Source organism: Heloderma suspectum, chromosome 1, assembly GCF_057233095.1.
Source record: "Heloderma suspectum isolate Gila_16-S chromosome 1, 16-S_ref, whole genome shotgun sequence".
Lineage (NCBI taxonomy): Eukaryota > Metazoa > Chordata > Lepidosauria > Squamata > Helodermatidae > Heloderma > Heloderma suspectum.
In genome coordinates this window covers 432,170,109-432,242,197 of record NC_139458.1, presented here as the reverse complement: position 1 = coordinate 432,242,197, position 72,089 = coordinate 432,170,109, and the positions used below count along the sequence as shown (strand labels likewise).

General features: G+C 46.6%; 1 long non-coding RNA gene across 1 annotated transcript; it reads left to right on the top strand.

Moving 5' to 3' along the window:
* The first annotated feature begins 26,923 nt into the window (after positions 1–26,923).
* Positions 26,924–61,555, top strand: LOC146360314 (uncharacterized). Its single transcript, XR_014786998.1, has 5 exons — positions 26,924–27,068; positions 45,321–45,400; positions 53,084–53,143; positions 55,866–55,998; positions 61,401–61,555. It is a non-coding gene; the product is annotated as an uncharacterized LOC146360314 (long non-coding RNA).
* The last annotated feature ends 10,534 nt before the right edge of the window (positions 61,556–72,089 follow it).

Below are 72,089 nucleotides of genomic sequence, written 5' to 3'. Positions count from 1 at the left end.
TGATCCAGAGAGATTTTTGTTTGTTTGTTTGTATGTCATAATGAGACAGTTCTCCTGGCACTGGCCAACTTTGCCCATGCAGCCCAAAATTATAGAGTAAAACTTTTGGCCTGAAAGAATGTTTAAAAATGTGTAACATACGTTTTATCTGATTTTTATCTATCTATGTTTGTGTATGCTTGTTGTAACTGTTGGTTGAAACAATAAAAGCTTTTTGTTGTTTATTTGCTCAGTCGCTTCTGCCTCTTCGTAACTTCATGGACCAGCCCACGCCAGAGCTTCCTGTCGGCCGTCGCCATCCCCAGCTCCCCCAAGCTTGAGTCCGTCACCTCCAGAATATCCTCCATCCATCGTGCCCTTGGTTGGCCCCTCTTCTTTTGCCTTCCACTCTCCCTAGCATCAGCATCTTCTCCAGGGTATCCTGTTTTTTCATGATGTGACCAAAGTACTTCAGTTTTGCCTTTAATATCATTCCCTCCATTTAATATCATTCCCTCCAGTCCCAGAGTCCATGGCGGAATGGAGCAATCCCCCCCGCCACACCGTGAAACTTCCCCAGGATGGATCTTACCTTGTGTCGGTCATCCAGTCCATCCACTGCCCTGGTCTGCGGCTGCGGATGGCTGCCTCGGTCTGTGGCCACCATTTCCCTCCTTACTTTAGCTGTGATTAGGGATGTACGAAAGGGACTTACCTGGTCCCGCAGCTTGCTTCACGGTGGGGGGGAGGTGCTTCACTTCTCCCCCCGAAATTCAGGCTGGGGGGGGAGGCGCCCCGCCTCGCCTGGCCGAAATTCAGGCCGGGGGGGAGGCGCCCTGCCTCGCCCGGCCGAAATTCAGGCCGGGGAAAAGCGCCCCGTCTCCCTGGCCGTGAAAAAAAGTGAAAAAAAAACCCCAAACCCCCGTGATAGGCTACATAACGATTTACGCAGCCTATCACGGCTAGATTTCCAAAGTCAGCCGTGATAGGCTACATAAATAGTTACGTAGCCTATCACGGGTGACTTTGAAAAAAAAAAAGTGCGTACGCAAATGGCGGCACCCCATGGGCGCCGCCATTTGCGTTCCTTATTTGGTCCCTGTAGTCTACCTAAAGATTTACATAGACTACGGTGAAAATAAGGGCAACGCAAATAGCAAAAGATTTACATAGGCTAAAATGGCAAATCAAAAAGGGACACAAATAGCACCCACTACGCTATTTGCGTTCCCCTTTATTTTCGCTGTCATAGTCTTAAGTAAATATTTACATAGATTTAGACGGCGAAAAATAAGGAACGCAAATGGCAGCAGCTGTAGCCACCGCCATTTGCGTACGCGTTTTTTTTTTACCCAGAGCTCTCCGCAGCCAGAAATCCAGCTGCGGACGGCTCTGGCCTGTCCAGCACCGGCCTGGACTGGCCTGTCCAGCTGCAGACAGCTCTGGTCTGTCCGGCACAGCTGGCCGTCGAGGATTCCTGGGGGGAGGAATGGATCGCCTCACCCCCGTCGAGGATTCCGGGAGGAGGGACGGAATGCCTCCCCCCCCACCATGAACATAATCTGCTGAAAGGTAAGTGACTTTCGTACATCCCTAGAGAGGTCTCAAAGGGAAAGATAGGCCTCAGACATCTTAAAGTAGTGCTTTATTTTGTGAAAATTGCCCCATTCACCCCTTTGTGAAATAAATTATGATGTAGTCATTTGGATCAGGCAGGCTGTGCAGAAAAGGTGGTGTCTAACACTTTGTTCCCCTAGCCAAATGCTATTAACTGCTGAAAAGGAAAATGGAAACCTGTTTTGTAAAAGTAAAAGATGTTGAGTTTCCAAAGATGTTGGTCTTTGTTCCAAAGATGTTGGTCTGGATTTCCATGGAAATCCAGACCATGGATAGCTTGTTGCTTAAATAATGCCTACACTGCATTTCTTTCTCTGTGCAATGCAAGTAATATTATGGTCTGAGTACATGTGCATGGATGGGGAGATAACATAGAGCACAGGTTTTCCCTGGCCTCGGTCACTAGACACCCAAGTCCATTCTCCCTTTTCAAGGGCCTGAAAATACTGCTTCCCTCACTTCAGAGTTGGCCTGGGGGTGGGGGGAAGCATACCTATGTTTTATTATTGCAGAGTATTCTGACACTTTGCCCTGTCTGACGAAATCCCAGTCTTCCTAGCCCCAGGCAAAAGAACTTCCTTGTTCTCCTGGCCTTCCCTTGCAGGCAAGCAAGCTGGTGGAGGAAACCAGTTCTTTTCTGTTCAAAGATATGTCATAAGGGTGACAAAGGAGGAGGTCTTTGCTCCACTAACATCACCTACCACAACTTCTTCCCTCCACCTCCCACCCCCTTTGAACTCTGAATTTCCCCAATGTCACCCTCTCACCAACCCATTTCCTTTCTGGTCCAGGTTGTCGCATACCCTAAATTTCAAATATTGGAAATTTGCATGAAGGGAGAGATTTGAATCTGGACACAGACAGATGGAGGAGAGTTCTGTTTCCTTGTAGCCATCAGCAGAGGACTTTGGGGGAGATTTCCAAAGCTCCAGTAGAATGAACCCATGTAGCAGAGCTGGTTTACTACATTTTTAAGTAATGGAAGTAGTGCACATTAACACCTCAAAGGGCAAGGAGCTTTGTAAGACCATTAACTCCAGGGTCTAAAATTTCCTTACTGCTTGCAGCTGTGCTGATTAAGGATGTATGAACAATATGTTTCAGTTCATTTTTCACCACAACTGACCCAGTAGGCAACTCCTAGAACCAGACGGAGACCCGGAGTCTGTCCATCTCCAAGCTTGCAGTGCAATTTGTGGAAGAAAAACAATTGGATCTGGAAAAATGCATGCATTTGAAAAATTCACATGAAAGATGCCCACTGTTGAAGACACACTTTGAAAATGCACACAAACATGATATGATCTTTGGGGAAAACATGCATAGATTTAAAAATATGTGCAATTGATGCATAGATTTGGATAGGGATGTTGGAGAAATCTGCCACAGACTCAAGTGAGGCTGGATTCTTTGGAATCCACCCCCCCCCAGAGTCCATGGCGGAATGGTCTCCCCCCCACCCCCTGAAATCCCCCCCCAGGATGGACCTACCTGGCGGTGGATGCAGCGGTGGCGGCGGATGCGGTGGCAGTGGCGGATGTGGCCGCTTGTCTTCCAGCTGCTCTGGGCTGCTGTGGCTTCAAATGGCGGCCCTCATAGCGGCTGCCATTTGTGTCACTGCCTTTTGCCGTGATAGGCTACGTAAGTACTTATGTAGCCTATCACGGCTTGGCAGGGATGCAAATGGCGGCCCGTGTAACAGCCGCTATCTGCGGCCGCAGCAGCCCAGCAGCATCCGGAAGTCCTGCGGAGTCGCCACAGAGTGGAGCCAGCTGAGGAGGATTCCAGGGGGAGGGACGGAGTGCCTCCCCCCCACCGCAGAAGCCCCACAATGGAACAAGGTAAGGGATTCGTACATCCCTAGATTTGGAAAATGTCCCAGAAATATATGCACATACGTTCATATGTACATAGATACTCTCACACAGCATTTTTAGGTTCCCATAATTTTACAGAATTGATTTTTAAAACAGAAAAAAAGAAATAAATGAACTAAAAAAACCACAGATGTGTTCTAGAAACACTGACCACATGATTTTAAGTATCACATATATAACTGTAGAACAGTGATGTCAGACAAACCTAAGATAGAGGAAGCACATCAGTAGGGCAGAGTCTAGGAGGAGGATGGGAGAGGTCAAGAGCAGAAGAGTAGAAATGATAGAAGCACAATATATAAATAATGAAGATGAAGAACTTTTTCTAGATGATGCTGTTTAACCCACTGTTCCTACTTCTAGTTATGTTGCAGAATTAACATCAGAGCTCCACATGAAGTTATTTTCCTTTCTTCCCTTTCCATTCCTTCTGCTACATAGCCTCTAGGTGGCACTGTGATGTAGCAGAATAATGTAACTACACTGGTGGGGACTTGCCCTTTGTTTCATGATGCCAAAAAGTACTGCTTCTTCCCCCACCCCAGATTCCTTTTAAAAACTGAAGCGAAACTGAACAGTGGCAATGTCATCTAAAGCACCTGTAAAAAGACATGAATGAGGAATGGTGAGCACATCATACAATTCTTGTCTAGAAAAGCTCACACTGTGTTCTTGCTGTTGTTATTTTAATTTCTTTTGAATGCCTTGCAAAATTCTGGAAAGATACATCTACAAGGACTATGGATGCTGATATTTTGACTTCTGCTTTAGTAAATATATTTATACCAGGTGTCTCCTCTGCTCTCTGGGATAGATGAACCATATTAATTCATACAATTGTTACAGAAGACTAATCCAGACTGTAATTTTAAAACACACACAACAACAACAACAACAACAACAACAACAACAACAACATTAAACAGGTGTTCAAACTGTGGATGAACCATTTAGATAACAAGAAAATGGATTTTGTTTAGGATGTATTTGTCAATTTTGGATTCTCTCCATTTCTCATTTTTTTGCATCTTAAATTCAGTTCATCTCAAAGTTTGAGAACTTTTTCAAGGATAAATTCACTTCATTACAAATTTAGAGAACCTTTTTAATACGGTCACGTGAAATTTCATACGCAATGTCAAAAGCCATTTTCCTAATATAATGCATTTTTGAACCTTATTTTCATGAATATACAATTTTTTGTGTGTGTGCACATTTCCCCAATGTATTTTGGGGGGGGCATGTTTTGTACACATTTTGACTGGAGAACTCCACTGCAAAATTTGAAGAAGGGTGAAGGATATCTGAGTTTTGATTGGTGCATTGTTTTGAAAGTACAAAATTAATAAGTTCACATTAAAATGCAAACTGGACAAATTTCTCTCCATCTCTGATTTTGACTAAACATCAGGATGAACCTCCTGACAGTACAAACTGTTCGACAGTGAAAGAGACTTCTGTTGAAGGGATGGACGTTTCCTTTGTTAGAAGTTCTTAAACAGAGACTGGATGGGCATTTATTGGGCATGCTGCAATAGAAGATTTCTTGCATCAGCTTCCATCTCTTTGATTTTCTGAGAGGATGGCTCTTATTTGCCTCTTAAGGCTCTTTCCTCTCCTGCCTCGTTTGCCTATCCCCCTATAGCATAACGAAGACATGAGACTACAGTCTGAGTAAGGGCGCAATCCTAAGTAGATAGGCGGCCACCTCCGAACTCAGAGGCGACCGCCTATCCAAAGGAAGTCAAGAGAGGCATGGGGGGATCATTCCCTCCACGCCTCTCCTGCCTTGTTTCTTTTTGCTAGACAGCCATTTTCGGCTGTCTAGCAGATGTGTGAGGCCTTGGCAAGGCACTTTGTCGATAAAATTGGTCGGATTAGGAGTGTTACTCCATGTGCTGTGGATACAGTTAGTGAGCAAGAGGCAGTTTGTGCCAAACCGGTTTTGTGGGATCAGTTCCAGCTTCTTCCTTCTGATGACGTGGACAAGGTGCTTTCATCTGTAAGGCCAACCACCTGCTTACTTGATCCTTGCTGATCTTGGCTCATTATGGGCTGCAGAGAGAGATTGGGTGAGAGGATCAGGGTGGTGGTCAACGCCTCCCTTGAGGAGGGAGTGATGCCATTAGCCCTCAGAGAGGCAGTGATCAGACCACTCTTAAAGAAGCCCTCCTTGGATCCCCAAGTTCTGAACAACTTTTACCCAGTTTCGAATCTGTCATTTTGGGGCAAAGTCATTGAGCGGGTGGTGGCGATGCAGTTGAGGGCACACTTGGAAGAAGACGATTATCTAGATCCATTTCAGTCGGGCTTCAGGCCTGGGCATGGGGCAGAAACGGCCTTGGTGGATAATATGAGGAGGGCTCTGGATAGGGGCGAATGCTCCTTCCTTGTTCTCCTCACCCTCTCAGCAGCTTTTGATACCATTGACCACGGTATCCTCCTGGACCGTCTGGAGGGGTTGGGCATTGGAGACACCGTATTGCGGTGGTTCCGGTCCTTCCTCTCCAGCAGGTACCAGAGGGTAGGGATGTACAAAAGTGACTTGCCTTTCCACAGATTATGTTGATGGTGGGGGGGAGGCGTTCCGTCCCTCCCCCTGGAATCCTGGCCGGGGTGGGAGGCGCTCCATTCCTCCCCCCCAGAATCCTGGCCAGCCGGCTGTGCTCTGCAGTGATTCTGCGGAGCCGCCGGCTGGCTCCACCAGCAGCTGGACATCCGGCCGCTGGCTAGCAGGGACGCAAATGGCGGCAGCCATAGCCGCTGCCATTTGCATCCCTGCAGTCAGCCGTGATAGGCTACATAAATGTTTACGTAGCCTATCACGGCTGATTTAAAAAACAAAAACAAAAATGCACGTATGCAAATGGCGGCGGCCATGGCCGCCACCATTTGCGTTCTTTATTTTGGCACGTCATAGTCTACGTAAACATTTACGTAGACTAAGACGGCGAAAATAAGGGGAACGCAAATAGCGTAGCATCTACTAGCATAGACTAATAGCGTAGCAATTTGCGTTGCCCTTATTTTCTCCATAGTCTACGTAAACCTTTACGTAGACTACAGGGACCAAATAAGGAACGCAAGTGGCGGTGCCCTATGGGGGCCGCCATTTGCGTACATGCTTTTTTTTTTTCAAAGTCACCCGTGATAGGCTACGTGACGATTTACATAGCCTATCATGGCTGACTTTGGAAATCTAGCCGTGATAGGCTACGTTAATCATTATGTAGCCTATCACGGGGGTGGTTTTTTTTTTTTACTTTTTTTTTCGCGGCCGGGTAGACAGGGCGCTTCTCCCCGGCCTGAATTTCAGCTGGGCGAGGTGGGGCGCCTCCCCCCCCTCGCATGAACTTCGGGGGGAGAACCGAAGCGTCTCCCCCCACCACGAAGCAAGCTTCAAGGACAGGTAAGGGACTTTTGTCCATCCCTAGTTACCAGTTGTTTTCCAGGCCAAATTCAAGGTGTTGGTTTTGAACTTTAAAACCCTATATGGTTCTGGCCCAGCCTATCTTAAGAAGTGCCTCCAGAAACACCAGACAGGCAACTTAACAAGATCACCCTCGGATGGCCTTCTCTCTGTCCCGTCAGCCAGGACAGCTAGGCTGGTGAGGACGAGGGAGAGGGCCTTCTCTGTGGTCGCCCCCACTCTGTGGAACTCTCTCCCTAGGGAACTCCGCCATGCCCCCTCTTTAATGAGCTTCCGCCGCGCATTAAAAACATGGTTGTTCAGGCAGGCATTCGGGGTGGGTTAGGGTATTTTATATGATGTTTTTAATGTAGAATTCTATTGTTTTAACTGTTTTGTTGTTGTACATCGCCCAGAGTGGCTGGGTGACCAGCCAGATGGATGATTAATAAATAAATAAATAAATTAATTAATTAAATAAATAAATAAATAAATAAATAAAATAAAGTGTCGTATATGCAGCTCCACTCTCCCAGGCCTGGAACGATCCCAGCCCCACCCCTTTTCAGTTGCTCCACACTCGTCTTCTGAGCACAGAGGACGGGGCTTCTCTGCAGTGCCTTGGAGGCAACGTGGATGAGGGAGGCGATCAGTTCTTGGGGAACTGACCTCGAAGCATGGGCTCCGAGGTTGGTGCCAAGATAGACCATATCTTATGGCCCACTAGACAGTGTCTAGCAGCCATAGGATTGCTCTTTTAGAGTTACAGTTTTATTAAGTATAGCAAGTTGGATCTGCCACAAGAACAAATATGGGCACACCAAAGCGCAATAGACACTCAAAGAGACTCCACAATTTCCTGTTGGGCAGTAATGCCCACCTTGAAGTTCTGCATCCACTAAGCTCTTGAACTTGATCCATGCCTTCCATCACCCACTCACCATAAAGGCAAGCTGAGGGCTGCCTGTCTGCTTCACAGAAACCCAAGTAGTGTTTGATAGGCCGAAGCCACCAAGGGCCGTTCTCCTCCCCTTGAGTCAGCCAGCTGGCCAGGGAAATGGAACTGAATTGCAGGTGGGTTGGCTGATGATAAGATCCATGTCCTGTGCAGCCGCCAAGCTGAGTCAAGCGGATGTCAATAACGTTGTGGCCAATTCATTATCCCAGGTAAGTCTGTGATTCTCATTTGACAGACTGGAGTGCTGGGTAGAAAACAGCAGAATGTCATTTAATAGGGATAAATGCCAAGTTCTGCACCTAGGAAAAAGAAACCAAATGCACAGTTAGAAGATGGGGGATACTTGGCTCAACAACACTACAAGCGAGAAGGATCTTGGAATGGTTGTAGATCGCAAGCTGAATATGAGCCAACAATGTGATGTGGCTGCAAAAAAGGCAAACACTATTTGGGGTTGGATTAATAGAAGCATAGCTTCCAAATCCCAGGAAGTACTAGTTCCCCTCTACTCAGCACTGGTTAGGCCTCATCTGGAGTACTGTGTCCAGATCTGGGCAACACACTTTAAGAAGGATGCAGACAAGCTGGAGAGGGTTTAGAGGAGAGCAACGAAGATGATCAGGGGACTGGAAACAAAGCCTTATGAGGACAGGCTGAAAAAGCTTGGCATGTTTAGCCTTGAGAAGAGATGACTGAGGGGAGATAGGATAGCACTCTTCAAGTACTTGAAAGAAAGTCTGTCACAGAGAGGAAGGCCAGCATCTCTTCTCGGTCATCCCAGAGTGCAGGACACAGAATAAGGGGCTCAAGTTAAAGGAAGCCAGATTCTGGCAGAACATCAGGAAAAGCTTCCTGACTGTTAGAGCAATACAACAATGGAACCAATGACCTAGGGAGGTGGTGGGCTCTCCCACACTGGAGATAATCGAGATGAGGCTGGACAGCCATCTGTCAGGGATGCTCTGCCTTGGATTCATGCATTGAGCAGGGGGTTGGACTCGATGGTCTTGTAGGCCCCTTCCAACCCTACTATTGTATGATTCTATGATTTGTTCCCTTCCCTTCACCACCACGACCCAACTAAGTGCTCCCCATCTAAAGGCAAGGCAAGTGCTTCTGTCTAGTTCACACCACCAGGAGCAAAGTTTTACCCTGCTTCCCTTGAGTCACCTGGCAATGAGCGGTAGGCTGGACAACCATCCCTTCACCATCCAAGTGCCTCAGGGTGCCCACCAGGGTATCCTTATTCCTATCTCAATTCCTGTGTGATCTCCAAGTAGGGACCACTGTAAAAGCAAAGCCCAGTAAGCCAAAGAAGCTCACAGACCACACTGGCAAAGAGTCAGCAGCCAGTCAGGGATGCCTAAAAATTGCATACTCAGACCCTAAATGGGCAACAGGGATGTGGGTGGGATGCCAGACAGGTCTGGAAGTGGGCTTCCATCCCTCCAGCATTGCCATACTGCCACCACTTCCATGAGTCTCCGTCCCAGCGATGGGGCAGGGCGGGGGAAAAGGAAGGAGCAGAGCTGCCTCCAGCCGAAGCCGGTTGAGTGAGATATTTTACCGTTTCCAGTCAATCGGTCCAATGGTGGTCAGTATGCCCAGGGCTATGATAAAATTGTACTTAATAATATTTCCTGGGAGCATATTTTGCAATGCATCACATAGTTTGGAAGGCTTCAACTGCTCAGCATGACCTGCCAGTTGTGACCAATGTAAAAGCAAAATCCAATAAGCCACATAAGGGCAAAGACCACACTCTAAGAGATGGACAGTAAGGAGTAGGCCTCCCAGCAGCCATAACTAAAAAAAATGGGATATCTAAAAATGCCTACTCAATGGGCAGCTTGCCCAGCCCTTACTGTGCCACACCAGTCTGGAAAAGACCAAACTGCGGGCAGGGCCAATGTACAGAATCGGGATTCTGTCGCTCCAGCATGGTCATGCTGCCACATTCCAGTTCCATGTGTCTCCATCCCAGAGATGGGAAGGCAGGAGCAAAACTGTTTCAAGCCAAGCTGGTTGAGCAAGGTATTGTAACAGTTCCAGTCATTCAGTCAGTCAGTCAATCAATCAATCAATCAATCAAATTGTGGAAAGTATGCTCAGGGCTATGTTGAAATATTGCTGAAAGTTTCCAGGAGCATATTTTGCAAAGCATCACATGTTTTGCAAAGCTTCATCTGCTCAGCTTGTCACCCCCACAACCTAAGTTCATATAAAAGCACAGATGCACCAACTTTTGCCACCCTTGGTATCTTTTGTTGTAAGGATCTGGAGACTGTAGGCAAACATCTGTCTTGCTTTCTCACCAATATGAAGTCTTGCTCTCTTCTCTTTCTTGTCCTGGCCTTGGTGCTGCTTCCTGATCCAGGTAAGAAGTTAGTTCAGTTCTACTGGGCTCCCTTTCCTCATCTCTCTTCTTCCCACAACCTCCTTCCCCCCCCCTTTCCTTAATTACTAAAATAATAATAAAAGAAACAGATAGCACACAATGAAAAAAGTAACTACATAAAAAGTCTTAGAATCATGGAGTTGGAAGGAGCCATTGAGGCCATGACATCCAACCCCTTGCTCAGTGCAGGAATGACTTGGATGAGGAGGTGCAGGGAATAAGTATCAAATGTGTAGATGACACAAAACTGGGTGGGATAGCCAATACCCTGGAAGACAGAAACAGAATTCAAAGTGATCTTGATAGCCTGGAGCTCTGGGCAGAAAACAACAGAATGAGATTTAATAGGGATAAATGCCAAGTTCTGCAACTAGGGGAAAAAAACCAAACGCACAGTTACAAGATGGGCAATACTTGGCTCAACAATACTACAAGTGAGAAGGATCTTGGAATTGTTGCAGATCACAAGCTGAATATGAGCCAACAACGTGATGTGGCTGCAAAACAGGCAAATGCTATTTGGGGCTGCATTAATCAAAGTATAGCTTCCAAATCACATGAAGTGCTAGTTCCCCTCTACTCAGCAGTGGTTAGGCCTCATCTAGAGTACTGTGTCCAGTTCTGGGCACCACACCTTAAGAAGGATGCAGACAAACTGGAGAAGGTTCCGAGAAGGGCAACAAAGATGATCAGGGGACTGGAAACAAAGCCCTATGAGGAGAGACTGAAAGAACTGGGCATGTTTAGCCTTGAGAAGTGAAGACTGAGGGGAGATAGGATAGTGCTCTTCAAGTACTTGAAAGGTTGTTGCAGAGAGGTAGGCCAGCATCTCTTCTCCATCATCCCAGAATGCAGGACACGGAATAATGGGCTTAAGTTGCAGAAAGCCAGATTCCAGCTGAACATCAGGCAAAACTTCCTGACTGTTAGAGCAATATGACAATGGAACCAGTTACCTAGTGGGTTCTCCCACACTGGAGGCATTCAAGATGAAGCTAGACAGCCACTTGTCAGGGATGATTTGACTTGGATTTTTGCATTGAGCAGGGGGTTGGACTTGATGGTCTTATGGGCCCCTTCCAACCCTACTCTTCTATGATTCTATGAATCCAGTTTAAAGCATCCTTGAGAGATGACCATCCAAGTCTTTGCTTGAACACCTCCAGCGACAGAGAGCCCACCATCTTCCTAGGTAGCTGGTTCCATTGTCTGACTGTTCTGATCATTAAGAAGTTTTTCCTGATGTTCAATTGAAATATGCCTTCTTGTAATTTAAGCTGATTATTTTGTGTCCCACTGTCTTAGCTGACAGAGAACAGGTTGTGGCCCTCTTCTCTGTGTTAACCCTTTAGGTACTTGAGAAGTGCTATCATATCCCCACTCAGTCTTCTCTTCTCAAAGACAAACATACCCATTTCCTTCAATCTTTCCTCATAGGATAGGGATTAGTTTTTAGTCCCCTGATCATCTTTGTTGCCCTTCTCTGAACTCCTTTCAATTCATCTGAATCCTTCATAAAGTGTGGTGTCTAGAACATGACACAATATTTGAGGTGAGACCTGGCCAGCACAGAGTAGAGTCTAACTATTACTTCATGTGATTTTGAAACTATGCTTCTATTGATGCAGCCCAAAAAATTGCATTTGCATTTTTTGCAGCCATATCACACTGCTGACTCATATTCAGCTTGTGATTGACTACAACTCGAAGATCCTTTCCACACATACGATTTCCAAGCCGGGTATCCCCCATCTTATACCTGTGCTTTTGATTGCTTTTTCCTAAAGGAAGAACTGTGCACTTCTGTCTATTAACTTCCATTCTGTTATTTTCGGCCCAGTCTTCTAACGTATCAAGATCATTGGAATGCTGATTCTGCCTTCTAAGATATTAGCTATTCCACACAATTTTGTGTCCTCTGTAAATTTGATGAGCATTCCCCCAACCTCTTCCTGAAAGACATTAATAAAAATGTTGAAGAGTATAGGGCCCGGGACCAAGTTCTGCAGCACCCCACTTGATACCCCTGTCCAGTTCGATGAAGAACCATTGGCAAGCACTCTTCAAGTACGCTTCTCCAGACAGCTGTGCATCCACCTCATAGTAATGCCATCTAACCTGCACTTAACTAGCTTGCTCATCAGGATTTCCTGGGGTACTTTGCCAAATGCCTTGCTGAAGTCAAGTATATTATGTCTAAAGCATTTTGACGATCTACTAAGGAACTTACCTGACGGAAAAATGTAATGACATGAATCTGGCAGGTTTTGTTCTTGCCAAATCCATGCTGGTCTCTAGTGAACACTGCATTAGTGTGAAGGTGCCTACACATCAAGCCCTTTCTAATCTGCTCTAGAATATTCCCAGGTATTTGAGGGTGTATAGAAATGTGCACACTCATGTATATATCTAGTACAAAATACATTAGTGATTGAGGTAAGGATGCTTTTTTGCTTTCTTATTATATAACATTATAAAATCTATTAGTGATTTATTATTATTATTTATCATTTTTAATCTCCTTCCCTTTTTATTGCTATTATTATAATTATTATGAGACTGGTTAGTAAGATTTTTCGCTGGTTAAATTGTTAAGCTTTACTATTATAAGTTGTTGTTGTTTATTCATTCAGTTGCTTCCGACGTGTCGTTGCTTCATAGACCAGCGCATGCCAGAGCTTCCTGTTGGCTGTCGCCATCCTCAGCTCCCCCAAGGTCAAGTCCGTCACCTCCAGAATATCATCCATCCATTCTTGCCCTTGGTCGGCCCCTCTTCCTTTGGCCTTCCACTTTCCCTAGCATCAGCATCTTCTCCAGGGTATCTTGTTTTCTCTTTATGTGGCCAAAGTACTTCATATCATTCCCTCAAGTGAGCAGTCTGGCTTGATTTCCTGGAGTATGGACTGGTTTGATCTTCTTGCAGTCCAAGGCACTCTCAGAATTTTCCTCCAGCACCACAGTTCAAAAGCATCTATCTTCCTTCGCTCAGCCTTCCTTATGGTCCAGCTCTTGCAGCCATAGGTTACTACGGGGAATACCATTGCTTGAACTATGCGGACCTTTGTTGTCAGTGTGATGTCTCTGCTCTTAACTATTTTGTCAAGATTTGTCATTGCTCTCCTTCCAAGAAGTAAACATTTTCTGATTTCCTGGCTGCAGTCAGCGTCTGCAGTAATCTTTGCGCGTAGAAAGACAAAGTCTGTCACTGCCTCCACGTTTTTTACCTCTATTTGCCAGTTATCAATCAAGCTGGTTGCTATAATCTTGGTTTTTTTGATGTTTAACTGCAACCCAGCTTTTGCACTTTCTTCTTTCATCTTTGTCATAAGGTTCCTCAGCTCCTCCTCGCTTTCAGCCATCAAAGTGGTATCATCTGCGTATCTGAGACTGTTAATGTTTCTTCCAGTGATTTTAACTCCAGCCTTGGCTTCATCAAGCCCAACACGTCTCATGATGTGTTCTGCGTACAGGTTGAATAGGTAGGGTGAGAGTATACAACCCTGCCATACTCCTTTCCCAATCTTAAACCAGTCTGTTGTTCCATGGTCTTTTCTCACCGTTGCTACTTGGTCATTATACAGATTCCCAGGAGGAAGACAAGATGACTTTGTTATCCTCATACCATCAAGAACTTGCCATAATTTGTTATGATCCACACAGTCAAAGGCTTTAGAATAGTCAATAAAACAGAAATAGATGTTTTTCTGAAACTCCCTGGCTTTCTCCATTAAACAGTGGATATTGGCAATTTGGTCTCTAGTTCCTCTGCCTTTTCTAAACCCAGCTTGTACATCTGGCAATTCTCGTTGCATGAATTGCTGGAGTCTACCTTGCAAGATCTTGAGCATTACCTTACTGGCAGATGAAATAAGTGCCACTTTCGATAGTTTGAACATTCTTTACTGTTTTCCTTTTTTGGTATGGGGATATAAGTTGATTTTTTCCAATCTGTTGGCCATTCTTGTGTTTTCCAAATTTGCTGGCATATGGCATACATCACCTTGACAGCATCATCTTGCAAGATTTTAAACAGCTCAGCTGGGATACTGTCATCTCCTGCTGCCTTGTTATTAGCAATGCTTCTTAAGGCCCATTCAACCTCACTCTTCAGGATGTCTGGGTCTAACTAGGGATGGACGAAAGTCCCTTACCTGTTCTTGAAGCGTGCTTCATGGTGGGGGGGAGGCGCTTCGGTTCTCCCCCCAAGTTCAGGCGAAGGGGGGGAGGCACCCCGCCTCACCAGGCCGAAATTCAGGCCGGCGGGGAGGTGCCCCATCCCTCGTCGGTGAAATTCCAGCCGGGTAGAAGTGCCCCATCTACCCGGCCGTGAAAAAAAAAGTAAAAAAACACACACACCCCGTGATAGGCTACGTAACGATTAACGTAGCCTATCATGGCTAGATTTACAAAGTAATCCGTAAATAGCGTTCCCTTATTTTCGCCGTAGTCTACGTAAATCTTTACATAGACTAGATGTGCCAAAATAAGGAATGCAAATGGCGGCACCCATGGGCCGCTGCCATTTGCGTATGCACTTTTTTTTTTTTTCAAAGTCACCCGTGATAGGCTACGTGACGATTTACGTAGCCTATCATGGCTGACTTTGGAAATCTAGCCGTGATAGGCTACGTTAATCGTTATCTAGCCTATCACGGGGGTGTTTTTTTTCTTTTACTTTACTTTTTTTTTTTGCAATGGCAGCAGCGGCAGCCAGTCGGGAGACCGGCCGCTGCCCCCGCCCCCCATGAACCGCTGCCAAACCGCCGCCGGGACCCACCGCCGAGAGGGACATTCGGCTACGGTAAGTCCCATCCCGGGGGGCGGGGGGCCGGCGGAGAATTTCCCCACCAATTTTGGGGGGCTGAATGCGTTGGCACTCGGCCCCCCAAAGTTTCAAGGAGAAATTCTCCCCCATCCCTAGCTCTAACTCACTGACCATACCGTCAAATCTATCCCGGATATTATTATCCTTCCTATACAGATCTTCCATATATTTTTGCCACCTTTTCTTGATCTCTTCTGCTTCTGTTAGGTAGGGGTGCACGAAAGCCACTTACCTGGTCTCGCAGCTTGCTTTGCGGTGGGGGGGAGGCGCTTTGCTGCTCCCCCCGAAGTTCAGGCTGGGGGGGGAGGCCTCGCCCGGCCGCGAAATAAAAAGTAAAAAAAAAAAAATGCCCCCGTGATAGGCTACATGACGATTAACGTAGCCTATCACGGCTAGATCTGCAAAGTCAGCCGTGATAGGCTACGTTAATCGTTTACGCAGACTACGGCGAAAATAAGGGCAACGCAAATAGCGTTGCCCTTATTTTCGCCGTAGTCTACGTAATCTTTATGTAGACTACAGAGACCAAATAAGGAATGCGAATGGCGGCTCCCTATGGGGGCCGCCATTTGCGTACACGCTTTTTTTTTTTTTTTTTTTAAGTCACCCGTGATAGGCTACGTGACAACTTACGTAGCCTATCACGGCTGACTTTGCAAATCTAGCCGTGATAGGCTACGTTAATCATCACATAGCCTATCACGGGGGCGTGTTTTTTTTTTTTTTACTTTTATTGGAATGGCGGCGGCGGCAGCCGGTCGAAAGACCGGCTGCTGCCTCTCCCCCTGTCGAAGACCTGCTGAACCGCCGCTGGGACTCGCCACCGGGAGGGACATTCGGAAAAGGTAAGTCCCATCCCGGGGGGGGGGTGCGGTGTGGGGTGTGTGTGGAGAATTTCTCCCCGAAACTACTTCGGGGGGCCGAATACGTTGGCACTCAGCCCCCCGAAGTTTCGGGGAGAAATTCTCCCCCATCCCTACTGTTAGGTCCTTGCCATCTTTGTTTTTGATCATACCTATTCTTGCCTGGAATTTACCTCTGCTGTTTCTAATTTTCTGGAAGAGGTCTCTTGTCCTTCCTATTCTATTATCTTCTTCCACTTCCATGCATTGTTTGTTTAAAAATAATTCCTTATCTCTTCTGGCTAACCTCTGGAATTTTGCATTTAATTGGGCATATCTATCCCTATCAATGTTGCCTTTTGCTTTCCTTCTTTCTTGGGCTACTTCCAGAGTCTCAGCAGACAGCCATCTTGCCTTCTTGGTTTTCTTTTTCTTTGGGACGTTTTTTGTTGCTGCCTCCTGAACAATGTTGCGAACGTCTGTCCAGAGTTCTTCCGATACCCTATCTACTAAATCTAGTCCCTTAAATCTATTCTTCACCTCCACTGCATATTCATTAGGAATATTTGTGAGCTCATATCTAACTGCTCTGTGGGTCTTCCCTATTCTCTTTAGTCTGATTCTAAATTGTGCAGTAAGAAGTTTGTGATCTGAACTACAGTCAGCTCCAGGTCTTGTTTTTACCAACTGTATAGATGTCCGCCACCTTTGGCTACACAGGATGCAGTCAATCTGATTTCGGTGTTGACCGTCTGGTGAAGTCCATGTATAAAGTTGTCTTTGAGGTTGTTGGAAGAGCGTGTTTGTTATGCACAGTGAGTTGTCTTGACAAAATTCTATCAGCCTACATCCCGCTTCATTTTGTTCTCCCAGACCATGCTTGCCTGTAATTCCAGGTGTTGTTTGACTACCCACCTTAGCATTCCAGTCTCCTGTAATGAAAAGAATATCTCTTTTTGGCATATTATCCAGTAGGTGCTGCAGATCCCCATAGAACTCATAGAATCTACTTCAGCATCTGTGGTTGGGGCGTATATTTGGATCACTGTGATGTTAAATGGCTTACCCTGAATTCGAATTGAGATCATTCTATCATTTTTTGGATTGTATACAAGCACTCCTTTAGCCACTTTATTATTAATTATGAAGGCTACTCCATTTCTTCTGCAGTCCTCCTGTCCACAGTAGTAGATCTGGTGGTCATCTGATGTGAAGTGGCCCATTCCAGTCCATTTCAGTTCACTGACACCCAAAATGTCTATATTTAATCTTGACATCTCCTCAATAACCACATCCTATTTGCCCTGGCTCAGAGATCTTACATTCCAGGTTCCTATGGTGTGTTGATCCTTAGAACATCGGATTCGTCGTTCACCACCAGGGCCATCGGCCGCTAGCTGTCCTTTCGGCTTTGAGCTAGCTGTGTCATCACATCTGGGGTTAGTTGAAGTTATCCTCTGTTCCTCCCCAGTAGCATTTTGACCATCTTCTGAGCTGGGAGTCCCATCTTCTGATGGTATACTGACATATCTCTGGTTGTACTGATCCATTTAGTTTTCACGGCAAGAATACTGGGGTGGTTTGCTGTTACCTTCCCCAGGGATCGTATTTAGTCTGACCTCTTTGCCATGACCTTCCCATCTTGGGTGTCCCTTCATGGTTTAGCTCATGGTGTCATTGAGGTGCTCAAGCTTCAGCACCATGACAAGGTAACGATCTCCTTTCCTGGAGACTATTATATGTTAGCTGAAGGGTAATATATGGTTACTGGAAATGAATTGTAGGCCTGCTTCCTTGTTATAAAACTGATGATATGATATTGAAATGTAAGGTTGATTATTGATGCTGTATTGAATTGTAATATTGCCAATGTTATAGATATAAGTTTCAAGTAGAATGAGATTTGAAGTTTCTGTGTAATGGAGTTTAAATTTAATCCTTTTAAATAACTTTTTAATTTTTTTTCATGCTTTCTTCTTCCTTCTTCTACTGTTTTTTTTTTCTCTCCCCCCCCCCCCCATTATGGCTGTGTCCTCCTAAGAATACTGTATTGTTGGGAAATTGTAGTTACTGATTAGGTTGTTGGTACTGTCTATTTTATTTATAAAGATAAAAAATAGGGGGGGAAAGCATTTAAAAAAATAGAATATTCCCAGGTATTGATGTCAGACTGATTGGTGTCGAATTCCCCAGGTCTTCCTTTTTGCTCTTTTTGAGGACAGGAACAACAGTTACCCTCTTCCAGTCCTCTGTTCTCCAGGATTTCTCAAAGATAATCGACAGAGGTTCTGAGAGCCCATCCACCAGCTTCTTCAGCAACCTAGGAGAGGGCTGGGCAAACCCCCAATGTCCAAGATCAGTAGGATTCTCTGAACATTGTCTCACCACTTGTCTCATCTGCAATTCCTGTTGCATTTGTAATCACTGCTCGCTCTGCATGAATGGGGAAATTGTGCAAATCGAGCAGAGATCAAACATGAAATTTGTGAAATTTCCTGTAATTTGAGCAAATTTCCTAATTGTCATTAGAAAAAAGATATTGTAAGTGTGATTATTGTAATATAGTCTAGATTGTTGTTGTTTTCTTCTCAGCCACCCAGAGAGTGCCTGTTGTAGGGTGGCCTACATCTAGTATGTATAAATAAATGGGGAGACAGAAGGGACATAATGCCAGTGAAGCCCATGGGTGCCGCCATTTGCGTACGCACTTTTTTTTTTTTTTCCAAAGTCACCCGTGATAGGCTACGTAACGATTTATGTAGCCTATCATGGCTGACTTTGGAAATCTAGCCATGATAGGCTACGTAAATCGTTACGTAGCCTATCACGGGTGTGTGTTGTTGTTTTTTCACTTTTGTATTTCGCGGCCGGGGAGATGGGGCGCTTCTCCCCGGCCTGAATTTTGGCCGGGTAAGGCGGGGTGCCTCCCCCCCTGGCCTGAACTTCGGGGGGAGAACCGAAGCACCTCCCCCCCACCGCGAAGCAAGCTGCGGGACCAGGTAAGTGCCTTTCGTACATCCCTAGCCCGAATCCGTCCGTAAATCTGGCAGAACCGACCCTGCCTGCACCCCTGCGCCCCGCTCACCAAGCCCCTGCTGCTGCTCGCCCCCTGCCCATGCTCGGTGAGTAGCCCATACTCACCCCAGGGGCCTCATGGAGCACTGCAGTTCCCATTTTTTGAAAAACAAAATGGCGATTGCAAAAATCATGTGCCTATTTGCATAGGCAGAAAAATGTGCATTTTTGTGAACGTGCATATTTGTGCACTCATGAAAATGTACATTCTTGCGATCGCCATTATATTCCTCAAAAAATGGTGACGGCGGAGCTCAGTGAGGCTGCCAGGGTGAGTGCAGGATGCTCGCCGAGCACAAGACAGGCTTGAGTGCTGTCTGGGGAGTGGTTAGTGTGGGTAGGGGCTGGGTAGGTGCCCAGAGAATCTGGACAGTTGTGCTTTCACACTTCCTTAAGTATTACATAGAGAGTAAAAACACAGGAGCAACGTGGTGCTTCTCTGAGATTCCCTGTGCTGGCTGACTGAATAGCATGCTGAACTGTTCTCCCCCCCCCCATTATCTTTGTTTGTACAGGATACACCCAGAGGGTAACAAATGAACATGAATGTAAACGTGAACATGGCTTCTGCATTTTTCCTATTGGGGGAGCTTGTAGTTTTCCCTTTGGCATTATTGGAAAATGCAGTACTTGGAAAGTTTGCTGTAAAAAGTGAGTAAAACATACAAAGTTATCTGTCCATCCATCCATTTATATACATACGTACATACATGATGACTGGAGCACTGGGCAGAAAACAACAGAATTCAATTTAATAGGGATAAATGCCAAGTTCTGTACTTAGGAAGAAAGAAACCAAATACACAGTTACAAGATGGGGTTTATTTGGCTCAACAATACTACAAGTGAGAAGGATCTTGGCATTGTTGTCAATCACAAGCTGAATAGGAGCCAACAACGTGATGTGGCTGCAAAAAAAAGGCAAATGCTCTTTGGGGCTGCATTAATAGAAGCATAGCTTCCAAATCCCGGGAAGTACTAGCGCCTCTCTACTCAACACTGGTTAGGCCTCATCTGGAGTACTGTGTCCAGTTCTGGGCACCACACTTGAAGAAGGATGCAGACAAGCTGGAGAGGGTTCAGAGGAGGGCAACAGAGATGATCAGGGGACTGGAAACAAAGCCCTATGAGGAGGGACTGAAAGAACTGGGCATGTTTAGCCTTGAGAAGAGAAGACTGCTCCCAAACTGGAAGTAGCTTATAGCCATCATGACTAGTAGCGAATTATAGCTTTATCCTCCATGAATGTACTGAATCTCCTTTTAGAGCCATCCAAATTGGGGGCCATCACTGCATCTTGTGGTAGAGAAATCCCTAGTTTAATTATGCACTTCCTTTTATAACTCCCACCAATCAGCTTCATAGTAGGACCGCATTGTGTTCTAGTATTATGACAGTGGGAGAAAAATGTCTCCCTTTCCACTTTGTGTACGCCATGCATAATTTGGTACACCTCTGTCAGGTCTTCCCTTTCTTCTTGCTCTGAACGACTCTGGAAGATCACATTTTCAGCAGTAAGCTTTAAGCGAGCATCCCGTTTTAATTTAGGCAAAAATGTCCCTTGGCAATGTGAAATGTGAGATATTCTTGATACAGAGAATTAATAAAGAAGCCCTTTTTTTGCCTTTGCAGAATATTTGGCTGAGGAAATGGAGTAACGGACTTGTCCCGTAAAAAGCAAGATGACGCTTGCCAGTCTGCAAACACCCAACCTTGCATTAGTACCAGCTGGGCTCTGCATTCTCTCATGCTCTCAAGAATACTTTCTTCAAAATGACATATCTTAAAATATCCTGTTCTTTCTTTCATTGTTTAATAAAATCAAAGTGCATTGAATTTGTGCTGCTGATACAGACCTGTAGATATCTGAGACCTGATCTACACATTAGATGTGGACAGTAGGCATACACCTACAAAAGTAATGTGTGAATGGGGCAAACAGATGTTTGGGCATATATGTATTACACAGGTGCAATCATCAGATGCCCATATTTGGCAGTTGTTCGTGCCAATTGTACAAAGCTTTTTTCTTCACTTGGTGGCATAGCCCACTTTCTTAGATGCATGGGACATTACGGAGATTTTCAGATTTTTATACAGTATATATGGTGGTGGTGATGGGTCTTGTAAACAGTGAGGTCAGAAGAAAATTACATGTACAAGGTATTTAATGAAGGAAGGGAAGGAAAGTATCCTTCTTTTCATTAACTACTTCACCATCTCCCCCTTACCCAGCCCCCCCCCACACACACACTGCATTTCCCTAAAAACAAGACAAAACAAAACAATGAGGTCAGAAGAAAATTACATGCACAAGGTATTTAATGAAGGGAACTTCCTGACTGTTAGAGCAATACAACAATGGAACCCATTACACAGGGAGATCGTGGGCTCTTCCACACTGGAGGCAGTCAAGACGAGGCTGGACAGCCATCTGTCAGGGATGCTTTGACCTAGATTTCTGCATTGAGCAGGGGGTTGGACTCGATGGTCTTATAGGCTCCTTCCAACCTTACTATTCTATGATTCTATGATTACCTAGAGAGGCAGTGGGCTCTCTCACACTGGAGGCATTCAAGGTGAAGCTGGACGGCCGTCTGTCAGGGATGCTTTGACTTGGATTCCTGCATTGAGCAGGGGGTTGGACTCGATGGTCTTGTAGGCCCCTTCCTTCCCTACTATTCTGTGAGTGTATGATTCTGTGAAACAACTGAACCTACTAGCAACTCCAAAGCAACATTTCAAACACAGGAACAAGTTCTAAAAGCATCCAAAACCCCACTCCTTTGTAGATCCACCACAAAACGTCCACCAAAGCAGGCCTACTCAGAAGCAGTACAGTATGAAATTCCAGATTCTGCATAAAGTTAGTCAAACACCATTCTTTTCAGGAATTATCTGTTTTGAAACAAGAACAAAATATACATATGTCCATTCCATGTAATATCTACAGCTCTATTTTGATAGAAATAGAGTTGCAATCCTACGCGATCCTATAGGAAGTTCCATTGAACTAAATGGGGCTTACCTCTGAGTGGATAGGTGTAGGATTGCACTAGAACATTTCCCCCAAGCTCAAAATCAATGTTGGATGTACTTTTGAAGATGAAAGGGATGCAGTTCACCTGGGATGTCATAGGAATACGTTTTGGGGTGGAGCTACTCAGGTTTCCCTTGGCTCGGCTTCCCGGACTTCGTTTATCTTCATGCCAACTGGCCAGACTCATTCTGTGCAGAGTCCAACCAGTTCTTGGGCTTCTAGGGGGGTTAATTGCAATTATTTGACAATTAGCATGCTACCAAGAACAACAGGTAGCTTTCTACCTAAAAAAGACTGTGTTTGTAAACATGATGATCCAGTCAAGTGGGTCATCATGTTTACAAAACAAACTACTGATTTGTCCTAATCATGGCATAACAAAAGACCATTCTTTTGGAAGCCCCAGTGGCAAGAGCAGAACATTAGGGAAAACAAAGACTAGGGAAGGGGAATAATAGTAATATGTTTTATGAAGCACTATGAGAGTTCCTGTTAGCACTGGAGAACAGCACAGATAGACCTGGATTTCTGTTTTCACCCCAGATGAGAAAGCCTATTACATTGTGATGCCAACTTCTTTGCACCACACACATTGACATCTGGTGGGAACATGGGAGAGGGCCTTCTCGGTGGCTGCCCCATGGCTCTGGAACTCCCTTCCCAAGGAGGTGAGAGTGGCACCCTCCTTGACTTGTTTTCACAGGCATGTAAGAACTTTCTTGTTCCGGCAGGCCTTTGGGGATAGCTAGTCTGGACCTGTGAGAATAGGACGGAGGGATACTATATTTCTTGTTGTCTTTTAACATTTTGATATTTTATACAATTTTAAAATTATCGATGATTTAATTATATGTTTAACTTTTGTATACTTCTATTTATAGGTTTTAATTGTATGGATTTTAATGTTGTAAAGCCACCTTGTGTCCCAGTATTGGGAAAAAGGTGGGATATAAATAAATATTATCATCATCATCATGGCGGCCTCCAAGAAGCAGCGTGTCCAATCTTGAGGAAGTTGAGGCTAAACTGTCCTGGAGGTGCAATGCCTGAACATGTACGAAGTTCAACCCAATCACCAATGTATGCAACAACACCCCCTGGCAGTAATGACAAACCTTTTGGAAAGGGCTGTTATGGATCTGAGAAGGGGAATGGCTTTGTGTACTGGTGGGCCTCTCATTTTAAAGCCCCCCCCCCGCAAAAAAGAAAAAAAATACTGATAGGCAGGCACCACGGGTTGATTCTTTCCTGAACACTCTTCCAGACTATTCTGCTGCTCAGGAAGATGCTGTGCCCTATTCCCAAGGTCTCCTCCTTTCAGCCCAGCTCTAGGAAACATACCATTTTTAAAAGGAAGGTTCTTTGGATTTTCTTGCCCAAAGCCCAGAAAACACAGACCTAGGGGTGGACGAAAGTCACTTACCTGTCCTCGAAGGACGTTTGCGGTGGGGGGGAGGTGCTTCGCTGCTCCCCCCACGAAGTTCCGGCCGGGGGGGAGGCTTCCCGCCTCGGCCTGGCCGAAATTCAGGCCGGGGAGGAGGCTTCCCGCCTCGCCCGGCTGCGAACACGAAAGTTAAAAAAAAAACAAAAAACGCCCCCTGATAGGCTACGTGACGATTCACGTAGCCTATCATGGCTAGATCTGCAAAGTCAGCCGTGATAGACTACGTCAATCATCACGTAGCCTATCACAGGTGACTTAAAAAAAAAAAAAAAGCGCGTACACTAATGGCGGCCCCCATACGGAGCCGCCATTCCCGTTCCTTATTTAGTCGCTGTAGTCTACGTAAATGTTTACGTAGACTACAGCGAAAATAAGGGCAACGCAAATAGCGTTGCCCTTATTTTCGCCGTAGTCTACGTAAACATTTACGTAGACTACAGAGACCAAATAAGGAACGGGATGGCGGCTCCCTATGGGGGCCGCCATTATCCGTACACACTTTTTTTTTTTTTTTAAGTCACCCGTGATAGGCTACGTGACGATTGACGTAGCCTATCACGGCTGACTTTGCAAATCTAGCCGTGATAGGCTACGTGAATCGTCACGTAGCCTATCAGGGGGCGTTTTTTTTTTTCCTTTTATTGGAATGGCGGCAGCGGCAGCCGGTCGAAAGACCGGCTGCCGCTCCCGCCCCGCTCGAACACCCGCCGAACCGCCGGCCGGACCCGCCGCCGGGAGGGACATTCGGCGAAGGTAAGTCCCGTCCCGGGGGGGGTGCGGGGGGTGGGGGGGGTTCAGAGGATTTCTCCCCGATACTTGTTCGGGGGGCTGAACACGTTGGCGCTAGGCCCCCCGAAGTTTCGGGGAGAAATTCTCCGCCAACCCTACACAGACCTTAACCAAAGGCCGATCTACACTTATGGTTTTTTTCACTTCCAATGAGGTTTCCCCACCCGTCTTTCACACTACGCAGTACCCGCCTCGAATTGGAACCGGAATTTCCTGCTTCCATGCTACCGCTTTCAATACCCTGATATCCTGGTATTTCCCCTTAATGTGCTCTGATTTTCTGCCTCCACTACCATATCTGGTCATAGTCCCCTCCCCTGCCTGTCCATATATGGCGGTGTTTGTATTTCCTTCCTGTCCAATCACAGCTCTCGACAGCCTCATGTCATCTTCCTGATCTAATAGCGTCCTCAGCACTCAATGTTTCCTCAGCAACAAGCAAAGGGCTGGATGTGCGCACACTTGTCTTATCTTGGAAGCTAAGCAGGGTCGGCCCTGGTCAGTAGTTGGATGGGCGACCGCCTGGGAATCAGGCTTACTGCATTGAGCAGGGAGTTGTTCTATCCCTTCAAATGAGACTTCAGTTTTACCCCCTTCTATCCCCCACTTCACCTTTAAAAAAAAAAAAAATAAGGCATTATCTTCGAAGAATCATGGCTTCTCCACATTTTTTTTTCTAATTCAGGCATGATCTTCAAAGATTTGAAAATTTGTAGATTTGAAGCTTCAAATCTTCGAATTTTCATATGTTCGAATCTTTGATTTTTCTTATCTCCGAATTTTCAAATTTTGAATTTTTGAATTTCGGTCAGACAAGTGCCTGCACATCCAGCCCTTTGCTTGTTGCTGAGGAAACACTGAGTGCTGAGGAAGGTATGCAATCAGTAGCTGGAAGACAACATGGGGCCTTCAAGAGCTGTGAGCATGGTGGGCATGGAATCAGCAGAAACAGGAAGAGTTTCTGATCCTCCAATGAGGGCCTCCATCTTTAAGAGCAGGAAAACAGCACAGCGCTCGAGTGTGAACCGAGCTCGCACATTTGATGAAGCACCGCAATGGGGAAAATGGGTGAGTGTGGATAATCACGTTTTAATGCGAGAGTGTTTAACCCGACAGGACACCGAATTAATTGTGATGGCAGGTGCAATGAAGATCGGCCCCATATCTTGTGAATATCCTAAGAACACAGGGGGTAGTGTAGCAACTGTACAACCCTGCATGAGGGGAAGGTGTGGGAGAGAATTTCCCTTTCCAAGCAATGCAGCCAAAAGTACAACTATATTAAAGATGTGATGGTGTGCAAGTATGGTCAGAGGAAGGTCCTACAGCTCTCAGTATGCCCCAGCTAGCCACGGTGGCTGGGGTACACTGGGAATTGTAGGACTCTTTTCTGGTTAGACATGCATGCAAGTGAGTCCTAAAAAGTGTTTTTGAGGAAAGGAGGGGATACAGTCCTGGCATGAGTACAGGGCTAGTGTGAAATGCATCATCAGGTCACTTAGGTTCCCACAGCTCTTTTTAAAAATAGGCTCTAGGAAAACTGATGTGCTTTAAACAATGGCTATATATGACAGGTAGAAATTTAGCAGGAGTACTTTCAACCCTGCCACTGGATGGAGGTGCCATGATTGGGGAAAGCCTAACTTACTGAGCATCATCTGCTTGTGAAGCAGCTTAAGGCAAAGGAGCCCTGCCAGGGGGAGATAACTTGGCAACTCTATTGACAGCAGAACGTAAGCTCTAAAGAGAGAGGGGGCACCTTGTGTTGGAGAATGTATGGAGCTGGGGAAGTTGGAACAACCCACCTCTACTCTTCAGATAGGTAAATGTGGGAGAATGAAGCCACTGTTACATGGTGGTATTGTAGCAGCCATATCGGGGATCAGACTAAGTAGCCTCATGCAGTCTCATGCTTCATGTTCTTGCTGAGCTCTTTCTCCCTTGAATATATTGTTGTAAGCTGACAAGACACAGGAATTCCTTATCTTGTCAAAGGTCATACAATTGTATATCTTGTTCTCTGCTGTTCTCTTCTGTTCTCTCCTTATCATGGCTACCCTATAACCCAGTTCTTGTATTATAAACAATAGTGCTAAGAGAAAAAATGTTGAGGATTGCAACCCCATGCGGGAGGGAGAGGAGGAGCCATTTCATATATGTCACAATGTCTATAAAACCAATGTGCTAATGTAAATCGGGGCTTCTGGCTCTTTGGAAACGATTCCAGCCTTAAGCCCGCGTGTTAAATAAAGAATCTCTTTTTCCTTCACTCCGTGGTCTCTCTGACTCTGGGTTCTGCAACATAAATGGTGCCGTGACTCGGATGTGGCAGGCTCTGAGCCAGACAGGTGGCAGTTGCCTGCTCTTGATCGCCGCACCAGGAGGACGAGCTCGGCGCATGCCTCCCTTTCTTGGCGCCACCGACCTTTTTGTCGAGTGAATGGGAGAAAGCCTGCACCGGGATCGCCCAAACGGTAGTGAGCAGCAAGAGAACCTTGGGAAGCGGAGGAAGGAACTTGAGCCCTGCCTGTATCGCAGCTGCAATTGAGTTGAAACCCACATTGGAAGCCTTCAGGAGAAAGGCAAGTATATGGGAAAAAGAGGGCCCCGCCTTTAGGGAGAAAGGCCACTGGGCAGAAAAAAAGAGGGCCCCGCCTTATGAAGAAGGTCAGTGTTGGTGGTATACGTATACAAAAGAACCTACTCCTTGCGGGTAGAAGGGGGGCCTGATCACCCCCCCGAGTGGGCGCCAGTACCTAGCACGCCAGTACTCAGTAGGAAGCTGAGGAAGCTGGGGAAGCCGTTTTCCGCTCTGGTAAAAAGTGGGAAAAGTGGGTGGCAGGGACATATGGATGTAGTGGAGAGATTGATGATTGTGTGAGTGGCTACTGCGGTTTCTGAAGCATACCGTTGACCGTCCGGGTGCCCAGGCCAGTAGCAAAGTGCGTGATGTGAAAAATCCTCTTGTGTCGGCCAGTGAGACCCCTTACTCACTGACCAATTCCCATTCCCTAATTGTGTCTGTCTTCAATTTAGGAGGGAGGCTATGGGTGGTGGGGGAAGCAAACCTTGCACCCCCTTGAGATGTATGTCAAACAAAGAAGGAAAAAGGTTTTTTTAAAAAGATTCAGAATAGAGAGAGAAAACAGCAAAAAGCTCAAGGTCGAGCTGAGAGGAAAAAAAAACAAGATCTGAGGCTGTTAATTAGAAAAATGTTGCAGGACAGTCTGGCTTTTAACAAAGCGTGGGAGCGTGAGAGTGTAAGGCCGAAGAAGTAGCTGTTAGCCTAGCGCGCCGAAAGAGGGGGGGCAGGAAAATTGCCCACAACGTTCTGAGTTGTGCAACATCATCACCTCGCTTAATTGAGATGAAATCCCTAAGAAATGGAAACTGAAAATGAAGACCCAGAAGATGAAGGCAAAATAGAAAATAAAGGTGAAGAATCAGCCCCCAGAGCACAGGCTAGACCCCTCTTCGAGTGAAAAGTGTGCCATAAGACTGTCCCAAAGCAGAATGAAGCGGAAAGACCATGTTGAAGATCTCTGTCAAGGTAACCGTGTTTAGCTTTGAACTGTGTTAGAATTGCATAGAGCCTGTAGCTACTGACCATCGGCTATATGATTTCTGAAGAGCGTAACCATTAAGCTTTTGCCGTGGGATTCCCTGCAATGAAGAAATCTCACTGATTTGAGTGTCCAGTGTTACACTGCCAAAGTGTGTGTGCTAAAGAGACCGAGAAACCAGAGAGCATGTTCCTGGCCAAGCCAAAATCACGCTACTGCCATGCTCCTGGAAGCTGCAATAAACTGTGTAAGCCGGGAGACCCAACCTGATTGAGAAGAAAAGAAGATATTGGAGCAACTGTCTTGAAAAACAATGAGATCTGTGTAGCTGGCTGGCTGACGCTGTCAGTGATGTTACAACTTTAAATTAAGACTGTTTTCCTGTTTGAGACCCCAGCGAAGAAAGCTAACCCGAGTTATTTGTTGCCCGTGCCAAAGCAAGAATTTGGTGGCCCTGTACCTCATCGTGTCCTGTTTTGAGCTTGGGATTTACAAATACAAACAAACTGAGAAGCTTGCCTTTGAAGTCCTGCAAATCACCCCACCGCCTCCCCGAAGATTAATGGCTGCCTGAAAAATGCAAGTATAAGGCGATGCCCATCACCCCCCAGCGTCCTGAGTTTCGGCACTCAGTGTTTCAGTGCTTTCGTGTACCAGGTTAGAAAAGAAAAAAAAAGAGTAAGTTTTTAAAATGTCTGTGAGAGAACCTGACAGAAGTAAAATAAAATTTACAAAGGAGTTGCCCAGGTTAAAGTGTCATGGCTAGAGAGCTGAGCTGTGCCGCTCTGTTTAAACAGAAGCCTTGCTAAAAAGTTAAAGGCCCTTGTCTGTCAGAAGGGGTGTAGGGCCACACTTTCCCTTTTTAAACTGATGCAAAAGTAGAGAGCCTTTGCTGGAAACATCGCATCTTCATTGCCCAGAGCCTTCTCTGTTTGCCTCCATCATCATCTGGGCTTTTTAGAGACACTCTGCACATGAACTAAAATTTTAAATTGTCACAAACTTGCCATAGACAGTGCTATGAAGCTTTTGATAAACTTGAACTCTCATCGCTGTGGACCATGTGTCTGTGTTTGTAGTCAGCTCAGTGTACAGCAGGCTAAGTTTGATCTGTGACTTTTAGATTTCCTTTTGCCAGAATTCATGCAGCATAGAGTTGCCAATGCAAAAATGGTGACCTAGAACTCTGTGTGTGTGGGTATGCCCGTCCCTTGATTTTAATGAGCCCTGAGCTTTCAGCCAGAAGAGCAGTATAATTGCTGGATCTGCTCCATCATGCCTTACCATGCAAAAAGTGTTTTCCATTCATTGTGTTAAATTGCAGAAAAAGTTTGTTGTGTATATTTTATGATTTCTTAAATATCATAAAATATATGTGATATTTGCAGATTAGTGTTAGTTGCAACTCCAAATAATACTAAGTGTGGTTCCCAATAGATGACAAGAAAAGAAAGACAAAAGCAAGTAGAAAAGAAGGAATAGAGAAAGTAGCAGACAGATAGAGAAGAGAAGAAAAAAAAAAGAAGAAAGAAAAGGCAAGAGGCAAAGAAAAAACATTTGTAAAAAAAGAAGCGTGGCCATAGTTGCCCCCATGGTAAATTAAAAGCAGCTGATTGTGCCTGGAGCTTATTACCTGGGGTAAAGTAGCCACAATAATGTAATAGTTATTTAAGATGAAAAAAATGTAACTAGAAGGAGAAGAAGAGCCTATCCCAAATGTGTGTCATTGAGACTAGTGTAAGGCAGAAAAGTTTAAGTAAGTTTAACTTAAAAAAGACAAATAAAGAGACAAGGCTGGTGCATAGAGCAGAAAGTTTTATATAAAAAGTTTGAAACATGATCTGCAATACAGGCAGATCAGCAAAGAAAAAGAAAGCAAAAGAAAGAAAAAATTTGTCTTCCCATAAAAAGGTAAAAGGTAAAGGTGTCCCCAACCAGTCGTGTCCGACTCTAGGGTGCGGTGCTCATCCCCGTTTCTAAGCCGAAGAGCCAGCGCTGTCTGAAGACGCTTCCGTGGTCATGTGGCCGGCATGACTGAACACCGAGGTGCACGGAACGCTGTTACCTTTCCCGCCGAGGCGGTACCTATTTATCTACTTGCAATTTCTTGCTTTTGAACTGCTAGGTTGGCAGAAGCTGGGACTGAAGACGGGAGCTCACTCCATCACGCAGCACTCGGGTCTCAAACTGCTGACCTGCCAACCTTCCAGTCTGCAGTTCAGCGTCTTAACCACTAAGCCACCGCAGCCCCTATGTCTTCCCATACTAATAAATAAAAAGTGTTATCAAGCACTTTGGGAAGCGAAGTTGTTTACAGGAAGCTGTGCCTGAGAACCAAACACTTCTAGCCTATGCTGAAAATGCTTGCTAGTGTTATGGGTAACATGTATAGTATAAAAACCCATTTAGTGCAATAGCTCGTGGTTCAGAGAAGCTGTCTGATCCAGCCATTAAGTACGCCTGTGTGCTGTAAGTTACCCAATAAAGTCTCCTTGTAAATAAATCTCCCCCTCGCTGGAATCCCAAAACACAAGTGCGGCTAAAGCGCCTCACCCAGTATCAAACCCTGCTGTTAGAAGCCATGAAAGCAGGTATGAAGAAGTCAGTTAATATGACCAAAGTGTCTAAAGTGCTGCAAGGTGCCACCGAGGCCCCAGAGCGTACTTGGAGCATCTTTCAAATGCCTATCGCCAGTACACCCCCCTCGACCCAGAGGCCCAAGAAGACGTAAACGAAAAAAGAAAAGAAGAAGACCCGGCAGAGGCAGAAGATTCTTAAAAAAAAGAACCAGTGTGCCCAGTGTGGACAAGATGGACATTAGTGGCATGAATGCCCAAATAAAATAAATCAAATACACAAAGAAAAAAAACAAAGGGGCCAGAATGGGCGAAGAGAGAGACAGCTTGAGAGGGGCCGTGACATTGACTGTGAGGGGCAGTGACATTGACTTCATGATTGACACTGGAGTGGCATCAAAAGCAAGCAAACGTTAGCCTTAAACAAGAAGTTCAAACACTGAGCAAAGTTCTTCAAGCCCAGCGTCGCTTTGTCTTAGAAAATAAGCCATTCCCATCACAGAAGTTCATCCTTTCCAACCAAGAGTTAAAGTATGAGTTAAAGAGGGAAAAATAACCCTTTGACTCCCAGATGAAGAGGACTGAAAACTGTCATACTTTCCACCCCCGCAGCTATGAAAGCAGCTAGAATTAAACCCTGGATACATTGGACACGAGTCAAGAGAGCGAAAGGGGGAAAGTAGACCATAAACAGAAATCCTAAAAATCCTTTAAAAATCATTCTGAAAAAGCAGTAAGAAGACTCAGGCTAGACCTTACTGTGGACACACCGGGAAACTGTCCCCCTGCGTACGGTCAGACCTGCAACTGGAGAATTGAAGAAGGGGACTAGACCCTACTGCAGCTTGCCAGGTGAATAGCTGCCCAGCGTACGGTCAGATCCCAAAGAAGATCAAACATGCGTGTTGTAGTGTTAGTAGTGTTGCATTGTGTTTCCTTAATAAGGTGCAAAAAGGGGGGTCTGCCCCTGGAAAAAGAAGTTTGTCCCAGTGATTTGCTGATAATTACTGGCTTCACCTGGCTAACATCACGAGAGTAAAACATTTTTGTTTGCCAAGAGGTATACCTGCAAACAGGCTTATTAGCTCTTGCCTAATACCTGTCTGTAGACATCCTGAGAAAATTCAAAAAGATACCATGTTAAAAGTTTATGGTGTAAGTTTAACTTATTCCCAAAATGCTAATTGGGGCGTAGTTGCAAAGATCCTACCCCCTACAGAGTTCACTCTACGCACCCCCATCATTGCTGAAACAAATGCTACGTGTGCACAAATGCTTAATTGTCAAAATTTTCCAGAAAATACAAAGCTATCCCTGGCCCCCTTCCACTGTAATAAAATTCAAAACATATCTTTTAATGATGCCCACATACTTTTGCCTCATGGATGGTTTTAGACATGTAATTCCCGCACTTGGTCATTCATTCCTGCCAACTTGTCTGATAACCACCCATGTTGCCTCAGCCGCCAATTGAACTGGTGCCAATTCTTCCCCTGTAGCCCGAGAAAATCCGTCAACGGCAGCCTCGAGCACTCCAACTAACTAAAAATTGTAATAGTCATGTGCAGTGATATTCTGACTCAGAAAAATTGGCCTTAGCAATGTCACTAGTTGGGGTTCCAGGTTTAGCCTTGGCTAATGGTCTAAAGAACAACTGGTTAGCTTGCAGCTTAGCCAAAAGCATAAATGCCACCTCACAAGCATTGTCATTGTTAAATAAAAAGCTGCGTGATCTAAGAGGTGCAGTTCTAGAAAATAGAGCTAGTATAGATTACCTCTTCCTTCTTCATCATTTAAGTTGTGAGACACACCAAAAGCTCTGTTGTTTTAACTTAACTGATAATGGCAATGCTGTAGATAAACAAATCAACAAGCTGCACAATATAGTAGCTTACAAAACAATAAGACAAAACTATTAGCTAAATTAGTTAACCCCTTGGCTTCCAGATCTTAGCTAGCTTAAAAGCATTGTTCATCCTAATTCTACCAGTATTGTTCATAAAAGTTCTGTTATGTCTCTGCGTTCCTTGTCTTATGCGCTGTTTAACCAATCTGTTTTATGTCTCAGCTAGTAAAACTGCTGCCCTCTATGCTCTAATAGCCCAACAAGAGGCTAAGTAATATGTATGTCACAAAAAGCTTTGTATAGTTATCAGAAATGCTATAATTGTAATGAAATTATGCATTTAAGGGGGGAATGTAGCAGCCATATCGGGGATCAGACTAAGTAGCCTCATGCAGTCTCATGCTTCATGTTCTTGCTGAGCTCTTTCTCCCTTGAATATATTGTTGTAAGCTGACAAGACACAGGAATTCCTTATCTTGTCAAAGGTCATACTATTGTATATCTTGTTCTCTGCTGTTCTCTTCTGTTCTCTCCTTATCATGGCTACCCTATAACCCAGTTCTTGTATTATAAACAATAGTGCTAAGAGAAAAAATGTTGAGGATTGCAACCCCATGCGGGAGGGAGAGGAGGAGCCATTTCATATATGTCACAATGTCTATAAAACCAATGTGCTAATGTAAATCGGGGCTTCTGGCTCTTTGGAAACGATTCCAGCCTTAAGCCCGCGCGTTAAATAAAGAATCTCTTTTTCCTTCACTCCGTGGTCTCTCTGACTCTGGGTTCTGCAACAGTATGAGACTAACACTCTGTGCATGCTCCAGGGAATCCTCCTCCTCTGTTTTAAAATATTAATCCTACTTTAAGGCATAGTTCTGGCATGATAAACAGGTTACAGCAGCCTCCCACAACCTGATCTCAGATCTGGACTAAGAGCCAGTGTGGAGTTGTGACTAGAGTGTTGGACTGGGACTTGCAAGGTCTGGGTTCAAGAGCCCAATCAGCTATGATGCTCACTGGGGGACTTGGGGACAGTTTCTAACTCTCAGCCTAACCTACCATGCAGGGTGGTTGTGAGGATTAGGAGAGGAGGAGAAGCATGTATGCTGCCTTGGGTTCTTTGCAAGAGGAAAAATGGTAGAATATAAATGTATTAATAATATGGTTTAAGTGACGAACTTGGTCCAGAACAAACTTGACTTAAGTGATGCTTAAAAAATGGTCTGTGTATGTGCACAGAAGCCCCTCCTCCCGATTTTATCCTCACAACAACCCTGCAACGTAGGTTAGGCTGAGAGTCAGTGACTGGCCCAAAGTCACCCAGTTAACTTCATGGCCTAGTGGGGACTAGAACCCAGATCTCCTGAATCCCAGTCCAACACTCTAATCACTACATTACATAGAATCATAGGACAGTAGGATTGGAAGGGGCCTACAAGACCATTGAGTCCAACCCCCTGCTCAAGGCAGGAATCCAAGTCAGAGCATCCCCGACAGATGGCTGTCCAGCCTTGTCTTGAAGGCCTCCAGTGTGGGAGAGCCCACAACTGCCCTCGGTAATTGGTTCTATTGTTGCATTGCTCTAACAGTCAGGTAGTTTTTCCTGATGTTCAGCCAGAATCTGGCTTCCTGTCACTTGAGCCCATTATTCCGTGTCCTGCACTCTGGGATGATCGAGAAGAGATCCTGGCGTTCCTCTCTGGGACAACCTTTGAAGGACTTGAAGAGTGCTGCCATGGCCACCATCCTCGCCACCTTCTCCACCACTGTCCTCACCACTGCCGACTTCCTGGAGGCTGCCATTTTAAAAATGGCAGCTCCGTGCAGTAAGAGTCACCGTGCACGTGCAGGCCTCAGCAGTTGGTGGCAGCGAGGATGGCAGTGGAGAAGGAGGTGGTGGTGAGGGCGGCAGCGGCACTGAGGACGATGGAGGTGGCTCAGGTGAGGAACTGGCGGTGCTGGGGGGGCTGGGCCAGGGGGGCAAAGCTTCAAAGCACACTGAGTGCTTCGGAGAGCCCCCAATCCGCTCTGGGTCACTTTGTGTCCCCCCCCCACTTTGCCTCGCAAGGAGTACAAAGTGACCTGAAGCAGCCCGCCTCGACCCGGGGTTCTGGCCTCAGGCCAAAGCAGCGCACAGCCTTACTTCCTTGTAACTTTTTTCATTTGAAGTGTGTAATGACTTGGTGGTTCACAGTTAGCTTTTCTGCATTGTGCTGCCCCCTCCCCACGACTGTTACATGACTGTAGCAGCTCAGTAACAAGCAAAAAATCCCCATCCCTGCACCTTCACATTAGGGAAATGCTGCACCTATTACATTGGTCCCTGCTGTGCAACAGCTGCAAAAGGCAAATATTAAATGGTCTGGGGTTCAAATCAAACACCACTTGAATTCTCTCCTGATTAAATCCCACTTATTCTGCCAGGGATTGGGGGGGGGATGTAAATCATCTACAATCATTCCAATGACTAAGCAACAGTTAGGGTTGTGATGACACTATAGTGGTGGGGTAATGTCACTCTGCACATGCTCAAAGACACCCCTTCCACTTTATTTCACATAATATTCCATTGTCAGAATCAGAAAATCAGGAGTTCAATCAGTGCACATGGTTCCTCAGAAGCACGACACGCTGAGCTGAAGATCGCTAGTGTGGAAAAGTCCCGTCCCAAGATAGACCGGCAGTTTTGGAGGCCCTCCTGAGCTCTCCCTATTTTTGTGTGCTTTGTTATGTTAAAAAACAACAACAACATGTACAAGCAGACATTCTTTAATGGTTTTTTAAAAAAACTTTCTGTTACGAAGGGGGTGGGGTCAGTGTGGTGAGGGAAAAGCAATGGCAAAAACAGTTTAAATGAAAACATTATTAAAAAAAAAGAAAGGAAAAGAAGACAGCCATGACTGCTATCCACAGCTAAAAATCTAAGGGTGCAAACCTATGGCTGCTAGTCAGTGGCTAGACGACCATAGGATTGTTCAGTTCCCGGAGAACTGACCTGCACCTAGGGGTGGTGGAGAAATCTGCGACGGACTCCAATGAGGCCAGATTCTTTGGAATCCGACCCCCCAGAGTCCGTGGCGGAATGGACTAACCCCCCCCAATCCCCCCCAGGACGGAACCTACCTGGCGGCAGCTGGTCCGGTTCGCTGTCTTCATCTGCTGCCGGGGTGTGGAACAAAATGGCATCCGGCGTAGCAGACACCATTTGTGTCCATGCCATTGGCCATGATTGGCTACGTAAATATTTACGTAGCCTATCACGGCCAATGGCAGGGACACAAATGGCGTCCCCTACACCGGACGCCATTTGTGTCCTACACTGGCCATCGCCGGAAGTCTGGCAGCAGCCAGAGCCGGCCAGTGGTTCCACGGACTCCCTGCAGAGCAGAGCTGGCTGGGGAGGATTCTGGGGGGAGGGATGGATCGCCTGCCCCCCAGTGGATGCCCCGGAACGGAACCAGGTAAGTGATCCACCCACCCCTACCTGCACCCCCTCCCCCACTGCCTCGTAGGCAGCACGGATCAGCCCCACTTTCTGCTCTCAGAAGAACAGGATGAAGTGGGGAAAACGGGGCGTTCCCAGGGGTGGGTGATGTGGGGGAGGTCAGAAGTGCTGGTACAACACTTCCTATGTATCATCTGGCTGACCCTTCCCATGCTCTGAGGTCCTGCAGTTAGACAGCCAAAATCGGCTGTCTAGCTGCAAAAGCAGAGCGGTGGGAGCACGGAGGAGATCTGCTCCTTACCACTCCTCCCACCCTGCACTGGATAGGCTGTTGCCCCCAGGGTCGGAGGTGACCATCGATCCCAATAGGATTGCTCCCTAAGTCTCTCACGTGTGAAAGACATCCATCAGAATTTCTCAAAACCAACTTAGAATGTAAAGAAAGACACACACACACACACACATACACACACACACTTACATCTTAGGAAGGCTTATTTTGAACATTCCCATCCTGGCATTGAGAAGGTAGCCCACAGTGGACTCTGGTTAGGGATGTACAAAAGTCACTTACCTGGTCTCGCAGCATGCTTCGCGGTGGGGGGGAGGTGCTTCACTTCTCCCCCCAAAGTTCAGGCTGGGGGGGGGAGGCTTCCCGCTTCGCCCGGCCGAAATTCAGGCCGGGGGGGAGGCTTCCCGCCTCGCCCGGCCGAAATTCAGGCCGGGGAGAAGCGCCCCGTCTCCCCGGCCGCGAACTTCAAAAGAAAAAAAAAAGCCCCGTGATAGGCTACGTAACGATTTACGTAGCCTATCACGGCTAGATCTGCAAAGTCAGCCATGATAGGCTACGTTAATCGTCACGTAGCCTATCACGGGTGACTTTAAAAAAAAAAGCGCGTACGCTAATGGCGGCCCACATAGGGAGCTGCCATTCACGTTCCTTATTTGGTCCCTGTAGTCTACATAAAGATTTACGTAGACTACGGCAAAAATAAGGGCAACACTATTTATTATTATATAGGGGGCAGGGGGGCGGGGGAGAATTTCTCCCCGAACTGTAGGAGGACCGAATGCATTGGCACTCGGCCCCCCGAAGTTTCGGGGAGAAATTCTCCCCCATCCCTAGTCCTGGCTTGCCTCTTAGAGAGTGTGTACGCAAATGGCAGCCCCCATAGGGAGCGGCCATTCGCGTTCCTTATTTGGTCCCTGTAGTCTACGTAAAGATTTACGTAGACTACGGTGAAAATAAGGGCAACGCTTAATTTAATCCCTTAAATAAGGGATTACCACCAGCTCGACCCCACCCCAGACTGGAGTCCGCAGACCACCACACTTGCCCGATTCAGGGTGCGCCAAGTTGGGAAAGTGTGGCAGGCCCTGCTGTTCTGCCTAGCTGCTTTTCTGCACAAAATAGCAGCTTAGCCTTTTCCATAAAGGGCAATTTTATGTAAATGGCAGCTGTAAAAAGGCCCATTTATGCAATATTACAGGTGAGCAGCCGGCAGGGATATGGCAAGCAGCGTGTGGTGTGGATGAGGGGAAGTTCGCCCATCCCTATACATCAGTGCCACTATATTCATCAGCATTGTTACACAGGTCCCTGGGTTCAAGTGCTGGTAAGAGAGGGCTTAGAAGGAAGCCATAGAATGGAATGGGGGTGGAACTTTGGTATACAAGCAGGCCTATCTTTCCTTGAGGTAGGGGTGGACGAAAGTCCCTTGCCTTTCGCCGAAGCTTGTTCGCGGTGGGGGGGAGGCACTTCGCTGCTCCCCCCGCGAAGTTCAGGCTGGGGGGGAGGCTTCCCGCCTCGCCCGGCCGTGAACTCGAAAGTTAAAAAAAAAAAACAACACCCCCGTGATAGGCTACGTGATGATTAACGTAGCCTATCACAGATAGATCTGCAAAGTCAGCCATGATAGGCTACGTTAATCATCACGTAGCCTATCATGGGTGACTTAAAAAAAAAAAAAAAGCGTGTACGCTAATGGCGGCCCCCATAGGGAGCCGCCATTCGCATTCCTTATTTGGTCGCTGTAGTCTACATAAATCTTTACGTAGACTATGGCGAAAAGAAGGGCAACGCTATGCGCTGTCTTAAGGTCCAGTGACATCTAAGAACATCAGAAGAGCCATGCTGGATCAGACACATGGGCCATCTAGTCTAGCATTCTGTTCACACAGTGGCCAACCAGCTGCCCATGGGAAACCCATAAGCAGGACACGAGTGCAACAGCACTTCCTCCCATGTTCCCCAGCAACTGGTGTATACAGGCATTTCTGAGAGGGAGTCTGGGATTCGCATTAACCCATGCCCACCTCACACCAGCCCTGGCCACGTCTCCCATATGCATGTTCTGAACTCCCATCCTATGAATCCTATGCAGAAAACATAATCTGACTGGCTGGTACAGCATTCAACCATAAGTTGCATGTTCTCCAATTGTTGCATCTTCTCCCAGAGTTTCAGGGTCAGGGGGATCTGTGGTTCAGATGATGCAAAGAGTTCAGCAAGACTCTGTAGTGCAACAGAGAGAGCTGGAGAGGGAAAAAAGGGGCTTAGAGTGCCCCTTTTTAAATACAATGCTCCCGGCTCTTCTTTCAGCCTTTCCACCCACCTTCATTGTGCAGAAGAGTAATCGTGACCTTCCATAGAAGGTTGTTGCAAGGGCTCCTGATATGATGCTTCAAAATGAGGTTCTGACTTTGCTCTAGTGGGTGAGAGAGTGAAACCAGAGCTGACTTAAGGGTGCAATCCAATTGGAATAGGTGGCTGCCTCAGAACTCAGAGGTGACCGCCTATCCAATGCAAGGCAGAAGAAGCATGGAGGGGATTGTTCCCTCCATGCTTCAGCCACCCTGCATTTGCAGCTAAACAGCCGATTTCGGCTGTCTAGCTGTGGGAAGGCAGAGTGGGGGAAGCAGCTGCTGGATGACACAGCATGTGTTGTACCGGCATTGACACCGCCCTGGAATGCCCCCTGGAACTCCCCGTTGCTGACGCTCCATGTTCCTCTTCTAGGGATGTAAGAAATTGGCCTTACTTGGCTCCGCTGGGTTCCGCTGCGGTGGGGAGGTGCTCCGTCCCTCTCCGCGGAATCCTGGCAGGCCGGCTGTGCTCCGTGGGGATTCCGCGGAGCCGCCAGCCGGCTCCGCAAGCTGCCGGACATTGCCGGACATCCGGCCACTGGCTAGCACAGACGCAAATGGTGGCGGCCATAGTCGCCGCCGTTTACGTCCCTGTAGTCAGCTGTGATAGGCTATGTAAATCTTTACGTAGCCTATCACGTCTGACTTAAAAAAAAAACCACGCACGTATGCAAATGGCGGCGGCTATGGCCGCTGCCATTCGCGTTCCTTATTTTGGCCCGTCTTAGTCTACGTAAATATTTACGTAGACTAAGACGGCGAAAATAAAGGGAACGCAAAGAGCATAGCAGATGCTATTTGCGTTCCCCCTTAGTTTCGCTGTCTTAGTCTACGTAAATATTTACGTAGACTAAGATGGGCCAAAATAAGGAATGCAAATGGCGGCGGCCGTAGCCGCCGCCATTTGCGTATGCGCATTTTTTTTAAAGTCAGACGTGATAGGCTACGTAAAGATTTACGTAGCCTATCACGTCGTTGTTGTGTGTTTTTTTTAACCTAGCCATGATACGCTACGTAAATCTTTACGTAGCCTATCATGTGTTTTTTTTAAAAAAAACACTGGAAATGGTGGTGGCGGCAGCCAGTCGGAAGCCCGGCCGCCCCCGTCCAGAAGATCTGTTCCAGGTAAGTCTCGTCCTGGGGGGGGATCCGTGGGGGGCGGGGGGGGCAGGCCATTCTTCCACGGAGTACGGGAGGCCGAATGCACTGGCATTCAGCCTCACCAAGATCCGTGGCGGAATTCTCTGCCATCCCTATCCTCTTCCATGCACGGAGCACAGGGCCATTCTGAGCTGCCTGCAAGGCAGCGCGGGAGGGGGGAAGGTCAGTTCTATGGGAACCAACCTCAAAGTGTGGGTTCCAAGGTCGGTTCCTGGAAACCGACATATCCTATGGCCATCTAGCTGCTGACTAGCGGCCATAGGATTGGTCCCTCCAGCTATTTAAAAGTTCAATGTGCTTTAAAATATATTTTAAAACTAGGGATGTACGAAACACTTACCTGGTTTCGTCTAGGGACATCCGTGTGGGGGGAGGCGCTCCGTCCCTCCCCCCTAAATCCTCAATGGCAGGGAGGTGATCCGTTCCTCCTCCCCGGAATCTTGCCCAGCTGGCTCCACTCCGCGGCCAGGCCGTGGAGCCGCCGGCCAGGCCAACCTGCAGCGGGGCCTCCGGCCGCTGCTGGGCTGGTGCAGACGCAAATGGCGTCCTGAATAGGGGATGCCATTTGCATCCCTATGGTAGCCTGTGATAGGCTATGTAAATATTTACGTAGCCTATCACGGCTAAAGTAGGGATGCAAATGGCGTCCCCTATGCCATTTGCGTTCCCGTTTTAGCTGTCATAGGCTACGTAAATATTTATGTAGCCTATCACGGCTTAAATGGGAATGCAAATGGCATCCCCTACGCCATTTACGTTTCTGCTTTAGCTGTCATAGGCTACGTAAATATTTACGTAGCCTATGACGGATAAAACGGGAACGCAAATGGCATAGGGGACGCCATTTGCATCCCTGCTTTAGCCGTGATAGGCTACGTAAATATTTACGTAGCCTATCACGGGCTACCATAGGGATGCAAATGCATCCGCAGCAGCCTGGCAACAGTCAGAGCCGCCGCCAGAGCCGAAGCCGCAGCCACAGCCGCAGCCAGGTAGGCTCCATTTCGTGGGGCTTTCGTGGGGTGGTGGGGCAGGTTGCTCCGTTCTGCCATGGATTTTGGGGGGCTGAATTCACTGGAATTTGCCCCCCCACTGGGATCCGTGGCACAATTCTCTAACGTTCCTGTTTAAAACTTAAGCAGGAAAACAGTGAATACCCTTTTAACTTGTTAAACAAATGAAGACATGCCACACAGGAAATCTTAAGATAGGAACGATTTATAGAGAAAAGTGCCTGCAAAAGAATGTCACATATATAAGTAAAATGTGAAACATGATTACAGAGAAAATACATCTGTGCCCATGAACCACACAGGTTATGTGATAAGACTATACTATGCAAAGTAAACTACAGTTTCACCCCTGTTAAGGCCTATTAGAAAACAATATTAGGAAAATTGCACCAGGGTATCAAATGGAATAGCAATGACATATAAAAGTAACAGTAGGCCCAGCTAGCAGCAGTTTGAATTGTTACTTAGCTCCACTTAAACTTCCACCAGCCCAGACTAGTTAAATGCGATGTTTAAAGTGTTCACCTATATAGCAGCAAAGCCTAAATGTTTAGAGATAAGAAAGAGCAGGGAAATTCAAGGAAATTTATAGCTACCTATTCCAAGCAGAGATCTGAATTATAGGGATGTATGGACTGTGTAAAATCTTCTCTGTCTGTGTTTTGTGGATTGTCAGGTGCCTTTCGTTCCATCATCCGCCCACAGACAGATGCGAATATATTTGTTTTCATCATGCAGAAAAATATGGAAATAATTACTTAAATATTTACATAGGTATTTATGTAAGTATTTACATAATTTATCCCGGTACATAACGTTTAGTGTATTGTCCCCTATTCCATTCTATGTTTCCTTAGCAGAAACTTATGTATTTTTCTACGGATTTATATGCGTACATTTCGGGACAGTAAAAAAATCATCCGAAAGTCCATGGACTCTGCAGGGCCTGAGGGGGTCGCTTCACAGTGGATTCCGCAGGTTCTTAGAAACCTGAGCTCATTTTAATCCATCTCGAATTACAGGATGGCTGAAAGATCTCTCTCAGCATCCAGGGTGTAGGACTCAGCGAAGTCCAAATAGGAAAATTAATCCAGGTAGGACATAGAGGGAATGTTTTTAAAATGGAAAAGGGTAGTGAAGTCTTCGCCTCACCAGTGAGTAAAATAAAATAGTAGAGGAAAAATGAATCATGCTGCTCAGGAGATGGGCATCTAACATAACCCCAAATAGCTTGTTCACAAATTATGGCCAGCTGCAGCCTTAAAAACTGAAGAAGAGACACAGCTGAAGTAAGAAACTCTTTCTCTCTCAAAAAGAAGGTATGCATGCAAACTATGGCCTCAAGGGCCCCCAAATTAGCAAAAAAACCTTTGCTATGTAAAACAGAAAAAACAAAACAAAACAAAACCCAACTACAAAACAACAAGAGAGCCTTGTTTAGCCTTGAGAAGAGAAGACTGAGGGGAGATGTGACAGTGCTCTTCAAGTACTTGGAAGGATGTCACAGAGTGGAAGGCCAGGATCTCTTCTTGAGCATCCCAGAGTGCAGGGCACGGAATAATGGGCTCAAATGACAGGAAGCCAGATTCCGGCTGAACATCAGGGGAAACTTCCTGACTGTCAGAGCAATACGACAATGGAACCCATTCCCTAGGGAGGCGGTGGGCTCTCCCACCCTGGAGGCATTCAAGACGAGGCTGGACAGCCATCTGTCAGGGATGCTCTGACGTGGATTCCTGCATTGAGCAGGGGGTTGGATTCAATGGCCTTGTGATTGGATGGCAGAGAATTTCTCCCCGAAACTTCGGGGGGCCGAGCGCCAACGTGTTCGGTCCCCCGAACAAGTTTCGGGGAGAAATCCTCCACCCCCCCGCCCCCCCCCCCCCGGGACGGGACTTACCTTCCCTGAATGTCCCTCCCGGCGGCGGGTCCGGCTGGCGGTTCGTCCGGTGTTTGAGCGGGGCGGGAGCGGCAGCCAGTCTTTCGACCGGCTGCCGCCCCCGCCATTGCAATCAAAGAAAAAAAAAAAACTGTCCCCTGATAGGCTACGTGACGATTCACGTAGCCTATCACGGCTAGATTTGCAAAGTCAGCCGTGATAGGCTACGTGAATCGTCACGTAGCCTATCACAGGTGACTTTAAAAAAAAAAAAAAAAAGCGCGTACGCGAATGGCGGCCCCCATAGGGAGCCGCCATTCCCATTCCTTATTTGGTCGCTGTAGTCTACGTCAATCTTTACGTAGACTACGGCGAAAATAAGGGCAACGCTATTTGCGTTGCCCTTATTTTCGCCGTAGTCTACGTAAACATTGACGTAGACTACAGCAACTAAATAAGGAACGCGAATGGCGGCTCCCTATGGGGGCCGCCATTCGCGTACGCGCTTTTTTTTTTTAAAGTCACCCGTGATAGGCTACGTGACGATTCACGTAGCCTATCACGGCTGACTTTGCAGATCTAGCCGTGATAGGCTACGTGAATCGTCACGTAGCCTATCAGGGGACGTTTTTTTTTTTTACTTTCGTGTTCGCGGCCGGGCGAGGCGGGAAGCCTCCTCCCCGGCCTGAATTTCGGCCGGGCGAGGCGGGAAGCCTCCCCCCCCGGCCTGAATTTCGGCCGGGCGAGGCGGGAAGCCTCCCCCCCTGGCCTGAACTTCGCGGGGGGAGCAGCGAAGCGCTCCCCCCACCGCAAAAAAGCTGCGAGAAAAGGTAAGTGACTTTCGTTCACCCCTACTTGTGAGCCCCTTCTAACCCTGCTATTCTATGATTCTATTATTCTAAACCAAAGTCCTTCCCCCAGTGTTCAGTCACTTTTTGATTCACTGACAACCGTAAATCTTCTGCCTTCTGATTGGCCTTTTTCTTTCTTTGCAGTTGCCAACTAGAAATTTGGTTCTGGATTGGTGAAAGAAATATTGGGTGGGCAGAAACCTGGGAAAACAGTCTTTTTTTTCATTGTTTTAGGCACCTAATGTTACCTTGGCCTTATCAAGGTATACCAGAACATTCTGGACTCATGTAGCTGCTAGCTGTGAAGAGTAACAAACATTGTAACTTCTCATACTGGGCCACTGTTTCACAACTTGACCACAGCTTTCTCAGCTTCACTGTCTGCATCTTAGACTCCAGGCAGCAAAACTTTCTGCCCTCAAGGAAAGTTAGGCCTGCTTGTGAACTTTCTGCCCTCAAGGTAGGGATGGCGGAGAATTTCTCCCCGAAACTTCGGGGGCTGAGCGCCAACATGTTCGGCCCCCCGAACAAGTTTCGGGGAGAAATCCTCCGCACACACCCCGCCCCCGCCCCCCCCGGGACGGGACTTACCTTCGCCGAATGTCCCTCCCGGCGGCGGGTCCGGCCGGCGGTTCGGCAGCTGTTCGTGCGGGGCGGGAGCGGCAGCCGGTCTTTCGACCGGCTGCCGCCGCCGCCATTCCAACAAAAGAAAAAAAAAACACCCCCGTGATAGGGTACGTGACGATTAACGTAGCCTATCATGGCTAGATTTGCAAAGTCAGCCGTGATAGGCTGCGTCAATCGTCATGTAGCCTATCACGGGTGACTTAAAAAAAAAAAAAAAAGCGCGTACGGATAATGGCGGCCCCCATAGGGAGCCGACATTCCCGTTCCTTATTTGGTCGCTGTAGTCTACGTAAAGATTTACGTAGACTACAGTGACCAAATAAGGAACGCGAATGGCGGCTCCCTATGGGGGCCGCCATTAGCGTACGTCCTTTTTTTTTTTTTGTAAGTCACCCGTGATAGGCTACGTGACGATTAACGTAGCCTATCATGGCTGACTTTGCAGATCTAGCCGTGATAGGCTACGTAAATCGTTACGTAGCCTATCACGGGGGCGTTTTTTTTTTTTTTAACTTTCGAGTTCGCGGCCGGGCGAGGCGGGAAGCCTCCCCCCCGGCCTGAATTTTGGCCGGGGCGAGGTGGGAAGCCTCCCCCCCAGCCTGAATTTTGGCCGGGGCGAGGCGGGAAGCCTCCCCCCCAGCCTGAATTTTGGCCGGGGCGAGGCGGGAAGCCTCCCCCCCGGCCTGAACTTCACGGGGCGAGCAGCGAAGCGCCTCCCCCCCACCGCGAACAAGCTTCGGCAAAAAGCAAGGGACTTTCGTCCACCCCTACCTCAAGGAAAGATAGGCCTGCTTGTATACCAAAGTTCCACCCCCATTCCATTCTATGGCTTCCTTCTAAGCCCTCTCTTACCAGCACTTGAACCCAGGGACCTGTGTAACAATGCTGATGAATATAGTGGCACTGATGTATAGGGATGGGCGAACTTCCCCTCATCCACACCACACGCTGCTTGCCATATCCCTGCCGGCTGCTCACCTGTAATATTGCATAAATGGGCCTTTTTACAGCTGCCATTTACATAAAATTGCCCTTTATGGAAAAGGCTAAGCTGCTATTTTGTGCAGAAAAGCAGCTAGGCAGAACAGCAGGGCCTGCCACACTTTCCCAACTTGGCGCACCCTGAATCGGGCAAGTGTGGTGGTCTGCGGACTCCAGTCTGGGGTGGGGTCGAGCTGGTGGTAATCCACCAAGCTGGATCCCCCAGAGGACTCCGCCACCATCCTTACTGATGTACATGAGGGTTTAAAGAGAATATGAGGACAAGTCCCTACCCCAATGGGCTGTGATTTTTTATTCCTCTGCATAGTGTTCTTATCTGATGCCATTATGTGGAGTTGTGTTCCTCTACTCTCAATTTTTAAACTGATCTCATCTTCCCAATTCTATAGTTGTGTTTGATTTGCTGCATTTTTTATAATTGTGATTATTTCAATATGTTCTCATTTTTATCTCATCAGCCGCCCAGGGGACATCTGTTGTAGAGTGACCTATGGACTGTATGGAAAAAAATATAGGAAGACACATGGGAATAATGCAGGTGAAGTTCCTTGGGAAGTACAGGTTGATTTACATTGGCAGGGTGTGTTTAAAATTTTAAAAACAGTTTTAAGAACATATATGTATGAAATAAGACCTAAACAGGAAAGAACATGAACTCCTGTCATTGCTGCTATGATGGACCGGATATGCTACATGACAGTTATACAAAAATACTGGATTTCCCAGTTGTTTGCTATGGGCAGTAATCACTATTGCACAAGCATAGCTGGGGGAAAAAAAGGTTCAAAATGAACTAGGAAGCCCCTCATCACTCTACTCTTACCTCTATGTCCAAAGGTCAATCAAAACTATGACTTCACTCATTGGCTAAACACACTGAAAGGTGGTATTACGCTAATTTACCACAAAATTACTGGACAGAATTGTGCCTGAATATTTGTATGTATTTTGGGGTGCATTTATTCACACACACACACACACACACACACACACTTTGAATGCATTTTTCCAGATGTATATATTTTTGTGTGCACTTTCACATGCACGAGCATTTTTCTCCATTGAATTTTTCATGCACATTTTAAAAAAATGTGTGCATTTTTGTTTGCTTTGTGCATGTGCATCTGTGTGTGCACATATATCTGTGAACTGCATTGCAAGCTTTGGAAATCTACAGCTTTGGGTGGGGGGGGACTGCATTCTGGTTCCTGTTTTGGTTTTATTTGGAAAGTGTGAATTTTCTGGGTTTGCACTGGAATGCAAACTGTAATATATATTTTTCTCATCTCCTCCTAGATGAACCCCCAAGGGAGTGGCTGCATGGGTATTTACTGGAGGGCATGCTCTGATCCCCCCCACCTTTCTTCTTAGGCTTTATTCCTATGCATATACCTGGTTGAAGATCAGATGCTGATGGCTGCCTCTCTCTCTATGCTTCAGCTGGGCTGTCCGCTTCACTTTTATTTTTTTATATTTTTTTCCAAGAATCTTCATACTTATACATTCAGATCTTTATACCATCACTAACAGAGCTGGCTCCAAGTCTGAGATGCCTGAGAGATCACCTTGTCCGTGTGTGGGTTGGGGGGGGGATCCTTTGTCAGTTCACCTTGATGGGCTTACCTGGAGATAGATGGCAATAGCAACATAATAGTATAAAAACACAAGAAGAGCCCTGCTGGATCTGACCAGGGGTCCATCTGGTCCAACATTCTGTTCACACAGTGGCCAATCAGTTGCCCACAGGAAACCCACAAGCAGGACATGAGTGTTACAGGACCCTCCCGCCCATGTTCCCCAGCAACTGGTGTACAGAGGTTTGCTGCCTCTGGTACTGGAGATAGCATATAGCCATCACGAATGATAGAAGCCATTGATGGTCTTTTCCTCCAGGAATTTGTCCAACCCCCTTTTAAAGCCATCCAAATTGGTGGCCATCACTACATCCTGCCGTAGTGAATTCCGTAGTTTAAGTGTGTGAAGAAGCCCTTCCTTTGATCTGTCCTGAATCTCCCACCAATCAGCTTCATGGGATGACCACAGTGCACTCTAGTATTATGCAAGAGGGGGAAAAATGTTTCCCTATCCGCTTTCTCCACATCATGCATAATTGCACCTCTTTTTTTCATGTCGGTGTCGGTTTTCTGCCTTCCTTCCACACTCTCTTTTTCTGGTTCCCACATAAATAACTGTGGTTGAACTGAGCTTGTGCCTGGTGTTAGAAGTAACACCCCTTTGAAAATGAATCCTATGATATGAATTTCAGGCAGTCTATTTCAGGATGTTAAATAAAGTTGAGTAGAATTGTTATATATTTCATATTGGACAGGCACTGATGCAACATTACCCTTGCTGAGCTTCCTTATTCTATACACATTTAGTCAGAAGTAAGTTCCACTACTTTTAGAAGAACTTCACTCCCAGGAATACGATACTGTTGGAGCTCCGCCTCTAACTTTTCCTGCTTCACTCTGTGCTGTGGACTAGCACCCCTCAGGTCATGCCCCATGTTCTTCTCCTCCTCCTCCAGGATTCTCATGGGGGGGGGCTTCAGGCTCAGCCATCTGGGTGTTAGCATCCTGAGAAGCATGCCTATCCATATCTGAACTCACTCAGGAAGATGCCTCCCCCAGTTCTGGCTGTTCCCCTTCTGAATCTGAACTGCTATCTCCATATGCTCAGGATCAATCCTGACACTTGGGATGATTTAACCCCAAACTGAGTGCTTCCCAGCTCCTGTCAGCTTTCCCACAGGCTTCAGTTTAAAAGCTGCTCTGCTGCCTTTGTTATGTATAGCGCCAGCAGTCTGGTTCCATTTTGGTTCAAGTGGAGCCCTTTCCTCTTGGCTTGTCCCAAAATGTTCCCTAGTGCCTAGCACATCTGAACCCCTCCTCTGAGCACCACAGTCTCATCCACCCACTGAGACTCCTCATCTTCAGCTCTCTAGCTGGCCCTGCACGTAGCCCAGATAATATTTCCGAGAAAGCCACCTTGGAGTTCCTGGACTTCAACCTCCTACCTAGTAAGCTAAATTTGGCTTCCAGGACCTCATGACTACATTTTCCCACATTGTTAGTACCAACATGGGCCACAGCCACTGACTCCACCCCAGCACTATCTGCTAGGCTATCTAGATGCCATGTGATATCCGCAACCTTCACACCAGGGAGGCAATTCACCATGCAGTCTACATGCCCATCACAAACCCAGCTGTCTATGGGTCTAATGATGGAATCTCCCACTAACCCAAGCCCCCATCCTCCTGGAGGCATATTCTTGGCATGAGAGGATATTTGCTCATCTTCCAAAAAAGGGGCCCTTCAAAGGGATCATTTCCCTCTTCTTCATAATGATTCCCTCCTACCCTGAAATCCACATTCTCTGTAACTGCAGAGGAGCTGTCACCCTGGGAGTGGGACATGGCTAATAGGTCCCCAAAAGTCTCATCCACCAATCTCCCAGCTTCTCTTAGCTTCCCCAGGTCAGCAACCTGTCTTCAAGGGAACAAATGTGTTCCCTGAGAGCAGGGAGCTCATTACATCAAACACACACCCATGACTTCTGTCTAGCAGGCAGATGGTTGTACATCTGGCTTTGAGTGCAATACACTGGATAGCCCCCATGCCCCTGCTTTCTTTCTAACTTCATAACTCTGTGTGTGTGTGTGGGGGTGAGTTTTACCTGGAAAACTTAGGTGTTACTAGAAGAAGGTGTGTGTGTGGGGGTTATTTAGAGTTATTTATTTACAGTTACTTAGTATGTATAGGGAGGGGGGAGTCAACTGTCCTGGTTTCCTCACCCTGTTGCTAAACTCATACAGGTGCTTAACTCACTTATTTGCTGATGCTTTGTCACTGGGGCTGCGACACTTCATCACTGGGGTTCCTTGCACTCAGAGAGTTGGCTCCCTTGCAAGCATCCCTCCTTATATAGATAGGTCCAACTGCTGCTGCAGCCAATCTGACTGGAGTGCCCCATGTGAAAAGAAGGGCAGCTGTGTGTGAAATCTTGATCAGTACTAGCTTCCAGTGGCTGAGAATGTAAGTCAACCCCCCCTTGGGGGGTGGAGATTCCTATTTAAGAAGGAGGATTCTAAGGAATAGTGAATGGGAGACCTATCTATTGGTAATCCTTCATTTAATGGGTCATTGGAGGGGAGAGCAAATATAGAGTAAGTGATCTCAGAAGGATGTTGCTTGCAGGGGCTGAGTCTTTTTCTGTGTCTTTGTGTGTGTTTAAAAAACTAAATGATAAGCTGAACTCTTAAACTTGCTTTATTTAATGAACTGCTCTTTAAGGCCTAAAACCTGAGCCTACACTGAGCCCAAACTGAAGCTAGCTTTCTGTTTATAAGTAGACTCTTCCACTAGTTCATAGAATCATAGAATATTAGGATTGGAAGGGGCCTACAAGGCCATTGGGTCCAACCCCCTGCTCGATGCAGGAATCCAAGTCAGAGCATCCCTGACAGGTGGCTGTCCAGCCTCATCTTGAATGCCTCCAGTGTGAGAGCCCACCACCTAGGGATGGCGGAGAATTTCTCCATTAATCTCTGGGAGGCCGAATGCGTTGGCACCGAAATTGGTGGTGAAATTCTCCGACACCCCCCGCCTCCCCCCCCCCCGGGATGGGACTTACCTCGTGTGAATGTCCCACTTGGTGGCGGGTCCCGGCGGTGTTTCAGCGGCGTTTTGGCTGGGGCGGGGGCGGCGGCTGGTCTTCTGATTGGCTGCCGCCGCCACCATTCCCCAGTAAAGTAAAAAAAAAAAAGTGATAGGCTACGTAATGATTTACGTAGCCTATCACGGCTAGATTTTCAAAGTCAGCCGTGATAGGCTACGTAAATCTTATGTAGCCTATCACGGCTGACTTTTGGGGGAAAAAAAGCGCGTACGCAAATGGCGGCGCCCATGGGCGCAGCCATTTGCGTTCCTTCTTTGGGCACGGGTAGTCTACGTAAAGATTTATGTAGACTACGGTGAAAATAAGGGCAACGCAAATAGCGTTGCCCTTATTTTCGCTGTAGTCTATGTAAGTCTTTACGTGGACTACCCGTGCCCAAAGAAGGAACGCAAATGGCGGTGCCCATGGGCACTGCCATTTGCGTATGCGCTTTTCCCCCCCCCAAAGTCAGCCATGATAGGCTACGTAAAGATTTACGTAGCCTATCATGGCTGACTTTGAAAATCTAGCCGTGATAGGCTACGTAAATCGTTATGTAGCCTATCACGTTTTGTTTTTTTTTTTTTTTACAATTTACTTTTTTATTTCGCGGCCAGGGAGACAGGGCGCTCCCCCCCCAGCCAGAATTTCGGTGGGGAGGGGCGGGGTGCCTCCCCCCCACCAAGAATTTTGGTGGGAGAAATGTAGCACCTCCGCCCCCCACCGAAAACAGCTCCGGGACCAGGTAAGGGACTTTCGTCCATCCTTTCCACTACTTCCCTAAGGAATTTGTTCCATTGTCATATTGCTCTAATGGTCAGGAAGTTTCTCCTGATGTTCATCTGGAATCTGACTTACTGTAACTTGAGCCTCTTATTCCATGTCCTGCACCCTGGGATGATCAAGAAGAGATCCTGTCCTTCCTCTCTGTGACAGCCTTCCAAGGACTTGAAGAGCGCTATCCTATGTCCCCTCAGTCTTCTCTTCTCAAGGCTAAACATGCCCAGTTCTTTCAGTCTCTCCTCACAGGGCTTTGTGTCCAGTCCCCTGATCATCTTCATTGCCCTCCTGTACAGTCCTGTACAGTGGCTCTTGTCAGTATAGAGCTTCAAATTGCTTTTATTTCCCTTTTCTAAGCTTGGGATTAGTTAAAATATATGTGTCTGAGGTTCTTTTAGACCACTCCATAATCTTTATTAGTGCAAAGCTGAAAGACCTGTAAGTTCTTGCTGGATTCCACCCATGATGTTTAGCTCTCTACTGTAATTTGGTAAGGGGTTACCCACTCTGGGATTTGGCTGTCTTCACAGTGCCCTTGTTTTGGCTTCAGTAGCTCTTTATGAATTATAAATGATTACCTGAGGTAATTTAATAGATAATTAAGTAATTTCACTTACCTTCCCCTCACACAGCTGCATAAATTGCTTGTTATCTGACACTTTGACACTTGGGCTGAGATGCTCCTCAGGGACAGAAAATAATTTTTGAGATCTTCCTGTACTGGTTCCTTTTCTGGGGAACATTCAGCAAATCTACCTCAACTGTAAACTGAGCTAGATTTGCTGAATCACTAAGGGAACACAACGCTCCTAAGGGAACATCAACAATAACTAAGGGAATACAACACTCCTAAGGGAACATCAACAATCACTAAGGGAACACAATGTTCTCTCTGCCCTGATCTGCTGATGCTGCGATCAATCAAAGCTTCAAGCTTCTAAGCTTTGACATTAATGAGAATTTGGGGTGCAAATGTGGATCCAGTGTTAATCTTATTGAAGGAATTTGTGCACTTAACTAGGGAAGTTGGAGAAATCTGCAATGGAACCAAATGAGTTTGGAGTTTCATGAATACAACCTGTGGATTCTGCAGTGGACTGGCTTTTCCCCTGTCTGGCAGATCCCATGGAGTTGCAGATCATTTTTCCAATTTTCCTGAATTTCTAAAAGTAAAAAGATGTGGAGTGTCCAGATCATGGAAATCCACAGCATGTATAGCTTGACCCCTTAAATACATGCCAACTCTGCATTTTCTTTCTCTCTCTCTCTCTATGTCAGGCAAATCCTCCTTCATGTGCATACAGAAAAGACAGGGCTAAGTTATGGAAGACGCATATACGAAATAGAATCCATGTTCATATTTAAAGAAAACATGCTTGACAAATACTGTGGTGAGAGTGTGTGTTGAGGGGGAGATCCTGTAGAGCACAGCACTGTCCTCACTTTGGTCACTGGGCCTAGGCACCCAAGTCCCTTATCTGTGTTCAAGGACCTTGAAACACTGCTTTCCCCACTGTGGACTTGGCCTAGACAAAAACCTGGCAACTTTAACTGTGTTTAGGATTGCAAATTATTCTGACCCTTTGCCCTCTCTGATGAAACCCCAGTCTTTATAGCCCCAGGCAAAAGGTCTTCCTTCAACTTCTGGCCCTCGCTTGCAGGTAGTAAAGCTGGTAGAAGAAACCAGTTCTTCTGCATTCAACGATATGTCATAAGGGTGACTAGGGAAGAGGGCTTTGCTCCACTACCATCCATACCCACAACTTCTTCCCTCTGTCCACCGCCACCACTCCTGGCATATGAGCCAGGGAGATGGAATTGAATAGCAGGTGGGCTGGCCACAGACAGGATCCACGTCCTATGCAGCCGCCAAGCCGAGTCAAGTGAATGCCAATAATGTTGTAGCCAATTCATTATCCCAGCTAAGTCTGTGTGTCTAATTTGTTTCCTTCACTTTGCCACCACAACAAAACTAAGTGCTGCTCATCTAAAGGCAAGCAAAGGGCTTCCTGTCTACTTCACACAAACCCAACCAGCGTTTAATCATCCAAAACCACCAGGAGCAAAGCCCTACCCTGCTTCCCTTGAGTCAACTGGCAATGAGCGGTAGGTTGGACAAGCATCCCTTCACCATCCAAGCACCTCAGGGTTCTCACCAGGTACCCTACCTCAGTTCCTACATGGCCTTCTGGTAGCGACCAATACAAAAGCAAAGTCCAATCAGCCAAATCAGCACACAGATGACACTGTAAGTGATGGGCACTGAGGAGTAGGCAAAGAGTCAGCAGCCAGTCAGGGATGCCTAAAAATTGCCTACTCAGACGCAGATTGGGCAGCTTGCGAGGCCATAAGTGTGGCACCAGGGATGTGGGGTGGGATGCCACACAGGTCTGGAAGTGTGCTTCCGTCCCTCCAGCATTGTCACACTGCCATATCTTCCATGTGTCTCCATCCCAGTGATGGGGCAGGGTGGAGGGAGAGGAAGGAGCAAAACTGCCTCCAGCCGAAGCTGGTTGAGCGAGATATTTTAACTTTTCCAATCAATCAGTCCAATGGTGGTCAGTATGCCCAGGGCTATGATGAAATTGTACTTAATATTTTCAAGGAACATATTTTGCAATGCATCACACATTTTGGAAAGCTTCGTCTGCTCAGCATGTCACCTGCCATCACTGAAGCTGGTATAAAAAGCTCAGATACACTAACTACTCTCACCCTGGGTAACTTTTCTTAAGCGCTACAGAGATCCTAGGCAAACATCTATCTTGTCTTCTCATAGGTATGAGGAATTGCTGCCTTCTCTTCCTTGTCCTTTCCTTGGTGCTGCTCCCTGACCCAGGTAAGCAGTTTGTTCAGTTCTAGAAAAGTAAACTCCCAGAAATGTCAGGATCGAGGGAAATTTCTTAGGCTGGGCTCTCCTTCTTCTCATCACTCTTCTTCCCACAGCCTCCCATTCCTTCTTTTCCTTAAATAGCAAAATGATAATAGAGGAAACAGATAGTACAGAATGAAAAACCTAACTACATAGTATGTCTTGTAACTGCATCCACATGTCATAAACACTTGCTAGGATGCCCAATTATCTTATTTAAAGAAAGTGGAAACATTAATTCAAAAATATGTACTCAGTCTTAACTTCAAAAAACCCAGTGCGAAATAGAAAATACATTTTAAAAATCATGGCAACAACAATTCCTAGTAATTAGTCAGCTTAATATATTTGTACCTCAAATTGAAAGACTGTGGAAAGTAGGGCTGTGCAGAGACCCCCCTGATCCAACTCGGAAACTGCTTTGCGGCTTCCGAAGTGGGCCCGATCTGGCTTGGGCAGATTCAGAGGGCCCCTGACCCACCTCGGCCCCGAACCTGAAGCCGGGTTCGGATGCCCCCCCAACACCCCCAACACCCCCACACAACCTCCAGCTCCTTACCTGGGCCACCTCCTCCTCTGCTGCCACGGCGGCCTTCGTCTTCTCCTTTGCCGCCACCTTCACTGTCTTTGTCTTCTTCTTCGCCGCCACCATCTCCCGAGACTGGGACACAGGACAATTCATCTTCTTCCAGGGAGTCACCATTTTTAAAATGGCAACTTCCTGGAACTTCCAAGAGGTTGCCATTTTAAAAATGTCAACTCCCTGGAAGAAGACCAGTCGCTGTGCGTCCAGGCCGCGGGAGATGGCAGTGGCAGGTGGTGGCGATGATGGTGGTGGTGCAGCAGCAGAGGCAGAGAAGGTGCAGCTACGCTGGAGCAGGTGGAAAAAGTGGCGGCGAGGAGGTGGCAGTGGCAGCGGAGAAGACAGCTCAGGTAAGGGCCTGGAGGTGCAGGGGGGCGGGCGGGCCGGGGGCCGAAGCTCCGAAGCGCACTAAGTGCTTTGGTGAGCTCCCGACCCACTCCGGGCTGCTTTGTGCCCCCTCCGCTTCACCTCAGAAAGTTCACAAAGTGGCCCGAAGCAGCCGGCTTCAACTCGGGGGTCGGGCCTCAGGTCGAAGCAGTGCACAGCCCTAGTGGAAAGTGGCTCCCTGATCCCTGGAAGTTGCCACCCCTGATTTAGGGCATTTCTACACCAGCCGAGAATCCTGCATTTAAAACGGGGCTTTCTGCTTCCATTTTAAATGCAGGATCACCACTGACTCCCTTTAAGCACAAACCCCTTCTCCCCGCATCTGAGTCTCCCATTCTGTTTCACTGATCTTGCTCCTCTTCTTGGCGCTTTTCCTCTTTTCACGGAGGAAACTGAAGCCAAACACAATAGGGTAATTTCATAGCTCATTATCTGTGATCAATTTAAAAATGGAACAGAGGGCATTTAGTGCAGGAGACGCCCTGGAGGGTCATGGCAGGGTGACGGCGTCATGCAGAGATCCCGCTAACTTCCATGAAGGAGCAATCTCAGTTGCAGGATAAAAGCTCTGTGTGAAGGAGCCCTTAGATAAACCATTGTGCCTTGGCACAATATGGGGGGGGTATCCTTTCCCTCCACATCCACAATTGGGATGGAAATCCCCCCCGCACACACACACACACACACACAGGTCTGATTTTCAGGGGAAAAAACCTTCCCATTGGAACTTTTCATCCCAATCACACCTGAGGAAGGAACTTCCCCTCTCCTGGTGTTTTTTTTTTTTTAATACTTTTTATTCTATTTTTTATCTTTATAAATAAAGATATAAACAATACCAACAATCTAATCATTATCTACAGTTTCCAACAATACAGTATTCTTGAGAGGACACAGCAATAACAAAAAAGGAAGAGCAGAAGAAGGTAAAGGAAGAAGAAAGCAAAGAAAGATAAAGAAAAAAATATTTAAAAAGTTACTTAAAACGATTAAATTTAAACTCCATTACACACAAACTTCAAATCTCATTCTGCTTTAAAAATTATACCTGTAACATTGCCACTATTACAATTCAGCACAGCATAGGTAATCAACCTTACATTTCAGTATCATATCATCGGTCTTATAGCAAGGGAGCAATCATACAATTGATTTCCAATGACCATATATTGCCCTTCAGTTAACATATAATAGTAAAGCTTAACAATTTAGCTAGCCAAAAACGTTACTAATCAAAGTCTCATAATAATGATAGTAATAATAATAATATTAATAAAAAAGCCCTCTCCTGATGTTGAGGTCCCAATAACCATGAGCTCCACCATTTGCTTGAAAGTAACTATGAAAAACAACTCAAAGACATCAGTGCGAGAGCCAGTGTGGTGTAGTGGTTACAGTGTTGGATTTAGGGGATCCACGTTCTAGTTCCCAATCAGGGATGAAGCTGACTGAGTGACTTTGGGGCACGGCACTGACTCTCAGCCTTACCTACCTCAGGGTTGTTGTGAAGATAAGATGGAGTCTAGAAGGACCATGGAAGGCATCTTGGGTTCCTTGCAGGAGGAAAAAAAGGCAGGATATAACTGTATCAAGAACGACAACCCTGCCTGCTACACATTGAGTGCCATTTTTTTCTGGCAAGGTGGGAGATAAATACATTTAAAATAAATATATACTACTGTGCTCACTAACTAGCATCTCCCGCATTCTTTTGCACAGGATTTGCCAGATGGGTCACAAATGAAGAGGAATGCAAACAGGATGGGGGGTTTTGTGTCATAGCCATTATAAGTGGCTGTCGGGGTTTGCATCACATCGGCAGCTGCAGTTTTTGGAGGTACTGCTGTAAAAGGTGAGTCAGAGGGCTGTTTCCCATGTTACACAGCAGGAACTACCTCAAGGGAAGGCTACCCTGCCATTTTTGCCCCTAGGGCCGCATCGGCTGTCAGTAGGAGCCACACAAACTCACAAGTGTGCTCTCTCTCTCTCTCTCTCTCTCTCACACACACACACACACACACACAGAAAGAGAGAGAAGGATGGGGGAGGGTTTGATCTTGCCACATCCCAGCACACCTGTAGCAAGACTGCTGGGGTGGGGGGAGGCTTTGCAGCCCGCCCCCCTCATTGCAAACCCCATCATTTCACTAATTTGATATATTTAATGTTCTTTGCACAGGTTCATAACATTGTTCATTTCATTCAGTATATGATGTGCATTGCATTCCCTCAGGTGCCCTCCATTGTTAAAATTGACGTTACGTTTACTAATGCACTTTTATATCGCTGTGCCTCCCCCAGTCAGACACCAGTTGGGCAATCTAAGGGTGCAATCCCATGGGGCTGGTTGGGCACCTCCAAAATGGGAGGCGGCCGACTATCCAATGCAAAGTGGGTGGAGCGTAGAGGGGATCCTCTCCTCTGTCCTCCAGCTGCCCTGAATTTGCAAGTAGATGGCCGATTTTGGCTGTCTAGCCAGGGTGCATCGGAATGTGGTGGAGGCTGGACTGTGCATAGGAAGCCACATAACATTGCTTCCATGGTCCCCTCCCCACCCCCAGGAATGCCCCCTTTTCAGCCGCTCCACACTGTTGTAGCATTACAACAAAATATATTGTACATAAAAAAAAATGTTGTTACACAGAGTATTGTTTAGATCTTCATAGCTTAACAGGAAATAGGATTTCTTAACATTTCATGTTCTTAGACTTTTGGGAGAGATCTCATTCTAAGTACCAAGTTCCCCATTCAATACTGAATAGACTGTTCTGCTGACAGGTGCACAGGGCTGGAGAGCTTCTAAGAAGAAACTCTGACATTGTAAAGAAGACACATATTTATAGCTTTGGTGTATACATTACTTCATACTAGCCAATATTATCTCCCTCCCATAAATTAGGGTTCACACAGTCCTAATTATCTGAATGTTATTCAGCATTCCTAAAAAAAATAGAACACACCAAAAAAATCTTACATGTATACTTTTCAGATTAGATGAGATAGATTTTGAAATATACCTTTGAGAAAATAATTCCTTACTCACATTTGCCAACTAAACCGAAGTCTATAATTTTTTTCTAGATTTTTTCTGTATATCAAGCTTTTTGATGTGTATACCTTACACAATATTCTTTGCACATTAATTGATATGTGAAAACTTTCAGTATACTTTTGACTTGGAATTATACTGTCTGTTACTCATTTGGCCCAAGTGATAGGGCTTTAACTCAGCATTTTCTCTCTCATACCATCCTGGTCAACTTGACCATTATTTTGTATGCAAGTTACCCAGAATTCATTGTGAAGATGCTTGTATCTTCTCCATTGGTACCAGTTATCCTATTATTTATTTAATTATCTGGCTTCCTAATAACCTTTTAAGCAACATGCTCAATTGCCGCTCCAAGACCTGCTTGAGGCTCCAAGACAAGACAGTTTTCGCTGGGGGGCGGGGGAATATTATAATATAATATACACCAAATACACATGCACATATAACATACACAAACAGACATGTACATATACCATAGCATACATCGAATACACGCATACACATAACATGTAACTAGAAAATACAGTCAACATACAAAAAGTACAGTCAGATAAGAACCATATGATATTAAAGAGGAATTTTATCAAAACATAAAATGGCCAGCAGCAGCACTGGATCATGCCAGAAGTTTAACATCTAGTTCTAACTCAGCATTTTCTCTCTGATACCATCCAGATCAACTTGACCATTATTTTTTTGCAAGTTACCCACAATTCATTGTGAAAATGCTTGTGTCTTCTCTATTGGCACCAGTTATATTGTTATTTATTTAATTAGCTGGCTTCCAAATTAGCTTCTATGCAACATGCTCAACTGCCTGGGGCTTACAGCTCCAAGACAACACAGCTTTTGCTCATTTTCGGGGTTGGGGGGTAGCCATTTTCTTCAGTAAGCATTTTTTAAAAATAATTTATTGAAAAGGTATATGAGTACAAATAACTATAGTATACATTGAATAGACATGTACATATAACATACATGAACACACATATACATAAAACAAAGTATATATCAAATACACATGTACATATAACACAGTATGCATCAAATGCGCACGTATGTGTAACTCGTACCTATAAAGTACAGCCAACATACAAAAAGGTCAGTCAGATAAGAACCATATATTAAAGAGGAATTTTATCGAGACATAAAATGGTCAGCAGTATCATTGGATCATGCCAGAATCATAGAGTAAAAGGATTGGAAGGGCCCTATAAGACCATCGAGTCCAACCTCCCCTTGACATTCAACATCTAGTTCAGTAATCATTTTGAACACATTGAGGACTATGCCATGAACCTTTGATGGGAGATCCATGACACTGCATCCTGGCAGCAATGGCAGAAACAGTCCGAGGTGACAGAGAGCAAAGAGCCATAGAACACTCTACGTGTGACTGCCAGGTCATCTTCTAGGAGACAACCTAGCAGTTGCTCACAGAGGACCCCGTGTTCCCTACCCTCCAGGGGTGACTCTACAGCATCTTCCCAGTGGCTTTGCAATGGAGCATCTGAACTGAATGGAGCAGCCAGATGAGCTGGGGGAGACTGGCAGATTTTCGGTGGCGGCGGCAAGGGGTCTGGGGTCAGGAGGCCTCCTGTGTTCCATGAGCCATGGCTTCTGCAGCCCAGGAGTATATTTAACCCTCAGGATGAATATACTCCAGAGGCATAGAAATACAAGTGGGGCATCACAACATTATGATTATAAACTGTCCCTAGGAAATCATCTTCCAGTTGGGTGGCATATACATGTAATACGTAACTAAATAAACAACTTGCAGTGTATAAGTGGTGCTTGAAAGAAAAGGCTGCCACTTCACATGGCATGCTCCGGTTCAGAGTTCCAGCCAAGCAGCCAAATTTTGCCCTTTTCCAGGATCCCTCCACCACCACTTTCTCCCCCACTCCTCCCAACAGCCTGTCAGCATCCCATTGCTACTGAGCATGCTTGGTCTTCACTGGCCAGTTTTTTCTCCCCCTTAGGATTTCCCCCTCCTAAAAATTTGTTGTGCTCCTACCAGCCTGGCTGTAGGGTTGGCAGAGAATTTCTCCCCGAAACTTTGGTGGGCTGAGCGCCAACGTGTTCGGGCCCCCGAAGAAGTTTCAGGGAGAAATTCTCTGCACCCCCCCCGGGACGGGACTTACCTTTCCCGAATGTCCCTCCCGGCGGCGGGTCCCGGCGGTGGTTCGTCGGGTCTTCGTCAGGGGTGGGGGCGGCAGCCGATCTTTCGACCGTCTGCCGCCGCCGCCATTCCAATAAAAGTTTTTTTTAAAAAAACACCCCCATGATAGGCTACGTGATGATTAACGTAGCCTATCACAGCTAGATTTGCAAAGTCAGCCGTGATAGGCTACGTAAATCGTCATGTAGCCTATCTAGGGTTGGCGGAGAATTTCTCCCTGAAACTTCGGGGGGCTGAGCGCCAACGTGTTCAGCCCCCCGAACAAGTTTCGGGGAGAAATTCTCTGCACCCCCCCGCCCCCCGCACCCCCCCCCGGGACAGGACTTACCTTTCCCGAATGTCCCTCCCGGCGGCGGGTCCCGGCAGCAGTTCGTCGGGTCTTCGTCAGGGGCGGGGGTGGCAGCCGATGTTTCGACCGGCTGCCGCCGCCACCATTCCAATAAAACTAAAAAAAAAAAAAAAAACCCGCCCCCGTGATAGGCTACGTGACGATTAATGTAGCCTATCATGGCTAGATTTGCAAAGTCAGCCATGATAGGCTACGTAAATCGTCACATAGCCTATCACGGGTGACTTGAAAAAAAAAAAAAGCACCTACGGATAATGGCGGCCCCCATAGGGAGCCGCCATTCCTGTTCCTTATTTGGCCGCTGTAGTCTACGTAAAGATTTACATAGACTACAGCGACCAAATAAGGAACGCAAAAGGTGGCTCGCTATGGGGGTCGCCATTTGCGTATACGCTTTTTTTTTTTAAGTCACCCATGATAGGCTACGTGACGATTTACGTAGCCTATCACGGCTGACTTTGCAGATCTAGCCGTGATAGGCTACGTTAATCGTCACATAGCCTATCACGGGGGCGTTTTTTTAAAAAACTTTTTATTTCGCGGCCTGGCGAGGCGAGGCGCCTCCTCCCTGGCCTGAATTTCGGCTGGGCGAGGCGGGAAGCCTCCCCCCCCGGCCTGAATTTCGGCCGGGCGAGGTGGGAAGCCTCCCCCCTGGCCGGAACTTCGGGGGGAGAGCAGCGAAATGCCTCCCCCCCACCGCAAAAAGCTGCGAGACCAGGTAAGTGGCTTTCGTGCACTCCTACCTGGCTGTCCAATGAAGGCTGGTGGTGGGTGGGTGGTGCCCCGTAGGCAACAGAAAGACTGGCACACTAAGAATGACTTTCCTCTTAGTATGAACGATGGGGGAATTGCATGGGGAGGGAGGGTTTTAACCTCATGCTGCACACCCCCTTGTCGCTGATACCACCAGGGCAGTATAAGCTGCTAGGGCCTTAAGCTGGCCAATCTCCATGCCTCACATTTTTTAATCCCCTCCCCAACACACACATTTACCACACACATGCTTCAGTCAACCCTCTCAAATTTCTGTGACTCAGCCACCCTCAAGATTCCCTGAAGAATGATAAAGATTTTTTACCGATGTGAGAATGAAGTGGCCCTTGTGAACTTCTCTTGAAGCAGAATTCATGTAAGGGACATCCACAGAGACCATTGGATGGGAACACTGAGTGGCGTTTCCAGCTTAGCACTGAATGATACCATGAAACATGAGTCTTTTATGGAGCATCTAGCATGTCTTCTTGAAGCTAAACTAGTCTAGTGCCAAAATCTGTCCTCCAGATTCCTGAAGGTTTTCTTCCTGCACGTTCTGTAAAAGAGGCTTCCGTTTTTCTGCCTCACATCTCTGCATTGCCCTGCAGCCTCCCCAACTGCCTGCAGTTCCTGACCTGAAACATGGGGGAGGCTGAGCAGGCTGCAGGCTGCTGGAGAGGTGGAAGACCACCTCTTAAGTTAACGAAGAATCCCCTGCACACAAATTAGAATCCTCTCTTGAAAAAAAAATGAAGAAAATTTCTTTTCTGTCACATTGAATAAGAATGGTTGAAACAATGCAAAAAAGAAATTTTCAGCAGAGTGCTTAGTGTACAGTGTGTAATCTCTCCTTCTATAATATGTCCTTGCTTTGTATGGGGCATCCATGAAGAAATCTCTCTCTTCTATATACAGGTGAACTGGTTAAGTGATGGACGTCTCTCAACACTCAAGAAAGATTAGATCCTTCTTCAGTCTCCAGTCTCTTATGCTCCAATAGTGCTTCTCCAGAAAAGGAGGACTTGGACAGATTCCATGTATTCTCTCCTCAATAAAAGCAAGTTGCATTGAATTTGTGTCACTCTAGCAGTCTGTTTATGCCTGATTATGGGATGGCCATTTCCTACCATTTGTTAGAGTGGTGTCTGAAGAACTCCCTCTTAGTTCCACACACCATGAGGGTGGGAGCGCATTCTACATTGAGATGTGGGAGGCTTGAACATGAATACAAATTTTCAGAGTTGAGGGATGCATAAAGACAGAGCAGGGAAACCGTCCTTAAATGTTTTCTTTTCTTTCTTAACAAAATATCCCTAGTCATTCCAAGCAGCTAAGAGCAGCAGCCAGCTCCCATAATGCACCAGTTGAGCAACAACACATCAAGATGTAGTCCCCACGACCTGAGTTCAATCCCAGTGGAAGCCGGGTCTCGGGTAGCCGGCTCAGGTTGACTCAGCCTTCCATCCTTCCAAGGTCGGTAAAATGAGGACCCAGCTTGCTGGGGGAAAGGTAGTCACGACTGGGGAAGGCAATGGCAAACCACCCTGCTACAGTCTGCCATGAAAACGCCAGTGCAAGCGGCGTCCCTCTAGGAGTCAGCAATGACTCGGTGCTTGCACAGGAGGAAACTTTCCTTTTTTCAGGGGGCAACATCATAGCTGCCACGGGCCAATATGAAGAAAAAGAAAAAGTTTACAGAACATGTTGCACTCCAGCTGGCTTAGGACTGCCATCCATGTCTGAAAAGTTGTATTCTTTCATCAACTGGTGAAGAATGCAGGGTTTTCTTCCAACTGACACGGCACTGCAGGTGCTCGCAGGTGGGACCGCTAAGTCCCAGCAACTTGCGCTGCTTGCCAGGCAGGGGTGGGAGCTCGCTGAGCCATGTCCGGGGCACCAAGCAGGGGGAGTCCACCCCCTACATGGACGCCCATGGCATGGCTACCCACAAAACTGTGTGTGTGTGTGTAGAAGAGGGGCATTTTTTGTTTCTCCTTCTGCAAGGGCTGGATTAAGCTGGTGGCTTACCATTTTACGGGAGGCAAATGAGTATTTCTCATTTCATGTCATTTCTTCATTGTACAACAAACTATTTGCCACTACTTCACTTCCAATTTGGATTCCAATGGTTTTATACTTATATATCATGACCGGCCCCGATTAATTTTTCTTACAAAAAAAGGAGGACCCTATTCAGTTAGAAATGAGCACCACTGAGGAGGACCCTATTCAGGAGGACCCTATTCAGTTAGAAATGAGTACCACTGAGATCCATGGAGCTTATTCCAAGGTAGCTATGTAGAGGATTGCAGTCAAGCTGTTCCTAATACATTGGATATTAGCTTTTGTACTGCTGCTCTTGGGTATGCGCGTGTGTGTGTGCGCATGTGTGTGTGTGTACATGTGCATTGGTCACTGGCTATTGGGGTGATTAGAAATGCAATAAATACATACATGCATAAAAGAATGACCTTCTACACACCAACATTTACTATTACACCACTGGAACCAACCAAGAGGTTCAAATGACAAGAAAAGGGATATTGACGATGCCTACCAAAATCCTCCTGATGGTACAAAGTGGTCAACAGCGGGACACAGTATCTTGGAAACTGTTGGACTCTCCTTTGTTTGGGAATGGTTTAGCAGAGGCTGAGGCTGTTGAGACTTTTATTAGGGATGTTGGAGCAACAGATTTCCTGCATCACCAGTGGAGAGTAGAAGCCCCTTTGAAGACCGTGATTCTATGTATACTCAGGAGCAAGCGCCTCTGTGTCCAGTGGAGCTCATCCCCTCAGACTGGGTACGGAGGATTGCAGTATAACGCACCATATTTGCAAAATCAAACATTTCATAATGTTGTAATGGGTCATATATCAAACTGAGGTTCCAACATATCAACCTGCTGCAAACCTCAACTTCCTAAAACACACTTTGCAAGCCTGACGGATTTTGCTAGCCCCAAAAGTGAGATTGCCTTTTGCCACTCTGTCTTAGGCCAAAATGTTGCTGGGAATGTAACATCACTTATTCCTTAAGGAACCTTTATGTAACATACAAAATAAAGTTATCAATCCCTTTCTTTATTCATTCTCCTGTGCTCACATGCTCTGTCTGTCTGTCTCTCTGTCTGTCTGTCTGTCTGTCTGTCTCTCTCTCTCATACACACACATTCTCTTTTCAAACTTGCAAATTATTTGCAAATTATTGCACATTTGCAAATTATTACAACAGATATAAAGCCTTCAGTTTTATTATAGCTGTTTCACTTTTAAATGAGATTAGCTCAAGCGCAGCCAATTTCTCTAGTTGAAATGGGAGACCTCAGTATTTATCCAATATTTTCAAATACCCTCTTCAAAGATTTAATTTGCCTTCCTGGACCCCTTGCAAAGTGTAACCTGACATCCACCCATATGAGCATGCAGAGTTTCTTGTAGGGCTGTGCAGGGACCCCCCGATCAGACTTGTAAGACGCTTTGTGGCTTCTGAGGCAGGCCTGATCTGGCTCGGGCAGATTCAGGGGCCCCCCAACCTGCCTTGGCCCCAAAACCGAAGCAGGTTCCCCACCTGATGCCCCCACGCAACCCCCCAGCTCCTTACCTGGGCTGCCTCCTCCTCTGCTTCTGCTGCCGCCACCATCACCTTCTCCGTTGTGCTGCCTTTGCCACCATCACCTTTGCCACCATTTTAAAAATGGTGACTCCCTGGAAGAAGAGTTGCCACACATCCAGGCCTCAGGTGGCAGAGGCAGCGCGGCTCGAGCGGGAGAACCCCCCGCTGCTGCCGCCGGCCACCCACCTGCCATGATTCAACACCTTCTTCAGAAGGATGCATGGTACATGAGGCTTGCTTTCCTGATAATTTACATTACATGCCTACAGAAAGAAGAGAGACTCAAGTTTAGAACTGGGAAAGGTGGGACAATCCCCTGGAACGTCTACGTATGCACAAATTGTTGAAATTAATGGGACCTGCTCTTATTTATTTCTGTATAGATTTATGTACTTTTTGTTTGTTTGGGGGTAATTCATTACCTTTGTTATATTCAGCTCCAAAAAAGCAGTGTATTTTGATAGCATTTGGTGTGGATGCCTTTTGATATGCCACAGAATACTCATCAACATAAGCTGAGAGGAGCTATGGAAAAATATGCCAATACTGGTTCCTCTCAGATTCTCATTTTTCCATTCTTAAGTTTGGTTCATCTTGAACTTTGAGAATTCTTCTGGTCTTCAGTTTGCTTCATTCTGAACTTCAAATATTTTGTTTTTGAATGAATTGAATTCATTCATTCATTTTTAAAACTTCACATAAAAATTTTTGTGCCCATTTCTCCATATGATGCACAATTTATGTGTCCTGTTCAGCCTTTCTTTTCTATTATTGTCTCCCCCTTATTGCTGGTGTGGCAAAATTGTAAGAACCTATGTTTATATGTGACAAAATTAACTGAACTGAACTACATGTTTGGTTGCATTTTTGCATAATATGAACATCTTTTGCAAGCAAATTTCCTAATATAACTCATTTTTATGTTATTTTTGCTAATATATGCACATCTTTTTTTGACTGGAGAACTGTATTGCAAGACTTGGAGAAGCATTTACTGCAAAGGATAATTGATTTTTGGTTTGCATAGTGCTTTGAAAGTGAGAAATGAGATGAGTTGTCATTAAAATGCTAACTGAACAAATTTCTTCCCCTGTGCCTAGCTAGAGTTATGAAGGCCCAGAAAAAGGGGGGTGGAAGGCATTTTAGGGGTAAAAAAGCCCCCATCCCTTTAGGCTGTTTTGTTTAGTTTTTCCAAAAAAAAAGAAAAACTTGAACAGCTTTGGATTATGAAAGATTTTCTTTTAGAATGATGAATAAAATATTTAAGACAAGATATTTATATATCTATTTCTATTACATACTGCTATTCAGCTTTTGCTCTGCCCGAATGATTTCTAAAAACCATGTAGTGAAACTTTTATAGAAAGACCAGAGATGTAAAATTTCTGGAAATAATGAAGCAGTGGAGGGACATGTTTTTTTTTAATTCTGTAGGTTTCCAAAAATAGTTAAATGTTCCATTCCTTATTAAAAGTATTGGTATAATGGATCTTCTATGGATAAGCATTTAGGGATGTTCCAAGTCATGCTCAGTTTCCCAACATGTCAGTTGAGTCATCACATCATAATATGAAAGAAAATGTACCTTTTTCACAGTTTGGGTTTTGTTCTATGGAGTCCTGTGTTTCTAGGCATGTTCTGCTTAGGTGATGTAACAGTCAATTAATGGAGTTCTAATATAAAACTCACATGTAAATGAAACACTGTAGGTTAACCCATCACTACCACCAGATGCAATGGAATAGCATGTGGCTTATCCTATGAATGTATAATAATAATAATAATAATAATAATAATAATAATAATAAATCAGCTTTGTGGCTTGGGTCTATGGAAGTCACTTCCACAGTTTTTAATAAACTTCCCAATCAATTAGACATCACTGCTAGGGAATTCTTTCTTAGCTAGGGATGGATGGGTGCCTCCCCCAATATGGGTTCTCCAGGCTTATGCCAAGCCCCTGCCCCCATGCCCCTGGACCTGCACTCAACCCCTCCCCCCGCCTACAGAACTGCCAGCACTCACCTGGGATCCATCCGTGAGCTCTGCAAGCGCCATTTTGTTAAAAAAGAAGAAGGGGCAATTGAGAATATACGCACATCTAGTCTTATGCAGAATGGCTTCATGAATGGCCCATACACGCAAGATTACAGGCATAACTGGGCCATTTACACTTGCAATCTCTCATATATGGGCCGTTCATGGCGCCATTTTGTCTAAGACTAGATGCGGGCATATTTGCGATCGCAATTTTCTTTCACAAAATGGTGCTCGCGGTGGGGTTCTGGGAGAGTGCAGGTGGCTTGGCAAGCTGGGGGGCGGGGGTTGAGTGGGGGCAAGGCCTTGGCAGGCGCAGCTCAGCGGTGCAAGCAGTAGGGAATCTGCTGGACTCCTGGACCCAATCGGGTGCCCATGCCATCCTTAGTCTTACTTATAGGGATGGACAAAAGTCCCTTACCTGGTCCTGAAGCTAGCTTCGAGGTGGGGGGGAGGCGCTTCGGTTCTCCCCCCAAAATTCTTGGTGGGGGGTAGGCACCCCGCCCCTCCCGGCCGAAATTCAGGCCGGGGGGGGCGCCCCATCCCTCGCTGCCAAAATTCTGGCCAGGGGGAAGCGCCCCGTCTCCCCGGCCACGAAATAAAAAAGTTATGGGGGAAAAAAAAGAAAAACATGATAGGCTACGTAATGCTTTGCGTAGCCTATCACGGCTAGACTTTCAAAGTCAGCCGTGATAGGCTATGGAAATTGTTACGCAGACTATCACTGCTGATTTCGGGGAAAAAAAAAAGCGCGTACGCAAATGGCGGCGCCCATGGGCACCGCCATTTGCATTCCTTATTTAGGCATGGGTAGTCTACGTAAATCTTTACGTAGACTACCCATGCCCAAATAAGGAACGCAAATGGCGGCGCCCATGGGCACCACCATTTGCGTGCGCGCTTCTGGTTTTTTTTCAAAGTCACCTGTGATAGGCTATGTAACGATTTACGTAGCCTATCACGGCTGACTTTGAAAATCTAGCCATGATAGGCTACGTAAATCATTATGTAGCCTATCACGTTTTTTTTTTTAATTTATTTTACTGGGAAATGGCGGTGGCAGCAGCCAGTCAGAGGACTGGCTGCCACCCCCGCTACCACTGAAATGCCACCGAAACGCCACCGGGACCCGCTGCCGAGAGGGACATTCGACAGAGGTAAGTCCCATCCCGGGGGGGGGGTGGCGGAGAATTTCCCCACCGATTTCGGGGGGACAAATGCCAACAGAGATTCGTGGAGAAATTCTCTGCCATCCCTACTTACTTAGCTTTAAAACTTCTAACTGGTGTCATTAGAATAAACCCTCTCTTTCTAAGACAAGCCCATAGTTTCCCCCCTGCACCTTGGCTTCAAAATGTCCAGAAATTTTACATCTCTGGAGATAACACATCTGTCCTAAAAATGCACTGGAGAACGGGAGGAGGGGAGAGACTGCCTTAATAAATGGTGCCCATGGGAGAGTGCATAGGATTTAAGGGTGTACGAAACTCCCTTACCTTGGGTCCACGGGGGATGGATGAAATACCTGGATGAAAATCCTTTGCACTCAATGACTGCCTGAAGTCTGGAACCCATGGACATGACCAAATGCTGAGTTTCCTCCCACAAGATGCTTTGCCAGGCCTTTACTGCAGCTGCCTTCCGCTGCTGCTTGTTTGTGGATCTTTCTGCCTTCAGTCTGGTCTTCAGCATGTGAGAAGCATGCTCTATTGGGTGGAGATCAGGTGACTGACTTGGCCATTGAAGAACATCCCACTTCTTTGCCTGGAGAAACTCTTGGGTAGCTTTTGCTGTATGTTTTGGGTCATTATCCTTCTGCAATATGAAGCGGTGTCCTATTCGTTTGGTAGCATTCGGCTAGGGTTGGCAGAGAATTTCTCCCCGAAACTTCGGGGGGCCGAGCGCCAACGTGTTCGGCCCCCCAAACAAGTTTCGGGGAGAAATCCTTCGCACTCCCCGCCCCCCGCACCCCCCCCGGGACGGGACTTACCTTCACCGAATGTCCCTCCCGGCGGCGGGTCCGGCCGGCGGTTCGGCGGGTGTTCAAGCGGGGCGGGAGCGGCAGCCGGTCTTTCGACCGGCTGCCGCCACCACCATTGTAATGAAAGAAAAAAAAAACGCCCGCTGATAGGCTACGTGACGATTCATGTAGCCTATCACGGCTAGATTTGCAAAGTCAGCCGTGATAGGCTACGTCAATCATCACGTAGCCTATCACGGGTGACTTAAAAAAAAAAAAAAAAGTGTGTACGGATAATGGCGGCCCCCATAGGGAGCCGCCATTCCCATTCCTTATTTAGTCACTGTAGTCTACGTAAATGTTTACGTAGACTACGGCGAGAATAAGGGCAAAGCTATTTGCATTGCCCTTATTTTCGCCGTAGTCTACGTAAACATTTACGTAGACTACAGCGACTAAATAAGGAACGCGAATGGCGGCTCCCTATGGGGGCCGCCATTAGCGTACGCGCTTTTTTTTTTTTAAAGTCACCCGTGATAGGCTACGTGACGATTGACGTAGCCTATCATGGCTGACTTTGCAGATCTAACCGTGATAGGCTACGTGAATCGTCACGTAGCCTATCAGGGGGCGTTTTTTTTTTCTTTTAAACTTTTGCATTCGCGGCCGGGCGAGGCGGGAAGCCTCCTCCCCGGCCTGAATTTCTGCCGGGCGAGGCGGGAAGCCTCCCCCCCGGACTGAATTTCGGCCAGGCCGAGGCGGGAAGCCTCCCCCCCCCGGCCTGAACTTCGCAGGGGGACCAGCGAAGCGCCTCCCCCCCACCGCGAACGTCCTTCGAGGACAGGTAAGTGACTTTCGTCCACCCCTAAATTCGGCTGAATCTGAGCAGAAAGTATAGCCTTATCCACTTCAGAATTAGGGATGGATGGAAGTCCCTTATCTGTCCTTGAAGCTTGCTTTGCAGTGGGGGGGAGGTGCTTAGCTTCTACCCCCGAAGTTCATGCGAGTGGGGGGAGGCGCCTCGCTTCACCCAGCCGAAATTAAGGCCGGGGGGGGAGGCACCCCATCCCTCGCCGGCGAAATTCACGCTGGGTAGAAGCGCCCCATCTACCCAGCCGCAAAAAAAAAAAAAACAACACCCCCGTGATAGGCTACATAACAATTTACGTAGCCTATCACAGCTAGATTCCCAAAGTCAGCCGTGATAGGCTACGTTAATCGTCACGTAGCCTATCAAGGGTGACTTTGAAAAAATGAAAAAAAAAGCACGTATGCAAATAGCAGCCCCCATAGGGCACTGCCATTTGCGTTCCTTATTTGGTCCCTGTAGTCTACGTAAAGATTTACGTAGACTACTGCGAAAATAAGGGCAACGCAAATAGCGTTGCCCTTATTTTCGCAGTAGTCTACGTAAATCTTTACGTAGACTACAGGGACCAAATAAGGAACGCAAATGGCGGCTCCCTATGGGGCCACCATTTGCGTACGTGCTTTTTTTTTTTCCAAAGTCACCCGTGATAGGCTACGTGATGATTAACGTAGCCTATCACGGCTGACTTTGGGAATCTAGCCATGATAGGCTACGTTAATCGTTACGTAGCCTATTACGGGTTTTTCTTTTTTTACTGCACTTGTAATGCCGCCCCCGGCCCTGACGAAGACCCGACGAACCACCGCCGGGACCCGCCGCCGGGAGGGACATTCGTGAAAGGTAAGTCCCATCCCGGGGGGGGGGTGGCGGGGGGGTGGAGGAGAATTTCATTGCCGATTTTGGGGGGCCGAATGTGTTGGCACTCGCCCCCTGAAGTTTCAGTGAGAAATTCTCCCCCATCCCTATTCAGAATTCATCCTGCTTATCAGCAGTCAGGCCATCAATAAACACCAGTGACCCGGTTCCATTGGCAGCCATACATGCCCATGCCATAACACTGTCTCCTCCATGTTTGACAGACGATGTGGTACGTTTTGGAGCATGAGCTCTTCCTTTCCTTCTGCATACTTTTCTCTTCCCATCATTCTGGTACAAGGTAATCTTGGTTTCATCAGCCCAAAGAATCTTATTACAGAACTGGGCAGGCTTTTTTAGGTGCTTGTTGGCAAAAGCTAATGTGGCCTGTCTGTTCTTGAGCATTACCAGTAGGGATGGCAGAGAATTCTGCCATGGATCTCAGTGAGGCCGAATGCCAGTGCATTCAAAATCTGTGGTGGAATGGCCTGCCACCCACCTGCCCCCCCACGTATCCCCGCCGGGATGAGACTTACCTGGGGCGGATCTTCCAGGCGGCGGTGGCTCCGGCGGCTGGTCTTCCGACTGGCTGCCGCCACCACCATTTCCAGTCTTGGTAAAAACAAAAAAAAGACGTGATAGGCTACGTAAAGATTTACGTAGCCTATCATGGCTGGGTGGGTTTAAAAACAAAACGCGCATACGCAAATGGCGGCGGCTACGGCCGCCGCCATTTGCATTCCTTAATTTTGGCCGTCTTAGTCTATGTAAATATTTACATAGACTATGACAGTGAAAATAAAGGGGAACGCAAATAGCGTAGTGGGCGCTATTTGCATCCTCTTTTGATTCACCGTTTTAGCCGACGTAAAGGTTTACGTCGGCTAAAACGGTGAATCAAATAGGGATGCAAATAGCACCCGCTACGCTATTTATGTTCCCCTTTATTTTCGCCATCATAGACTACGTAAATATTTACGTAGATTCAGATGGCCAAAAATACGGAATGCAGATGGTGGCGGCTGTAGCCGCTGCCATGTGCATACGTGGGTTTTTTGTTTTCCCAGAGCCCTCCATGGCAGGAAATCCAGCTGCGGATGGCTCTGGGCTGGCTGGGGCTGGCCGGCTGCTCCACGGAGCACAGCCGGCCGTTCGAGGATTCCGGGCAGGAGGAACGGAGCGCATACCCCTCATTGAGGATTCCAGGGGGAGGGACGGAATGCCCCCCCACCATCAGCATAATCTGCAAAATGTAAGTTACTTTCTTACATCCCTAGTTACCAGTGGTTTCCACCTTGTTGTGAAGCCTCTGTATTTACATTCATAAAGCTGTCTCTTGACTGTAGGTGTTGACAATGACATGCCTACCTCCTCAAGAGTGTTCTTGACCAGGCTAGATGTTGTGAAAGGGTTCCTCTTCACCATGAGCAGAATTCTGTGGTCATCCACTTAACCACTTTAGTTGTCTTCCGTGGTCTTCCAGGCCTTTTGCTGATGCTGAGCTTGCCAGTTAATTCCTTCTTTTTCAGGATGTTCCAAACTGTTGCGTTGGCCACTCCCACTGTTTTTTCTATTTCTCTGATGGGTTTATGTTGTTTCCTCAGCCTAATGATGGCCTCCTTCACTCGCATGGACACCTCTTTGGACCTCATGTTGGGAGTTCCAGTGAACAGCTACCAAATGCAAATGTAACACTCAGAACCACCTCCAGGCCTTTTACCTGCTGGATTGGTCATGGGTGACCCAGGAAACAGGCCACACCTGGCAAGGCAGCTGCTTGTCAGCCATTCGTTCCATTACTTATGAGCCACCAATGATGGGTGTGTGTGTATGCCACTGGCTGTACTTCCTGAATGGTTAGTGCCCCACTTTTGTCAAACCCCTTGAATTACAGCTGACAGTCCTGACTTCACTCCCATGATCTGGGTGTGTTTCTTAGGGATGTACGAAAGTCACTTACCTTGCCTGAACTTTGATTCGCAGTGGGGGGGAGGTGCCCCGTCCCTCCCCCTTGAAATTCTGGCCGGGCGGGAAGCTCCCTGTCCCTCCTGCCGCGAATCCTGGCTGGCCGGGAACGCAAATGGCGGTGGCCGAAACCGCCGCCGTTTGCGTCCCTGCAATCAGCCATGATAGGCTACGTAAATGTTTACGTAGCCCAACACAGCTGAGTAAAACAAAAAACAAAAAAAAGCACGTACGCAAATGGCAGCGCCCATGGGCGCTGCCATTTGCGTTCCTTATTTTGGCACGTTTAGTCTACGTAAAC